The sequence below is a fragment of the Diadema antillarum genome, unplaced genomic scaffold (genome assembly GCF_040938485.1).
Source record: "Diadema antillarum isolate AM-2024a unplaced genomic scaffold, OU_Dant_1.0 scf00000038, whole genome shotgun sequence".
NCBI lineage: Eukaryota > Metazoa > Echinodermata > Echinoidea > Diadematoida > Diadematidae > Diadema > Diadema antillarum.
In genome coordinates, this window is record NW_027270927.1 from 2,158,869 (window position 1) to 2,230,957 (window position 72,089).

The 72,089-nt window shown below is 38.1% G+C and overlaps 2 protein-coding genes across 2 annotated transcripts; one reads left to right on the forward strand and one right to left on the reverse strand.

The window, feature by feature from the left end:
* Nucleotides 1-476: 476 nt before the first annotated feature.
* LOC139710196 (autophagy-related protein 13-like) lies at nucleotides 477-12,687 on the forward strand. Its single transcript, XM_071622131.1, has 12 exons — nucleotides 477-581; nucleotides 1,433-1,513; nucleotides 3,637-3,756; nucleotides 4,547-4,778; nucleotides 5,188-5,284; nucleotides 5,602-5,712; nucleotides 6,334-6,498; nucleotides 7,658-7,733; nucleotides 9,418-9,513; nucleotides 10,298-10,408; nucleotides 11,058-11,174; nucleotides 12,045-12,687. The coding sequence occupies exons 1-12, from the start codon at nucleotides 477-479 to the stop codon at nucleotides 12,144-12,146; spliced, it is 1,413 nt and encodes a 470-aa protein (XP_071478232.1). The 3' UTR covers nucleotides 12,147-12,687.
* A 6,535-nt stretch (nucleotides 12,688-19,222) lies between these two features.
* LOC139710207 (FERRY endosomal RAB5 effector complex subunit 3-like) lies at nucleotides 19,223-38,190 on the reverse strand. The gene is made up of 13 exons (XM_071622141.1): nucleotides 38,034-38,190; nucleotides 34,367-34,515; nucleotides 33,231-33,412; nucleotides 31,874-31,973; nucleotides 31,026-31,147; nucleotides 29,815-29,912; nucleotides 27,034-27,118; nucleotides 26,003-26,124; nucleotides 24,299-24,427; nucleotides 23,544-23,627; nucleotides 22,014-22,216; nucleotides 20,923-21,048; nucleotides 19,223-19,872 (listed from the first exon to the last, which is right to left on the reverse strand). Exons 1-13 carry the CDS (start codon nucleotides 38,188-38,190, stop codon nucleotides 19,774-19,776), a joined length of 1,656 nt encoding a protein of 551 aa, XP_071478242.1. The 3' UTR covers nucleotides 19,223-19,773.
* Nucleotides 38,191-72,089: the final 33,899 nt, after the last annotated feature.

Below are 72,089 nucleotides of genomic sequence, written 5' to 3' on the forward strand. Positions count from 1 at the left end.
GTAACGCTTGCTATACACGAGAGAAGTAATGTTAGGACTTAGGTGTAATTCGATTTTGCTAAATTTAGGTAATTTAGAGCGAATAGTTCGCCTCATTTCACTCGGTAGTGTAGCCCAGTGAAGAATCGAACACCATTGCGCATAGTCCCATGCATACATTTTCGTTCTGTACGCGCAATGCCATAATAGAGGGTGGTCGGTTTCTGTGTACACGGTTGATGTGTTGGACATCTACTATACTCATCCACTGTATGGAATATAGAGGAACAAAAGACACTTTTTCTCAATTTCTATTCCCTGATGGTGACGATTTCTGATGTCCAGCAATTTTCTCTTTATGCCAATTATGGTATGAACATTTTCCTCATTTTCTTTTTATGGGAAGTGACATTTGTAAAATTGATCATGCCTGTATGATATGTACATAGGTGATAGAAGAAGGCTTAAACCTGCAAGCCTCGGGTAGTGAAAGCGCCATGATGGGACGAGTGTTGGACAGTCAGCAGCCAGCTCCTGCCCAGGGTATTACGGAGAGAGAGGAAAGAGACCTCCGAAAATTCACCAAATTTCTTGCCCTCAAGGTATACAAAATCTCTTCCCTGTTTCAGTGTAGACTTCTACAAATTATACTTTGGTGGATAAGATCCATGCAATGACTAGCATATTATTGCATAACATGTCCATGATCATTGTTAGTGAACATAATGTATCAGGATTTTTAGCATGCAATATTTCTAAATTAGACATGAAATCATATGATGAGCTCTCCCAAAGAAAGGTAGATTTTTCTTTGTGGCTATTACATGCACAAATACTTAGGTGTTCAGCAAATGTCAATTTTTCATTGGATTCAATTGATTTCAAGCATTTGTATTGAAAAGTCAGGTTATAAATTGTAGGAAACAAAATATTTCAGTCTGACTGTTAGGTTGCATGACTAACGTCAAATTTAGCTGTCAGAAGCATCGTTGGTACTTTGCGGACTTTGAGAGGAAGATTTGTAATTTCAAAACTGAAATTAGTGATCAATTCTAGAGACATAATGTAGACATATTGGTCATAAATTTGGACTTTTTTGGATGAGTTCAACAGAGGCAGAATTGCATTTTTGAAGGTAGAATTCTGTGTGACAACTTGTAGGGTGCAACATTTTAAATCTAATTAAAGAACTTGATTATTTTTATATGAACCACACAAGTAAAATAAATCACACTTTAAACAGTGCCATAATTAAGCGCCAATTGGCCACTACTCCCCAATCTAAAATTGTGCAGCTTCTATAGTGTTGATTGAACAAATAGTACCCAAAGATGACCAGCCATTTTTGCACACATATCTGTTCTGATCACACCATTAGAAAAAAAAAAAATGTAAATGATGCCATATGGAGAATAAATCAATCAAATCAAATCAAATCAAATCCCTCTGGCAGGCAATACAAGTCATCGTGCAGGCAAGGACGGGCGAGAAGATCGAGACCAGGTCAAAGTCCAACACAGATGGCACGGACTGGGTGAGTTCACACTCTTACAACCCTCCTGAGGATGTCATCCTGTTCTGGATAAGAAGTCACACGTGTGTCTTCCTCCTCTCTTCCTGTACCTATGGAAGTTGACAATGGTTTTGTCTTTCCTGACTTCATCCTACGCAGAATGAAGCAGTGTTTTAGTTAACTGCACACAGCACTATTGCTTCAGGACCGCACTGTCTAGTAGGGCTCTGCCCTAATGAGCCATAAAGTAACTCCATGTTAAAGCCATAATTTACCACTTGCAGGTGAAACAAAAACCTAGCATTAGTGCTTTAAAATAGTTTTACAATGTGAGTTAGGGATAGAAACAACCACTGTAAAAACTTGAATCCATATAATCGATGTGAGGTATTGTTAAATACACAAAATGTAAGCAGTGGTTGTGATAAAAATGTTTCCAGACTAAACCGTATTTCCTTATATTTTAGGCTTTACTGTGAAAATCTTTAAATTTGGTAGGATTTTTGTGATACAACAGACCCACACATATGCGTCAAATGTGATATCTTGAAAATTTTTTAAATCACCGCTCCCAATGGTAAACAGGACCTTTAAAGTATTGGGTCAGAACAGACAGTTCCTGATGTTTTGAGTCTGTCATTTAGATGAAATCTTGTCTGACTGAAAGAATCAACTGAAAGGAATCAATTAGTGACATTTTAGATTTGTTTATAAATTCAACAAAGTTTTTGTACATTTACATGTAGAAGCAAGATCTCATACCTTATTTTTTGTGCCTATTACAAGCTTTTTTTTAGTGACATGGAAACTCTTCAATTACAACTTTTGCAAAATCATTATTTTTGTACAAACTTTGTAGAATAATGCTATTTTCACTAGTCTTTTGATATTAGACCTTTTCATGCATTATTGTCGAGGAGACTAAGGGATTTCCTGCGGCGTCTGTCCGTCCGTCGTCCGTCCATAACGCTACAAAAACTTGAATAACTCTCTACTGAGGACTTCAATTTCAATCAAACTTAGAGGGGAGAGTAAATACAAAGTTACACATTCTACCAAACATGAAGGTCACCTCAAGGTCAAAGGTCACAGGCAAGGGTCAATGAACTTTAGGGCCCAATGTTAAGTTTTTACAGCACGTGTTGATTATGGCTCATAACTTTTTATCCACATGTCTGTTTTTGACTAAACTTGGATGGTAGATGTCCCTTGGGGAGTTGAAGGTCACCACAAGGTCAAAGGTGACAGACAGGGGTCAACAAACTTTTAGGGCCCAATGTTAAGTTTTTACGGCACGTTTTGATTATGGCTCAAAATTTTTTATCCACATGTCTGTTTTTGACTAAACTTGGATGGTAGATGTCCTTTAGGAGTTCAAGGTCACCACCAGGTCAAAGCTTACAGACAGGGATCAACAAACTTTTGGGGCCCAATGTTAAGTTTTTACTGCCCGTTTTGATTATGGCTCAAAACTTTGATCCCTATGTCCATTTGTGACCAAACTTGGATGGTAGATGTCCCTTGGGGAGTTGAAGTGCATCACAAGGTCAAAGGTCACAGACGGGTCAACAAACTTTTAGGGCCCAATGTTACGTTTTTACAGCGCGTTTCGATTATGGCTCATAACTTTTGATCCGTATGTCCGTTTGTGACCAAACTTGGTTGGTAAATGACCCTTGGGGAGTTGGAGGTCACCACAAGGTCAAAGGTCATAGGCAGGGTCAATGAACTTCCGGGAGTTTATTAACATTATTTTCAAAAACATTAATTTCTTCTACGCGAATGGGCGAGACACATTTTGACACTTGCCTTGTATGTACTTTTTGTAGCTGTAATGTGTCAAGCTACATTCATTAGCATTTATTATAGTATTCACAAATTCTCCCAATCTTGGCATTGATGTACAATTAGCACAATCAGTCATTGTAGAAATAATGCAATGGAGAATAGAATGATTCGGCCTACAAAATGTACATAATCTGTATTCATTGATACCTGGTTGTTAGACTTTTGTAGTCAGAAATTAGCAGTTAACCCAAGAGAAGAACCAATACTTTCTAGAGTCACCTGGCTCCCTCCTCCATTCCACAATAGTGCTTGAAATTGTGAGTCAAAAACCTTTTTGTGTGTGTGTTATGTTATAGTTCAATCTGGCTATCCCAGAGAAGGCGGCCGTCAAGACGCACGCCAAGAAGTTACTGGCCAGTGACATCCCCAGGGTGGGGCATCCACTCAATGTGGAGATTACCTTGGAGACTGCAGAGGTAAGATCCCAGTCAGTGGACCCTGGCACTGGTTGAAACCTCTTCCTTGAAGAAATCTACTCTGGGAACTTTGCTTTTGTACTTGTTGCTGCACAGTGTTTTGGCATGATTCTTATGATGAGGTCAATCTTCTTCATCAACATTGCTCTATGCATTTTCACCTGGATTTGACAGGACTTTGTAAGGAATTAGTGTTATCTGCAGGTCTGTAGGCCTACAAGATGAATTCTGTTGAGTTGAGTTGAACTGACTTTAATAGAATGAGTTAAGTAGATAAGAGTTGAGTTGAGTTGAGTTGAACTGTGTTGTGTGGAGATAAGTTGAGTTGAAATAATGTATGGAAATGAGTTGAGTTGTTGAGTTAACTTGCGTTAGCTGAAGTGAACTGAGTTGAGATAAGTTGAGTTGAGGTGAGTTACTTTGAAATGAGTTGAGTTGAGTGTAGTTGAAATGAGATGAAATATGTTGAGTTTGAACATTTGGTTGAATCAAGCTGGTTCAGTTAGATTAATTTTGCTGTGAGTTATTGAATGAAGCAATGTTTATTCAAATACATGAAATTCTTCCATCAAGATGCTTTTATTGCAACTGATTGACAAATTTCCCTACATTTACGTAAATAAGCACTGAATTGATCAGTGTTTTAGTAGTAGCCATGATGAAAGAAATCATGGGCGTACATACTCGAGCAGGATTCGAAGAGATGACGGCTGTCTGGAGATCAGAAGCCATGTTTATTTGTTTTGTCTGCTTTTTCTCCTGTATGCCACCCCCCCCCCAATTTCTTCAGGGAGACAAGATGATCCTTGAGACTTGGAGTCTCATGGTCAGTGATGCGTGTGACCCTAACACCAAGATCCATTACACCGTCTACAACCGCATGGGTCTGCTCCTCAAATCCCTGATCTGTATCGCCAGGGTGACGCCCGCCTACCGCATCTCGCGCCGGCAGGCCCTGGGCGATTACCGCGTCCTCTCTCGAGTCTTCTTCGGCGAAACCAAGCAGTCATATCTTGGTGAAAGTGAGTTTTTCTTCAGATTTTTTTTTATTTTTTATCCAGCATATTTTATCATCAATGATGTGTGGTAATGATTTTAGAAATGCTAGGTGTGTAGACAAACTCCTCATTGTCTGAAAGAAAGAACAGAGCATTTTTATTTGGCTTGCTCATTCATATGATAACAGACAGTCAATTAGATTTTGAGGATGTTATGGCTGAAAACATGAGCAAGTACAAATCATTTAACCAATCAAAGATGACAAACGAGGCAATCTGATAAATGATGTCCTAAGGCTAGTATAGATGAAATACTAGTACATTGAACAGATACAGTATCACATGTTGGGGTTTATTTTTTACACCTAGGGTTGTCAAACATTGTAAATGTTGAACTTTCCTGTTGATGCTTACTCAATTCTATTTTATGTAGGTTCCAGTACCATCCAAATTGGCAGCGTGCCGACTCCCATGGGAACAATCTCCATGAATGTGGCATACAGGACAAAGTTGACGCTATCAGCGGGAAGGTATTAAAGGATACTCACTTTATACTCAGGAGACAGTCTGGATGTTTCAGCCAATGTTTGGATGCCAAAAATGCTCTGTAAACCCCTTCAGAATGCTTAGCGGCTGACATTTGTACATTGTCCCAAATAACCTTTTAAAGTTAAAATGTTCAACTTCATTTTTATGCCAAAGCAGGCAAAGTCTGATCAAATTTGATCAGTCAGTATGAAAGCAGAGGATTATATTTCAGTCTTGGTCTCAATTAAAGCATTTGATTGATATGTTTATATGTCCATACATGTCTATATGTGATATGTTTGTGTTTTTCATTCCCAAGACAAATTTCGAGAAGTCGCGGAGGACCGATACCGGTCAAAGATGACCACTACAGCTCCAGTCCAGTTCGCAAGGGCCTCACCCCTGCCACACCAATCAAGCTTGTCACTGGGTGAGTCTATTCCCCTTTAATAGTAAGGGATAGAGGGAATCTCCAATCTTATTTGTTTGATTTGACTTGAAGTGAAAAAGAGAAACTATTAAAGTCAAACAGGCAGAACAAGAATGAAACTTGATTAGAGACACAACAAAATAATAACATGTTATGGAATGAAAATTGATAAATGCACATGCAAAAAAAAAAGAAAAAAAATGAATGTTGCTGAATGTCAAAGTTGTTTGCATTTACACATACACTGTAATTCAGTGTGTGGCACAGTCGTGTGTAAGTCGGTCAGGTGATGATCATGTCAAAACTTTTTCATCTGGTGTAAAGGACATTTATACAATTTTCCTTTTGATTGCATTATATCAGAAATAAAAGTAAAGCTTAGTGTGCGCAAGCTTTTGTCAGAGGCCTTCTTGTTGTAGTAATTGCCAAGAGAAGCTAGATGAGGTTGTCACGTTTGAAAGTATTAGGCTGCCAGGGACAGGCAAGCTTTTATATTTCATAAGAGTGTTCTCATTATCTCTCTCTCAAAAAAGTTGGAAACCCGAAGCCCCATCTCAACCGAAACTATACTATCTCTTTAATTCTCTCTCTTTCTCCTTCTGACTTGGCCTGACCCCACAGCATCGAGGATTCCAGCGCCACTCTGGAAGGCTCCCAGGATTATGTGATCAGCTCCTTCTCAACCACGCCCCCGGACAACTACGCCTTCCCCGTTAGGAACGAGCAGGCCACGCCCAGTCCAGTGAGGGGGCGGGGCTCGTCGGAAGACAGGGGTAAAACACCAAGGTGAGGGGTTCTTTGGTTATGGTGAGGTGAAGTACACTGATTGGTTGGATGTCAAAGATAAAAGTGATATTCTAAAGTTTAGAAATTTCTTTAAATGCTATCAGCACTATAGTTCCATGGTATTGCTTTTACACCTGTACTTGTAGATATCATCATTGTGACATTGTGCTGTTTTTGAAAAGGATACAAAACATAATTTTGGTTCAATATGTACAGAAGAATAAATTCCCTCCTTGAAGGATATGCCATATTGTGATATCTTTGAATATATTATTATTTTAATAAGTCACAAGGTTATTATGAGCTTCATAGAATAACACGAAATGATAGCGCTAACATCCGATATGATATGCTGTAAAATGAAGAGATTTAAAGGAAGCGACATTAGAGATGTGTCCAGAGTCTCAAAACTTTCAGAAAGTATAGTGCTTTGTAGAAAAAGGATTCTCTGTGATATAAAACATCTGGAAGATTACAGAAATCATTTGATGAGAGTATGATATGCAAATACAAGGGGAAAAGTGCATCATCAAGTATTCATTGAGGGGAGAGCAGTTGAATTTATGTTAGTAATTGGCATTGATACAGAAAGATGTTTGCTCTTTGCTTTCTGTATTTACCGACAACAAGGCTGCAGTGCTATGTAGTCTTCATCCTGATTTTGGCGACTGTGATAAAAAAAGAAAATTGTAGGTTTTTATTCTGATCAAATTTTCATTTAAACATACAGTATAGCTTCCTGTACATGAAGATTGATTGAAAGATTGATTAATACATTGGATGATTAACTGACCTAAAGACTGATAAATTTGTTGGATGTCACAAAGTTGCTCATTGGCACATTGCATAGTCCCATACAGGATTCCATGTGTTGGTTTAAGTAGGTCATTCGCCTGGGTTGGACAGACCTTGATTTAGGCCATACCCAGAATTTACTGCTTTATTTCTGCTAACAACAGTGTGGCCGTATTGGTGCCATATAGGCCATAGTATTTGCTGTAGCATGTTGCTTTACCTATTGAATAAGAACAAAGTAAATACAAATACATTGATGACTGAATTGGACTTATTTTTTCTTACTCTGAGTTAACCTAAAGCATATATCTTAAACGCACTTCATTTTTATGTCTTTCTTCTTGTATTTCTTGCTATTGTATAGCACCACCATTCCGGCAGCCTTTGACTCACCCAACAGACTGGGACCTTTCGCCAGCCCAAAGAATGTGGCTGAAGCTGTAAGTTCCATTCGCACCAGGCCCCACAAGTACAACAAAATAAAATTCATAGTCACATTTAGAGTAACTGGAGCCCATGGCTAGACGTATAGCAAAACAATTTTTCAATCACTTGGAATTTTTATGCCTCCGCCACGAAGTGATGCCGGAGGCATTATGTTTTCGGGTTGTCTGTCCGTCCGTCCGTAATGAATTTTGTGGACAGTGTAACTAAAAAACCTTTCGAGGTATACTAATGAAACTTGGCATGAATGTGTATCAGGGGGTGAAGTTGTGCCTTTCAACTTTTGGTTGCACTTGCTCAAGATCAAAGGTCAAGGGGTCAGGGTCAAATATATAAAATTTCACTATTTCCACCATATCTATGCAATGCCTGGAGATATTTTCTTGAAACTTAGTGTATACATGTATTACCAATTAAGATTCACTGGTGAAAGTTTGGGGTCATGAGGTCAAAGGTCAAAAGGTCAAGTTAAAATATTAAAACTTCACTTTTTTTCTCCGTACCTTGTAAATTGTTCAAGGTATCTTCATGGAACATAGTATATATACATGTACTGACAAATCTAGACAATTTAGGGTTCATGGGGTCAAAGGTCAGTGGTCAAAGGTCAAGGGCAACACATCAAAATGTTATTATTTCCATCATGTTTATGCAATGCCAGCAGGATTATTCTTTTTTACACTTGGTGTATGCATGTATAACCTAATAGAGATTCTCTGGAAAGTTTTGGGTTTTTTTAATTGCCTCAAAGGTCAAAAGGTCAAAGATCAAGTGAAAGTGCTGAACTAACTTTTTCCTCCATATCTCGGAAGTGGCTCGTGTTATCTTGAAACTTACTACATATCTATGCATGTTCTGCCTGACAGTGATTATCTTATGAATTTTAGGGTCAAAGGCCAGATGAAAATGGTAACAATTCACTATTCAATACAGAAATAGCACTTTTTCTCCATACTCAGAAAATTACTCAATGCATAAACGTATGAATGGGTCAAAGTCAAGTTACAGTCCTTAAAAATCCCCAAATACATGCTCTCCTATTCATCCAATTAAACCTCGTTCAAGGAAGGTGAACATTCAGCACATTTGTGACAAACTTGTCATTTTAATATTTTGCCAATTTTGTGAAAATGTAATCACACATTGTCCACATGTACTATCTAGACCTATTAGGAGAATCATGCATTATGGCGGAGGCATACCAGTCGCCATAGCGACATTTCTAGTTATTCTTAGTATAGGGCTTCTCAGATGCCACAGACTGTAGAGAGAAGCTCAGGTTGGAAAAGTTCATTTTCTTTCATTTCACTTGCGCTGAAACAGTCATTTGTTTTTATACATTATGTATCGTGGGCAGAAATGGGCATGGATTGACTGTATTGCATAGATAGCATGTACTCTAAAGCAAGATGATGTTGATTTTGGTACGCTAGTCTATGTATAATGAGTATGTCTTTTATTTTTTGTAAGCATTGTTTTACAACTATATGCCAAAGCAGCACAAATGGCAGATGTTTTCCCCATCAAGTTTTATTTTTATACATTTCCGTAATTTTCAAAAGTGTTTAATGCTGTCTTTGTCTATGTAGAGAACAAATGAGTACCAACAAAGCAAGTGAGTTGTCTCCCAATGTTTTATCTCTTGATGTTTCCGCACTTTTCTCTTCCTTCTCATCGCAGGAGAATCTAATCTCTGAGGACATCCCCTTTGGCTCTCTGTTGCAAGAAGTTGGGAGCAGCACGGCTGAAAAGTTTATCCTTGCGTCAGGAGAAGATGTAAGCTGACACCATAATGATCCATAGTCTACCGTAAAACAAGGAATGTTCGCGTGCATCTTAATTTCACGAGAGCCAAGATTCGCAAAATAAAATGCTTACGAAAGTTCTTAGCTACATTATATGCATTTAATGTTTTATAGCTCCAATTCGCGAAAATTTCATGCCACGAATATTTCATGTTTTACGGTATTTGGTCCTCACGTCTCGCACTGCACATACACGCAAACTCGTGAACCTTTCAATCTACTGACAACTACGTACTTTAAAAAGTTCTTACTGAGAGTATTCTTGTTTGGAGCAAGATACAGCTGTATTATGATCATTGATTGTATTTTATAGGCAAGATATTGATTTTGATGCGTCATTGGGGTTGTGTCCAGCTCCTACATGACAAGAAATAAGACTTGCCAGTGTCAAGGCAATATTTAAATTTATGGGAAACTTCAGTATTGTTTGTTTGTTGTTGTTTGTTTATTTTACATTTTTTCAAAACTGCTATGAGGCTTCTCTGAAGTCAAAGACATTTGAAGAGTTTGTTTGCAAAAACCGATAAGTCCATATTTGCCAAATGGAGATATTTGCGATAAAAGGTCAGGAAAAATAAAGAGAATAATAAGAAAAATTTTGCTTCTTTTGACCATAACTTCAAACAAACTCTTCATTTTATGTTTAATACTTAGAGTGATGATTTTCCATGAAATATGCAGTGATATGCAGGAGTCTGTGAATTGTTTAACCATTTTAGAAGACTTTGTGTTTCTATGTGCATTCCTGTGTCCAGGTCACACCAAGTGACGTCGACCAGCCTGACTCTCAGAATCTCAACACGTCGCAGCAGTCCAACAAGTCTAGTCAGCCATCGGACAGTGATGACTTTGTCATGGTGGACTTGGTAATAGAGATGGTTGTAAATCAAATCCACCAACTTCCTACATGTAGAAAGAATGATCTGAAATCATCCATCACTTTCCCAAAAGCTCTTTGATCCCTGATGATGACTTTAGAGTGCAATTTGACACAAAGTTGGAGTTGGCTTTAATGAATAGTAAAACAGAATTGATGAACAAAATGGTAAAGGCTTCCTGATAATTAGACCGAAAAGAAGATAGTCATGGAACATTAGTGCTTCCATATGTTCACGAATTACAGTAGTAATTTTTGAGTCGGAAATGGTAATGACAGCACTACCTTCTGAGTTTCCCATGTAACTGTACAGAAATCTTTACTAAATTTCCTTTCCAGACATGATATAATGAGCTGTACCCTTTTCCTTCAAATTTCATTCTTGTAATACACCTCGTAACAATAACTACGTACGTGGAGAAAGAAGTAAAAGTTTCAATTGTTGAGTATTAGACTGGAATAAGGTTTTGACTGGCCTTTTGTTAAACCAACTTGAGAAACTTGACAAACCTTTCGTAAGGTATCAACAAGCACAGATGTAGATAAATATGTTCTGAAGAAGATTTTGTCATTTTCATGATATTTCTGTCATTTGATTTTTAAAATTGGAAGATATTCCATTTTACACTCATTTGCAGAATCCGGCGTTTGCCAAACATGACTCCAGCAGTGACCTTGTGGCGTTCTGCTGCCAGTTCCAGCAAGCCCCGCCCCTAGAGCTCTTTGATGATCAGCCAACCCTGGGGGAAACTTTGGTAAGTCTCTATTCCTAGGTATAACCACCCCCTGAAATGAAAAGGTTATCTTTAAAACACCAACACATTCTATTTTCTCCCCCAAAATTGTAATGTTGTATTACCCTCCTACAAATTGTAAACTTTCAGTGGTAGGCTGCACGTAACAACCACTTTGCCGTGCCAAATACCTCTGAAAAGGAATCATTAATATTTCCGTTGACATCTTCTCAAAAAGTACTGTATACGCCATATATTTCGCGAGTCTAAATTTTCGCGAATTGGGAATTCCCAACGATTTTGCGAGTGGTTAAATTCGCAGTCGTGGAGTCCTGTACTGAACGGAGAAATGTACACGTGTACATCACATCCGCATCGGGATCAGAGTCAATATTTTTGCATGTCTTTAATTCGCGAATAGCACCTGACTTGCAAAATTCACAAAATATTTGGTGTGTACAGTATCCAATGCCTTTCAGGGAATGCTACACAGTTCTAGATACAATCATCTTCATGTGAAAACATTTCAAACTGAGAGAAAATTATGTTCTGATTTCTGTTACCAACATGGTTAGTTGTTGCTATTAAAATCTCATAATTTACCAGAGGGTCCTGCCATTATCTTATCCTAGTGTTGCCAGATACCCATTTATACTTCGTAGAATTGATGAGGAAAAACGTCTTGTCCAAGGAGGTCAGTATTTAACGAGATTCAAACTCTGGACCTCTACTTTAAATTCAAGTGCCGCATGCACTATGCTACAGTGCCCCACAGTTGTTCTACTCTGTGTTTTAAATTTGAAAATGAATTAAACCAACCTTTACCTTACTTACCCAATAACTGTTTTTCAAATTGCATAATTGTGTAATATCTGTTCTCATTGTTTGTAGATCAACCTTCCCCAGCGGTTGGCCGAGTTCAAGGAGAACGAGTCCAAATTTGACGCGTTTGTCGCCGGGTTGCAGCGAGATGTGGAAGAGAGCAGCGACTGAAAGGGAAGATGAACCCTTTGTGTGTTTTTAGTGCTGATTGACACAGGAAACCCCATCACGCAGTACACACTGTCCAAAGTACCTGGCACATAAAGGGTTAACCGATTCCTGGATGTTGGAATGCGTGGATTGGAACTGTAGCTCCAGGAAACTAACTGAGACTCTTCTTGGCTTGAATGGAGGAAACCTTGCGAGTTTTGGAAATTGTTCTTCTTCAGCGCCAAGAACAGGAAGAATGGACCATGTGTGAGGTCATCGTCACTAGGGAAGAGTCTGACAATATATTGCAAAATTGCAATTTCATTGTTAATTTTGTATTTCATGTGATGTAGACTGCCAAGAGAGAAAATTGTGAAGCTCAGTCCTTTTCAAAGGTAACTGGTGAGCCCGAAGTGAAATAAGGTACATGTATCTTATTCAAATTCATGAAATTCTTGTATCGACGCAAGAATTTATGAATTTGAATAATTATGCAGTACCCACTGCATGCCATAATTAAGGATTAGAACCAGTGCTGGCTGTTGGGTAGAAGCTTGGTAATCTAGTGGATAAAATACTGTAAAAGTGGATATTTTCGCGCGACTAATTTTTCGCGCTTGGCCGCGTAAGAAGAGTTTCGCGTGTTTTTAATTCCGCGGAATCAAGACATCAACAACTGGGACATATGGCACTCAAAAATATTTGCGTGCTTTTATTTTCGCGCTAGCTTGCAGTTGCGCGAAATGCACGAAAATTTCAACACTGCGAAAATTTCCACTTTTACAGTACCTGTTCAGTGATCAGGGGGTCACAGGTTCGAATCCTGCCTGAGTATGTATGCCCATGATTTTGTTACCATGACTACTACTAAAACACTGATTAATTCGGTGCTTATTTACGAGGTACAACATGTTACAGTGAAAACTGCTAGAATTGTTTTGTTTGTTTCTTCAATGCAGGTCAACAAACAAGAAACATGAGACAAATACTTGGTTTTAGAGAGATTTTTGTTGTAGTGAGCAAGATCTGATTGGTCCACTGATTGCACTTGAATAGAGTTAAAGGGATGGTACAGTTTCGATTGACATGGTTCTTCAGGTTTCCAACGTTTTTTGATGATAACTTTTTGAGATAATGAGAAACCTCATACGAAATATGGAAAAAAAAACCCATACAATTCTAAGAGGAATTCAGAGTTTATGTGATGAAAATTGGTGTAGAAGTGGCTGAGATATCCATAACAAAGCAATCCTAATAAAAGGTGAGACCCACCTTTTATTAGGATTGCTTTGTTTTGCTTTGTTTGTGGATATCTCAGCCATTTCAAAACCAATTTTTGTCCCCGCCGAACGAGTTCGAGCAGGGGACTATGAAACGGGCTCCGTACGTGTGTGTGTCCGTGTGTCCGTCCGTGTGTCCGTCCGTCCGTCCGTCCGTCCGTCCGTCCGTGTGTCCGTGTGTGCGTCCGTGTGTGATCAAAATCTTCAATTTGCTACTTCTCTGTCATTTATGAGCCAATTTTGATTCTGTTTGCTTTATATGATAGCACTACATGGGAGCTTTGAAACTTCTACACAGAATTTCAGTCGTGACCTTTGACCTTGACCTTTGACCTATATTGTACATTTTGCTACAAAATGCTACTCCTTCGCCATTTCTAACCCGATTTCGATTCCGTTTGCTTTATGTGATGGCACTAGGTGAGGGCTTCAAAACTTCTACACAGAATTTTGACCTTTGACTTCTTTGACCTTTGACCTTGATTTTTGACCTGTATTGTACATTTTGCTACAAAATGCTACTCCTTCGCCATTTCTAACCCGATTTCGATTCCGTTTGCTTTATGTGATGGCACTAGGTGAGGGCTTCAAAACTTCTACACAGAATTTTGACCTTTGACTTCTTTGACCTTTGACCTTGATTTTTTGACCTATATTGTACATTTTGCTACAAAATGCTACTCCTTCGCCATTTCTAACCCGATTTCGATTCCGTTTGCTTTATGTGATGGCACTAGGTGAGGGCTTCAAAACTTCTACACAGAATTTTGACCTTTGACTTCTTTGACCTTTGACCTTGATTTTTGACCTATATTGTACATTTTGCTACGAAATGCTACTCCTTCGCCATTTTTAACCCGATTTCGATTCCGTTTGCTTTATATGATGGCACTAGTTGAGGGCTTCAAAACTTCTACACAGAATTTTGACCTTTGACTTCTTTGACCTTTGACCTTGATTTTTGACCTATATTGTGCATTTTGCTACAGAATGCTACTCCTTCGCCATTTCTAACCTGATTTCGATTCCGTTTGCTTTATGTGATAGCACTAGGTGAGGGCTTCAAAACTTCAACACAGAATTTTGACCTTTGTCTTCTTTGACCTTTGACCTTGATTTTTGACCTATATTGTACATTGGCTACAAAATGCTACTCCTTCGCCATTTCTAACCCAATTTCGATTCCATTTGCTTTATGTGATGGCACTAGGTGAGGGCTTCAAAACTTCTACACAGAATTTTGACCTTTGACTTCTTTGACCTTTGACCTTGATTTTTTACCTATATTGCACATTTTGTTACAAAATGCTACTTCCGGCGGGGACATATGTTACGCACCGCGTAATTTCTACTTTTCCTTGTTATCAAATAAACCTATGAATTCTTGTTAGAATTGTATGCTCTTTCTTATTTCATAAGAGATTTCTCTGTTTTGTATCTCACACACACACACACAAAGAATGGAAACCTGCTGCCCCATCTCAACCAAAACTACAATATACTAATCCCTGTAAACTAGATGATATAAGCCAAAGATGTAAGTCATTGATGTTTGTTTGTTTGTTTTTTCTGAATCTATCATGTGACCTTTCTCATTACCATATACATACCTGTGTCAAATCTTCTCTCTGTGACATACGAAGCTAGGGTACTGTGCTTAGGTGTTTGTAGTGTTGAGAAACACTTTGATTGTGCATGGTTGATTTTTGGCTCATCTGAAATGTGATATGCAATTACTTTGCTAGTACTGTGGAACCTTGTTATAAAGAGGTTATTAAGCCCTATAAAACAAAACGTTGTTACGAGATAGTTTTGCAGGTCCCAACTCCTTTTTTATCGTTTGTACCTGATACATGTATATCCGATAAACCTGATACAACATGGTAATTGTCATGGTTTTTTAGGTCCTTGTTACTACAAGGTTCCCACGTACTGAGATTGTCGTAATATTCTGATATATTTGTGAGATAATTCTACAATCTTATTTCTTATCCTTGGTTTAGTTGCACTGCATTCTCAGTTTGGTGCATCTTGTGCTGACTTTTGAGCCTATCATTTCAATAAGCCAGTTCGTAGTTCCACTTTGCGCATGAGCAGAAACAAGGTCATTTGGACCAACAGGCATAATGGTTTTTAAATTCATTGGGATAAGCATCTGTAATGTGATGATTATTCATGAGATACTTATAAATGCTGCTTGCCAGCACATCCTCCTGACAGCAAAAGTGGTATTTGGCAATATCAATAGAAAGAGATTGTCAATACATTCAATGCAAAATAATGAAATGGATGCTTTCCCAAGTGTAAATTGACGGATCGTTCTGCTCATCTGGTCTACGCAACTCTATTCTTTGTTTGAACAGGATTGTGAATCCCATAGATTGTTATGTAAAGCTTATCGTCGCTGAGGCGATAATACCTCGTATCTACAAAATGTCAAATGTTCAGGAGAGCCAAAAAACATGACAGCCATAGCACTATAGCGAATGGGATAGCCTTTCCTTTGACATGCCGTGGTGGCTTCATTTTTGGAGTAAAACAATTGGGATTTGGACAGGACATTACTTAATCCATTATTTGACCATTAATCCAAAAAAGTCATTTTCCCCAAAATTGCAGATACAAGGTCTTGTCACCCCACCAGCGTTATGCATTATGTCGCTCTAAAACGAGTTAAGTGCCCCAAACCGACTGAGAAAAGAGAAAGGTCATTCGTACCAATGCGCCCATGAGCCAACTCCGAACTACATGTAGCTTATTAGCTGTTATGTGCAATGTTGGAAGTGTGAAGTGATGTAAGCTGTAATGCAGCGCACATGTTGCATATTAAAATTATGTATCATAGCATGAAATATCATATGGCAATTGTATGTATATGATTAGTTTGATAATGTAATATAAGAGTATTAAGTTATTATGGCCATTTTTAGCACAATGATGAAGGTGAATGGGATGGACCAAGAGAGGGACATACACAAAAAAAAGTAACATATTTTACCAATTTGAATGTACACTGTATGTGCCATGCACATACTTGTAACTTGTAAGCTACAAATGTGTTTTACCGGCATTTGGATAACCCGACCCCTCCTAATTTGATCATTGTGTAAAACCGATTCATTGAAACAGTCCCACATGAAGGCTGTTGTTATACACAGAGGATCTTTCATAATCTCTGTAAATGTTGATTTTGCCATGTTTTAGAGCGGCAACATACATTGTGTGTTTCTGCTCTAAAACGGGACAGTGTTGATCAGTGCAATGGTCGTATTCCAACCATTGCAATGATCAAAACAACCACTATTTTTAAATGTTCCAAATTGCTGCCATGTTACTAGAATAATTCAATTACATCTCATGTCACACCAGAGTAATGCATGTTGTAACATGGTCTGTGAGTACAATTTTTATATCAGCCAGGGCACATATACCATCTTTTGTTGGAGGGCAGTGGGAACTCCATTGTGAAGACCAAGAAGAAATGTCTATATATGAAGAGTTTGTTTGCAAAAACCGATAAGTCCATATTTGCCAAATGAAGATATTTGCGATTAAAGGTCGAGAAAAATAAGAAAAATTTTGCTTCTTTTGACCATATTTTCACAAATGTCCCTTTATAACAATATATCATTTAAAAGTTGTCAGTTTGTACTTTATGACAGAGAACGTACTTCAAAATCTTCAAAAATGGACTTATCGGTTTTTGCGAACAAACACTTCATATATCTTGCGAGAGGATACGTACAAAGGGACAAGCTGAAAAGATATTGTGTATACAAGACTATGGTATAAAGATCATACACAAGGGATTCATTTTCTTTTGTTCTTAGGATCCATGTAAAAGTACTCTGTGATATGTCTAAGGGCTATTACAATACATGGTCAAGACTGACATGAATTTCTAGTTCTCTACTCTGTGGAGAGTATCTTTCATTTTGTCTTTTTCTTATCGTCATATTCTAAATATTTGCAGAGCATGACAAATATACACCTTTTTTTTTTTGGTTATGTATGCCCCTTTTCCTTGCCTATTCATAAATTTTTTGTAGCTTTGTGTTTAATTCGTATGTGACTCAAATAATGTGTGTATATTGCTGAAGCTGATTGTTACGTATTAATTGATGTGATTAAAAATCCTGGAATACCAATATGTCAACTGATTGACTTCATTCATGTGTTCTGCACGAGTTGAAACTACACTGTATTGTACATACTAGTGAGGAAACTACAGTTGACCAAAGCTAACAATAAACAAATATGCAAAGAAAAAAAAATCATAATCAATGAGAAAAATGATCTTGGTTACTGGTACTGTTATTCAAGATGCAGATTTTTACATTCACTCTCAACAGGAGACTAGGTTATGACAAATAAAGACAAACAGTGAAATAAGGAACATTTCCTACAAATGCAGATGATTACCATGATCATACTTTAATATTCATCTATTACTTTACAAATATACACGTACATGTTATACAAATATGCTCATGAGGACTGCATGTGCTCTGAATGATCTAAAACAAAACAATGTTTTACATAGTATACATAGTAAACATTGCTAAATATCAAATTCATTGGCAAGATTGGAACTTCCATAAAAGAACATCTGAGTTATTCGCATAGATGATGTGTGATTAAAAATCATTTGGACAACAGAAATCTTGCCACTTTTTTCACGTCTCCAATGCACAACTTTTTATTTATCTATTTTTTTGTAATACATGTACAGTGGACTCCCGTTATCTCGGGACTGACAGTTTTCTTTCAATATATCAAGATTTCTTTATAACTGAATAAATCAACAATAAAAAAAACCATACAGCTGATAATGCTGCCACCTGAATATTCATTTCGTTGTAACCGGAATTTCGTTATAACCATGTTCGTTATAACGGGAGTGCACTGTAGTTAAGGGAAGGGAGTTGGGTCTTTGAAAAAACGAAACTGGAGAAATACAGGTACAAGTATAATGTACATTAGCAGACTGAGGAATATGAGTTCTGTAAGCTTAATATTTGGGCATTGGAATTATTTTACCCAAGTTAGGAAGTATGTACTTTCATGCCTATGAGCCAGCTACTACAGGGGCTCGACGTCTTACAAGTTTTGTTTGAAGAATGAGGGAGTGTGAGTAAAGGGGCACATCAGCTGCTCCCAGCAGTTTGAATCAGGGACCTCAAGATTGAGACACCATGGTTTAATCCACAGAACCACAATGACTCTGCTAGACAACAAGCAAAGGGATTTGTCTTCCATATTACCAAAACCCGACTTGACAAAGTTATTTAAGAGCAAAAGAAACACAAAATGGGAGGTGAGATGAGGTGAGATAGGAGATAATAGGACTAAGCTTTGGGTTTTAAATCCGGATTTCATTCCAAATTTTAGAATTGGGGATTTGGGACTAGGCTCAGGGTTTAGAGACCTTGAATCTGGATTTTGTTCAAGATTTTGAAATTGCAGATATATTGCAGGACTAGGCTCAGGGTTTTAAGACCTGGACCTGATTTTGTTTGAGACTTTGGAATGGGAATATCAACAGTGGTACATGTAGATAAATGAGTACAAGAAATCAAATTGGTCAGCTGACAATGAACAAATAAAACCACCCCCTTCCTCAACAACAAAAAGACGCTGGAGGTAGATTGATTGTTTGAACTCTGCAAGTACAGGCCACTCCTGGTATAATGATGTCCTCGGGAGTGACAGTTTTTGTTTATTCAATGTATAGGAATGTCGTTGTGACTGAAGGTTATTTCGCACGATAGGTTTTCCTGAAAATAATTTTGGGAGCGGAATATTTACTTCGTTGTAACTAAATTTCATTATTACGGTGTTCGTTGTATTACAAAAGGAGCGCCCTGCACAGAACTTATATCTGGCATCTTTGGTAACCTACAAAGGTGAGCAGTTTTTGCCTTCAGTGCAGAAAACAGCTGAATACACTGTACGAGAGGCGTCAAATTCAGTGAATATCAAGAGTTTTTCTTTCTTTTTCTTTTTTTCATTCCGAAAAGGTAGGCCTTAGGCAAAACTGACTGCAATATGTAACTGTAGTCTCATTTCCAGAGGGACTTTAAATCTGGTCATCGAGTCTATTGAATGATTATCATCTCTTTGGAAACTCAATAGTCATATGTATTAAAACCAACAATGATCGGTTTCATCATCAAGGTCAAATCAATGTCACAGCTCATGACCTTCTCACAAGGTGAAGGTCACCAGGGATGTTGTGGCCAGACATAAGTCTGTAGTACTTTGTTAACCCTGTCTCTGCCAGGGACTTTGGACAGTCTGTACAATGCTATGGGATTTTCTCTACCAATCAACACTCAAAGCATACAAAGGGGTTATGTGAAGGAGGGCTACTTTTGCTTGGAGTGCGTGAGGTCGACCGTCCGAGACATCCGGAAGATTTGGGGCAGCATGGCGCTGAGCTGGGAGAAGAGGTCTTCGGATATACCCTGGGGATGGAAGCAGAATTGTGTTGGGTTTTTTTTTAATCAAATGAAATTAAAAAAAATTATTATGGTAAGACAATGACTCCATGGCTCCACATTATCTTCGGTAGAGTTCTCCCAAGAACCATTGGAGTCAGTTTCCGACTTCATGAGTCTGTCAGTATTAAAGTTGCAAAACTGAACATCTCCCAATGAAAATTTCAGTATACATGTATACATAGAAATAAAAATCAATCACAACTTGTGTATTTTAGGTACATTGTATTTTGAAAGTGGCAGTCTATTCTCAACATCTACGAGCTGCATACCTTCAATATATGGGATCTTTGGCACTCATCATAAACATAAAAAAAAAACCTTTCAATGGTATGTATTGCAAATACATGTTGACTCTTTGGTGTTGATTTATAAAACACTGATTATAACTCTGAATATGTTAATACATGTATTTCACTGTAACTGGGTTTTAGTTGGAAATAAAAAATAAATGAATGAAACGAATCTCTCATGTGGCCATATCAATAAGTGCCAAATATTCTATAATATTTTCTGCTATTTTTCTTCAGATTGCTTGGGTGTGCCTGAAAAAAACCTTTCCAATTATCAAAACAAAATTGTTAATAACATCATCTGTTATCCAGTGCAAAAGTAATGCACAATGTTTTCCGTTTATTATCCAGGGTGCTCCTGCTACAACAAACAAGGTTATCACAAAATTTCATTATAAGTACAGCAAAGTACACATTTGTATCACCAACTCTCTGTTTCACGTGATGAGATTTCAACATAAAGAAAGAAAAATGCTAGTCCTGAGGAATGCGTTATAACGGGAGTTATCTGTATTACAGTGGACTCCCGTTATAATTAAGTCTTTAGGACCAGCAATTTTCTTTCGTAAAATCAAAATTTTATTACAACAGAAGAAGAAAAAAAAAGATATAAAGAGGATCCTGTTGCAGCCTGAATTCTAAGTTTGCTGTAACCGGAATTTTATTATAACCGTGTTCGTTAAAACAGGAGTGCACTGTATTAGCAACATGTAGAGAGACATACCTTTGGAACGACAAACTGAACGGTCCTAGACTCGTTCCCTCCCCAGGTAGCCATCTCCATCATAAATCCTTTCACGCACTTGAAGACCAGCTCGGCTCGCTTGGTGCACCATGGAATCGTCATCTCCTGCGCCATGGACAAACGATGGCGGAAGTGACAAGCATGACAGAAAAAGACGAAATAAAAAGCCTGCGATTAATTGTGGGACACCCCTTCAAATGCAGTTTTCTAGTAATGCCAATATTTTTCAAACTGATTATAAAAATTTAACAAAGAGGTTGGGCATTGACTGAAAATGAAAATAGTAGTAATCAGCTTATCAAAATAAACTTATAAATTAGAAAACATACAGCTGCTGATAGATGAAAAGTTGATGGCAAAGGAAGGGTTGGCAACCTTACGTAAATGGCACTGCGGTATGGTGAGGGTTGAAAAGGTGTAGTTTTGGCAGAAAAACAGTGAATTTACCTCTACTGAAATGGACATGGTAATGTTGGGACAACAAAACCTTGCATCTCAAATAGAGTTTATGTTCAGGAGAGCATAAAAAACACAGCAGCCAAAGCACTTTAACATGCCATGGTGGCTTCATGTGCCGGGTAAGACAGTTAGGATTTGGACAGGACATCACTTGACATCTTATCTGATGATTTATTCCAAAAAGTGATTCTCAAATCAAAATTTGAGATACAAGCTTGTCATCCAATTGATGATGTGTAGCAATATGATCTGAAAAAAAAAAGGTTTTCCTCATGAAATCCGCCACACCACACCACACTAAACCACACAACACACCACACCACACGACACCACATGACAGCACACCCCACCACACCATACTACACCACACTACACCACATGACAGCACACCCCACCACACCATACTACACCACACTTCACCACACAACACCACACCATACCTCACACCACACCACACATCACCACACAACACACACCACACCACACCCACACCATACCACACCACACCACACCACACCACAAAACAAGGCAAAACAAAACAAAACAAAACAAAGCAGAAAAATGTTCTGCAAAAACAGCAGCAGATAAACATTTCTGTAGTGGTCACTGACCTCATACATCTCATACATGAGAAAGAGGGGCATGGTGATAGAGAGGATGTCAAACTGGACGGCGTACTTCAAGATGTTTCTTAGAGCCAGGATGCAGGGGTGCCGAGAGTTGATCTCGGCGGAGCGCAGGCTGTCGTCGGAGACGAGGTGGAAGATAACGTGGCACTGGGCCAGGTTTGAGTGTCGCGTCACGTAAAAATCACCTGCAGTGGAACAGACAGGGGGAATAGTGGGACAGTGTGACAAAAATTCACAGTACGAAACCTTCATAGTACAGTAGGGCATGGAGACTAAAAATTAATCGTCATCAAGGTACATAAACAGGTTTTTGTAAAAGACATTTTCTGTATTTGTGCTTTGTGCTAGCAATTTTGCAGAAATAATAAAGAAAAATTATGACAACCAAGCGAAAATTTCATGATATAGAAGTATCTGCCGATCTTTTTTTTTTTTCTCACTTAGATATCATACTCTCATTGTGTCAATGAAAGGTCATGGTTTGGGATGATATGTAAAGCAAAGCTTTTTCATGCATACCTCATCAAATGCCATAATTTTAATTGACACTGTGATACTTGTGAAGTTGTTGTTGGTAGTTGTTGTTCTTACTATAGTGCTTCAATATCATATGCTCTCTTTCTATTACATGTAAGGAAGGATAACATGTGATGCATCATCAAAAAAAAGTCATACAATATAGGAAAATATTTTTTGTTTTGTTTTGGGCAGATATGAGCTCTTCAGATGATGTGTTTTTCATCAATCAATAATCTGCCATACGGTACTTCATTACAAAAAGAAGAAGAACATTAATTACAATTGCAGGTCAGAAAAGTGTAAAAGATGTAAGAAATCAGCTTTCCATGCAAATGTTTCCTATTATGATCCTCCACTTTATACACTTATAGGTAACTTGATGATGTACCACATATAAACCACAGTGTGGTGTATTGAGTCAAAGAACCCGCCAAAGTACTGAATGTATCATCTTGATATTACTTCAATAACATATCGTCGCTGGGGTGACAAGACCTTGTATCTGCAATTTTGGTGAAAATGACTCTTTTGCATTAACAGTCAGATAATCACTTAAAAGTGATGTCCTGTCCGAATCCTAGATGTCTTACCCCCAAAATGAAGCCACTAGGGCATGTCAAAGGAATGTCTATCCCATTGGATACAGTGCTTTGGCTGCCATGTTTTTTTGACATTTTGTAGATACGAGGTCTTGTCGCCCCAGCGACGAGATCTGCCATCCCTGAGACGTAATAAATCTAAACAAAGAAAGAAAAACTATTTAAAAATCTAAACTCTCATAAATTTCATATACTTCACTATTAACAGATATTTCCAAACATTAGAACACACTGAAATTAACGCATTTTCTTTCAGTGAAAAAACTGAATATTCAGATTGAAACTGAACAGTTTTCAGGTATGCAATAACATCACAATCTTCAAGTAATTCTTCAAATGCTGTGTCTACAATTTAGCTTTCCACTCTGAGAAGTACTTCCGTTTCACATGATACCTGTCTTGAGATTGGTTGTCAGTTCTCCGTCTTCGTGGAGGGAGGTCGGTCTGCTGCCGTCTGAACTACTGCTGGAGCTCATATCTATGAGATGGAACGGGAACCACTCTTAAGAATGTCAGGTCATCAACATAGAGGGCGTGTGATGATTTGCAGTGTGGTACTATTCATCAACAATATGCACTTCAGGTTGAAGGGATCACATTTCCACAAACGATTGAGAAACAGTCTATCAACAGTGGCGGATCCAGACGGGGGCACACCGGGCGGGCACCCTCTCTTTATTTGTTATTAAACAAAAGAAATAACAAGAAAAAAATGAGGTGAAACCCGGAAGAGTAAAACAGAAATACTGTTTGCATCCCCCCCTTTACGGAATTCCTGGACACCCCCCCCCCCCTCGATTAAGGAATGATTTGTATCAGTAATAAGAATGATTACTATTGGTATGGCACATGAGTGACTGTTTTTAACAGCGATAGTTTCATTACAGTTCGAGTTGTTTGGTTTGCTCGAATTCCCTTACAACAACGACAAAGGGGAGAAGTTGAAAATGAAAGGGGAACAAGTGCAAATAAGGCTACCAGTGATTTTAACCCGTTGAGGACGAGTCCCGAGTATACTCCAGCAGGGGTCTATGGGAAATGCATGTTGTAGCAAAATTAGCCTGTCCTCAACGGGTTAATAGGTTGCTTTGTATTTCTTTCATCACATCTTGTAGTAGAAAGCTCACACTCGGGCTTCCACCAATTTACCTCCATCGAGTTTCCTCTGCTCCTTGCGCCGGGCGTTGACCTTGAGGGCGCCCTGGTGAATGACCCTGAGCTGCGTCTCGAGGTCGGGGAAGTGGAAGTCGGTGGACTGCTGGCAAACTGTGGCAAAGTCTGGGGAAAGAGTCCAGTTTGAGAGGTCAAAGGTTACAATCATGATATTGATTCCTGCTGTAACATTATGTCCCCCCAAAAATACACAATGGGACCCTCTGCAATGATAACTTTTACAATATATAGTCACTCAATCCAAATACAATTTCAGGGTATTAAACTATAACTCATTGCCCACATCTTACAGAAAACCCCACTTGATTTGCTTCATAGGTCAAAGAGAATGAGGAATTTTAAAGAGCATGTCAGGAATCCCTTCCCTCCAAGTTCTGTCCTTTGTGTTTCGTTCCAAGCGCATCCAAGTGCTACACTTGGAAGTACCAGACTCATGGCATGCTTTGCAACAATCCACATTTCTCTGTGGGCACTTAACCTAAATTGAATGGGGTTTCCTGCAAAATAGAGCTAAGATGTTATATTTTAAGACCCTGTAGTAGCATTTGACAGTTAAATCATATTGTGTGTTATCAATGCAAGAATGTGATTGTATTTTTTGTGGGGACATACTATATTTCTAAGCTCAAAGTGTTCATGTACATTGAGAATAACAAACGGAGAGACCAAGGTACGACCCCCCAAAAATCATTACATGTGTTTTGTACTGCAGACATATTCATACCATCATGCTCTGGTACAAGGTAAACTGCTATCTACTGCATGGCGGCATAAATTTACAATGGTGCCATGTCATAGTGTTACTTACCGAGCGATGAAAGAAGTACATATAGGTACATGTATTGCCAAATATTAACATTAACCTCCTAAACTCGTCTTCAATAAACTGGAGTAAACAAAACTTAAAACTGGAGATTCTTCCGCATGGACCCCCTAGAAAACCCGAGACTCTGACTGCATGAACATGCACACAATATTATGCACACATACAGTAGATGAATATTATGAGGCGCCTCTTATGAAACCACCTTGGTGTTAAATCTTGGCCTTATCTGTTACCATTATATGTGACAAAACTAAGACTGGGCAGAAGAAAGCCACATTTTATGCTAGAGAAAAAGAGCATCTCAAGCGGAAGACACACAGTCAGATTTATTAAAGGTGCATGGTCCCGGTGGTTTAGTTGAATGCGTACGCGGGCGCACGGCGCAAGTTTCCTATAGAGACCTACGCTATCGACTCCTCTTTAGTGCTTACGCTTTGACCCATTTCCCACAGTCCGAAGAAGTCCGATCCACTGTAGTCAGTGGTCCGATCAGAGTTCGGCTCATGATTCAGCTGAGTGGGATGACAGCTTTAGCAAACTTCTTTTGTGATGTCATCATAACAAGCACATATGCACGCACTCTGGCATAACTAGACTGTGTGATGCGCAGAGAAGACAACGAAGGCAACGTTACCTAGCAACACCTACACGCTTTACTCTTGATGACAGCTCAACTTCGGCAATCTTCGTATCAATGCTAACGGTGATCGGCAGTATCATCAACAGCGCCCCGACACCCACCGGGACTATGCGCCTTTAGAGAAATTCAAACTCAAGCATGAGGGTGTAAGAATTTGAAATAATGGTCACAAAAAGCGAGAGAGTTGAAGTCTCTGGTAGGGGTACTACATCACCTCTCTTGATACCGGTGTAGGAGCTGATTCTGTCATCCACCATCAGAACGAGACCGGCCAGGTTGGTGGAGTAGAGGGATAGTGCTGTCTGGAGGCGCTGTGGCTGCGGCCTTAAAATACCTCTGATGAAAGGTAAGAATGGACATCAAATGAAACATACATAGAGAGCAAGAAAGGGGGTAACACAATCAAAATACCATCTGATCATATCATATATTTCACATTCTATGACTAGTGATAGTTATAAGATATTTGAGAAACAACAACAGCTTGCTATGACATGAATTTACTGGGATTTGATTGAACTTTTAAATGTATTTGTGTACAATACTCTCCCTTTAAATGTTTCATTGGTTTTTTCATCCATCCATCAAAGCGTCTTTTTATGTATTTATACTGCATTCTTCATGTTGTAATTCTTTGAGCAATTCAGTCTTTTATCTGCGAGCCATGAATACATAAAAAGAATACTATTCATCCCCACGTAAATTCATCTATACATATTTTTTTTCTTTATTTTCATTTATTTCCATTATTATGACATTGTGAGTGAAAGGTTTGCATTAAAAAACAAACAAACAAAAAATACATGGTATCAATTGCAATAGTGTTGGAATTATGAGAAGCATAAAAGAGGGCTCACTGAAAAAAAAAATTATCTAGACAAATATCATGATGTAAATACATGCAATCATTTATAATCATTTGGAATTAGGCTGAAACAACATGAATAAATATATAGTCGCTAGGGTGACAAGACCTTGTATCTGCAAATTTGGTGAAAATGCCTTTTTTGGATTAGTGGTCAAATAATTACCTAAGTGATGTCCTGTCGGAATCCAAACTGTCTTACCCCAAAATCGGAGCCACCACGGCGTGTCAAAGGAAAGGCTATCTCATTCGCCATAGTGCTTTGGCCGCCATATTTTTTGGCTCTCCTGAACATTTGACATTTTGTAGATACGAGGTCTTGTCGCCCCAGTGACGATATATGAAATACTCCTTATCTACTTAGTGTCTATTCATCTCACCCTTCTCTGTTTGGTTTGTGTCTGCAGAGGTCCAGGACATCGACGCTCATCAGCCTCAGGTTGTGCATCGTCTTCATCTGGGCCCCTGCAGATTAATCGATTAGGGGGAACATTAAGCCTTTGGGTGCTAAGAGTACCGACTGGCACCCAAAGACCCATACCCTTGAACATATACAGTCCATAGCCCCTGGCATAAGAAGAGTTAACATTGTAAAGAGGATTAAAACTGTCAGACATTGCAGCAATGCAGCTTCTTATATGGCTTCCGCCAAGAAAGTATTAGTCATGAATAATCTTTCTTTTTCTTTTTTTTTTTGTTGCTGCTGTCAGTAAAATCACTGCAATCTACAATAGCTGTAAACATCTTTGGAAACAGGCCACAGAAAAAGATAGATAAAAAAGAAAGATGCTGCATTTTTTAACACCCATTTTTTTTTTTTTAAGGTCAAAGGTCAAGAAATAATGAAAATAACAACATGAATAGGGAGAAATGGATGTCTCCTCTAAAAAAATAGAAAACAAAAAAATAAAGACAAATATTGGTGATAGATAATTTTTTTCCCCCTAATTTATGATGAAGTCTACTCTGAGTGTCAAATGTGGACTGAACAAAAAGTGGAGGACTAATACACAGCTACCAAGGTGGGGGTGTGAACTCTCGTCTTTCATACTTACAGGATTGCAGTGAATTGCATTCACAGTGCGCTCCGATTATAACGATCATGGTTATCACAAGATTACGGTAGTTACAACGGAGTAAAAATTCAGGCCACAACGTTATCCACTCTAATTATTTTTACTGTTCATGTGTTCCGTTATAAGGAAATTTCGGTATCACGAAAGATAACTGCTGGTCCCGAGGACTTCGTTATAATGGGAGTCAACTGTCATTCGCTCATATGCACACCTGACCATATCAAATTTAAAGGACAAGTTCACCTTCATAGACATGCGGATTGAGTGAATGCAGCAATATTAGTAGAACACATCAGTAAGAGTTTGAGGAAAATTGGGCAACCCTTTCAAAAGTTATGAATTTTTGAAATTTCTGCTCAGTCATGGCTGGACGAGAAGACTACTTCAGCCTGTGATGTCATATGTGTACAACAATATGAAGAAAACATAAAGAAAATTCAACATATGTGACCCGCTACAACAAAATGATCCCAAAGTCGGGCGAGGTCGATTATTTGAAAATTGCATGACACAAGTCCCTAATCTTTCTGCTTTTGATTGATATATAACACGTCTTATAAAAATAATCGGCTGCGGAGATATCGATGTTTAAAAGAGAGCATGTCAAGACGTCTGGGAAATGACTGTTTCGAGAAAAGCGCCCTAAAAGTTCTCCTTGCGACACAATCACAATCAAGAGATACGCAAGTCAGTATTCACCTCCGGACAATAGAAGTTAAGCCCTAGCAACCCCCGAAATGCTCATTCAAACACAGCGTCGGCGGTCTCCTCACCAACCAATCAGTGACCAGGATGTCAGGTGAAGCGGCTAGGCATAGCGCAACCCGCCCGCATGCACCAGTCGACTGGGCAGTGAGCGAGCTTCACGCTTCGGTTAGCGGCAAGCAGCAAACTGACCAATGAGATCACTCTGGTCGTTGTTAGGGGCGGAGCCTATGTGTGGCGCTCAATCCAAATGTTCGAACCAATTTCTGCTTCGTTGAAACGCCAAAAAAAAACATGGCGCAGAAAAATGCTATTTTTTGGTCTTTCCTTTCATCATTTTGCTTTAAAATTTCGACAGATGATAGAAGACATGTCAGACTCTAATAATATGTCAAATTCAGAAAATCGTAAGTTTTGACCAATTTTGATGCTCTAACTTCACACTCGATTTTCACAGCTTCCACCGTGCGCGACTTTAGGACCATTTTGTTGTAGCGGGTCACATATTTTCACTTTTCTCGCAAAATAAAAGAATGCTTGACTTGCCTCTTTCAGAAGGCAGGGGGAATAATATTACCCTTTAACATATATATCAGTGACAGGTTGAGGAAATGTGCACTTTTTCCAAAAAAAAAAAAAATTTAATTCTCCTTATATTGTCCTTATATAGTTATACACATGTGACATCATACCCTGTGGTAGTCTTCTCATCCAGCAGTGACTGCACAGATAATGTAAAAATTAAAAACTTTTGAACGGATTGTCCGATTTTCCTCAAACTTTCACTAACATGTTCTAATAATATTGCTGCATTCACTACTTAATCCACATGCATACAGTGCATGAAGGTGAACTTGTCTTTTCACAATAAAGTGTGGTATAGTGCAGACCACAGCACATGGTGAAAGGCAACCACCATCATCAAAGAACATAGGAGTGAAAAAAAAAAGAAGCCAAGTATGTGTCTTTGTTGTGAGTGTAAATTGATAGTAAAAACCATGAGTAAAAATTGGGAAGCATTAATTTAAGATCCACTTCCCCCCAGTATGTTTTTCCGCTGCTCAGCCAGAATACTTTATTGCACGAAAATAATGACATTCACAGTAGTCTCACATGAAAACCTCTGAGCTAGATTCTTTCGGACCTCCCCATCTTTCTGACTTAAAATAGGAACAATTTGGCTAAAAATAGGAAAGAAAGAGCAGTTCTCACGGGAATGTATAGTAAACTTTAATGTCAAGAAAAAAAGGAAACTCCAATTGAAACAAGAGCTGGGAATGGTCAAAGTTCATAATTTTTCCTCCAAATTCAGAATGGTTGGGAGGTCTGTTGTTTGTAATTCCTACAGTGAGATGGTCTTGGACAAAGACTAGCACTAACCAAGATGGATGGTGAAACTTTCCTCCATCTGAGGCTGTTCTGGAATCACTTCCTCTGCTTCCACCGGCATGGAGTCAGAGAGGGCTCGTATCCTCCGACTGACGGAATCGTCACAGCGATTTTGACACAGTGGAAGAAAAACATCGGAAGCCTTTGTGTTACAAACAATTATCATTATTATTATTATTATTATTACTTTTAATTAGAAGGGTAGAATGTATTTTAGTATTTCATTGCCTGTTTGCTTGTGTGAAGGTTAATATTCCTGGTAGTTAAATCAGCATCAAAACTTCAAAAGAATCACTCATATTTACAAAATAATCAAGTGGATTCATGAGACTTGAAATTTCATCATGAGTGGCTTGAAAGAGACACTTAAAATTTTCTCCTACAAGTTTGCAGTACTGCACTTCAAGCACAAATGCTTCTATAAAAAGTTCTACGTGGCTTTGGAAAAATAGGAAGATTTCCAAAAGTGTTTACATGTGTTGCAGTCTCAGAATAATATGGTGCACCAAGGGTTACAGCGCCGCACTCGAAGAGTTAAAGGGAACACAAACCCAAAGAGCAATGGGGGTTGAGTGAAAGCAGCAACATTAGTAGAACACATCAGTGAAAGTTTGAGGAAAATCGGACAATCAATGCAAAAGTTCTGAATCTTTGAAAGTTTTGGAGACTACTAGAGGTCATGCAGTGTGTGCGGACAATAATATAAAGAAAATATAAAGAAAGTTCCACAAAAATTAACTTTTCTAGCATAATGAAACAGCACTTGACTACCTGCTTTCAGAAAGCAGGGGGAATAATTGCAGCTACCCTTAACATATGTCAGTATCAAGTTGACGGAATGTGTAATTTTCATGAAAAATGAATTTTTGTGGAATTCCCTTTATATTTTCTTTATATTGCCATCCACACATGATGCCATAACCTCTAGTAGTCTTCTCATCCAGCGGTTCCAAAGCAAAACTTTAAAAATTCATAATTTTTGCATTGATTGTCCGATTTTCCTCAAACTTTCACTGATAAGTCCTACTAATATGTTGCTGCTTTCACTCAATCCACATTTCTCTTTGGGTTTGGGTTTCCTTTAACCCTTTTGAGGATGAGTCCCGAGTATACTCGGGTAAGCGTCTTTGGGAAATGCCTGTTGTAGCAAAATCAGTCCGTCAACAGGTTAAGAGAGATTTCCATTGGTAATATGTGTGCACCTGACAGGTCCCTCCATCCCGTTGGCCATGTCTTCGTGGAGACTCTTGATCCATTGGTGGAACTCTCCCCGCTGGGAATCCTGCAGGTTTCGCAGCTCGTTGTCCCACTTTGCCTCTTCTCTCTGTCCCAGAAAAATAATAAAAAAGACCAATTACATCCAAAAATGTCCTGCATCTGACACATAAAAGCAAATTACATTGGCGAGAGATTGTAATTGAATATTCATGAAATTTCACAAATTTCTATTCTGTACATACCTATTGATTTAGAACAGAGGTGAAAAAGGTTTGATGACAATGATGTTGTCATTTCAAGAGATGGGTAATCAATGTTTGGCTACTTTTTATCTTTTTATGCTTAGTCAATTACTGTACATAGTACTAGTAATGACTCAGGGAGGCTAACTTGTGAACAGCATTGTGGTTTTCTGATGGCTGAAAAGACCACATTTTAGAGAAAAAGAGTATTTTTACTTTTTCTGTGAAAGAGATGTGTAGCAACATCATTTTAGAAAAACAATTATTTCCTGTCCATTCTGCAGTATTTTTGGCAAAGACCAGGAAAAAAAAAAACCCACACACACACAAAAGTAATTCACTGTACTCCTAATTGATTGAGACTGCCATTTTTTGTTGTATCAAAATTTATTATAAGCAAAGAGTATAAGTTTACAAAGATATAAACAAGATTACTTTGGGACCTGAATTTTGATTTTTGTTGTAACAAGAATGTTGTTATGACCGTGTTCGCAATAAAGGGAGTGCACTCTAGTTAGCACCGTCGATAACCTGAATAGCCATTCTAAAGTGTTCCACAAACCATGATTGACGTCCAGCATGCTTTATACCTGTGTGTTATCAAAGTGGATGGCAGCTAGTCGGTTCACATGGAGATCGTCATGGGTGATGTCAAGGTTCTTCACTGCTCTCTCCATTTCATCAGCTTGCCTTCAAAGGCATAATTTATCATTTGCAGATGAAACAAAAACCCAGCATTAGTGCTTTAAATAGTTTTTGAATTTGAGTTAGGGATAGAAACAACAACTGTAAACATTTGAATTGCTAAAATTGATGTTAGGTTCTGTTGAATATGAGAACAATGTATTATAATAAAATTGCTTCCAGACTAAACCGTCTACAGACTTATGGTTTATTGAGAAATATACAGATACCTCCTTATATCTTAGGCTTTATCACGAAAATCTTTTATGATAGGATGTTTTGTGGTACAACAAACCTACACATACATGTATGCATTAAATGTCATATCCTGATTTTTTTTTTTTTTAATCACTGTTCCCAAAGGTAAACAGGACCTAAAGATGGAAACGGACCAGAAATATGATAAGGAAGTCCTGTGATCTTCACTATGAACAATATTATCATTATCTTAATCATTATCACAGTCATCTTTATCAACTACATGTGCACCAAAAAAAAAATTAGGTTTTGACTAGCGTTGGTCTGTTTGCTTTTATAACTGTTTGGGTTTTTTGGTGGTCTGTTAGTCAAATAACTCTACAAAGCTGTGAATGGATTTAAATGAAAATACCATGAAAAGTTGAAAATAACACACAGGAACAGCGAGATGATTAGATTTTGACAGTGATCTAAATTGCTGATCCGGATTGTGGCCTGGGTTCACGACTGTTTTAACCCTCTCCCTACGGGAACCTGGTAAGATTTTAGAGTTCATGATGGAACGGGTTAAAGGCGCATAGTCCTGGTAGTGTAGAGGGCGCTGTGATGATACTGCCGATCACCATTAGCATTGATACAAAGATTGCCGAAGTTGAGCTGTCATCAAGAGTAAAGCACGTAGGTGTTGCTAAGTAACGTTGCCTTCGTTGTCTTCTCTGGGCATCACGCAGTCTGTAGTATTGCCAGGGTGCGTGCATATGTGCTTCTTATCATGACATCACAAAAGAAGTTTGCTAAAGCTGTCATCCCCCTCAGCTGAATCATGAGCCAAACTGTGATCGGACCACTGACTGTAAGCGCTAAAGAGGAGTCGATAGCGTAGGTCTCTATAAGAAACTTGCACCGTGCGCCCGCGTACACATTTGACTTAAAACCACCGGGACTATGTGCCTTTAACAGGATCTGCGCATAGTGGTGCGACCTCAGTGACCTTATGGTTTTGGTGGGGGTTTGTGGTCTTTGACCGCTTCTAGTAAAATGCTTCTGGTCAATGTGATCACTCACTTATTCTGTAACCGTCTCAGTGCGGCGTCCCTCTGCCTGACGATATTCTCGACGTCCATGGAGTATGTGTGTTCCAGTTTGAAGACCGTCTCCAGTGCCGGGGAGTGGATTAGGCTGTGGTACTTCTCACCAAACACCGCCTCCTCCTTTGGCTTGCTGTTTGGTGCGTAGCTCACACATTCCTGAATAGCAGTCAAAGATTTAGAAAACACAAAACAAATCTCCACATAATGCACACAGCACCAGTATTGTAGGCCTACACATTGCATGCACATCAAAAACCTATGAAATTCCTCTAGAATTATAGAAACAGGCAAATTATCATTATTATAAAATCTATTTACACAATCCTCCATGCCCATACATGCCATACATACATGTGTATTTTGGAGCTGATTTCCATTCAAGCAATTGCTTAATATGGTGGTCTTGCACTCTGCATTACTCAAACTTGGCCAAGTTTCAAAGACCCTCAGACCATTGTAAAGCAAGAAATATATGAAGATGGCCAAATAAAAATCAGCCATTTTGATCAATTATTATCATTTTCTCTTTCTCCTGTGCAGGGCAGGGTAGTGCAGAATGGTGTGGTAGATTTATTGAGGGTTACATAAAAACATAATAACATTGTGAAACTAGAGAAGCACTCTGAGAGTACAGATCTCTGCAAAAGAAGCTAATTTCCACCAATAATCTTGTTCTTCCACAGAGATACAGATCAGTGATTTCCACCAAGAATGATGCTACGGTAAGTATCGTCTGAATTCCCGATAAAGAAGCCTTTTGTTACATCAACAACCCTCAGCTGAGCGGTGTGACTTGCAGTAGAGCACATGCTTGTAACGTATGAAAACCTCAAAAATGCATGTTTGAACCCCTAGGTTCATTGACCCTACATGTATCTGCTAAAATATTGAAAATCATTCATAAAATCCATAAAAGTCTCCAGATCAGCACCAAAATTTAATCATCTGTTCCTTGTGTCATTCTGAACCTTTGCACTGTAAGTTTCATCAAAATCCAGATATTACTTTATCGTGAGTTACTTTGCACACATGGACTACAAACAAATGGTAACGAAAACATAACCTCCTCCCTTGGCGGAGGTAATGACCCTCTTTGAAGGTCTGGCTGACCTGAGTGAAAGCCCGCGCCCACTTGTCTGCCATGTTGCCAATCTCCTCGTCTCCACTAGATTGCAGCAACTTGATGGCCGTTTCCCCGTTCTCATTGTGGAAGTCTTCCACCGCCTTGGCGACAAACTTTTCTAGTTCTCGCGTCAGCTCTGGAAATTGGATGAAATGTACAGTCCCAACAGACAAGGAATGAATTGTGGCACAACAGAATGTTCAATGATTCCCTTTGCTAAACTAAAAATCTAACTAAATGATCTTTTGCTACACTTTAGTGCTTGTCACAGCTTTAAATTCCGGGCATGATAAGATACCCGGTACTAAGCACATATGATGTTACATACCGTACTCTGTAAGTACAATAGAATATGGCAGCTCTATTTCTAGCATAGTCTTGGTTGCTACTGTAGTTGTCTCAATTGAAGAGGTTGGTGCAATATAGAGCTAACCCACACAATGTTCATTTTGAGATAATCGCTTTTGAAAGGAGCGGAAGTGACCCATGCAAGGTCAAATCACGAGAGCAGCATACGTGGAAATACATGTGTAAAATTTTATGTAGCAGACGACAAGCTTAATGTAACACACAAAATGCACGGGCGTACGTAAAATGCTACCACGGTACTTCCGGTTGAGCATTCGTGGTAGTTCGTTGATTTTGTGAATCATCGCACAATCTACTCCGAAAAATTCAACAATAAGGTCTGGATACCAACAAAACACCAAATTCAACTCAACCATCAGCAAAATACAATGTAGGTTACCTAGGAGTCAGGACTAGGTGAGTGGTACAAATCATCTCATTTAATTACTGTTAAAATCAAACAAAATAAAAGACATTTTGTTTCGTGATTTTGTCGTCAAAAGCGACAGTCGTTTACAACGTTTAAACACTAACAGAATATGTCACTGTCAGACTACGTCAAAGTTGCGAAAATTTATACGTCAGATGTGAGATTCAATAAAAGTGAATGGGGGCTTCTTGAGGCCCCCCGGCAGGCCTCATGAGGCCTCGCGGGGGGCCTCATGAGAAGGGGCAGTGCTCGTACGGGGGGCAGTCCTCGTGATGTGATCCATGAGCGGGTTCCCCCCCCCCCCCCCCCCCGGACTGATTTTTGGAAACCTCTGATGAAACGCCTGGCCGCAAGAGGCTACAATCGGAACGCAACCTGCAAATTCGCAGGTTTTTCTTCTTCTTCTTCTTCCAGGTAGGCCCCTAACCATGCTAACGTTAGAGTGCAGCTTAAAGTTTTGAAGATTTTATTATACCTATGGATACCTATGGAAGATTCTGAACGCAGGCTGAGCCTCTATATTCAGATCCAGGTTCAGTCCTTCAGATGAGCTGGGTAGTGACCAGGTGGCGTGGCATCAAACTTAAATTTTATGGGTTCATTTTCCCAGAGTTTATCCAAACCAATTTCAAAGGTGAAGACACTGGGTGCATCTATCAAATTTCTAGGTAAACTATTCCATGGTTTCCTGATGCGCATGTAAAATGAATTTCTTTTTGTAGTGGTTTGTGATCGAAAAATATATAATTTTTTACTGTGTCCTCTTGTGCATCTTTTTATTAAACCCAAGTCAGGCACTACTTCCTGATCATATTTATGAAATAATTTAAAGGCTTCAATCATATCACCTCTCGCCCTGCGGTATGCTAGAGTTGAAAGTCTGAGGACAGGTTCAGTCCTTCAGATGAGCTAGGTAGTGACCAGGCAGCGTGGCATCAAACTTAAATTTTATGGGTTCATTTTCCCAGAGTTTATCCAAACCAATTTCAAAGGTGAAGACACTGGGTGCATCTATTAAATTTCTAGGTAAACTATTCCATGGTTTCCTGATGCGCATGTAAAATGAATTTCTTTTTGTAGTGGTTTGTGATCGAAAAATATATAATTTTTTACTTAAGATGTCCTCTTGTGCATTTTTTTATCAAACCCAACTCAGGCACTACTTCCTGATCATATTTATGAAATAATTTAAAGGCTTCAATCATATCACCTCTCGCTCTGCGGCATGCTAAAGTTGAAAGTCCGAGGTGCCTCAATCTTTGATCATAAGATAAAGATCTTATTTCAGAAACTAATTTTGTGGCCCTCCGTTATATGTTTTTTTCAAATAAGGACTCCATACCGCATGGGCGTATTCTAAATGAGGTCTTACCAAAGCTTTATATATAACTGTAACAATAAAAAATTATCTTTATTTAACAAGGGTGTTAGATGAACAAATGTGCGTCTTATTAGATTCATAATGTCATTACTTTGTTTATTTGTTCCTGAAAATGTTGTTCAAACTTAAGTTTAGAATCAACTGTGACTCCTAGGTCCTTGCATGCATCCACGTGTGAAAGATGATGAACAGTGTTTTCAATATTCATAGTGTAATCATACCTGGTACATTATATTACCTTGGTTGCCGCCAACCGTGAGAACACAAATTTTTTTTGGATGAAACCTTTTTGGGATGAAACCATTTTGGGATGAAAGGAAAGGATTCGCAATGCCAAAAGACTCGATTTTTGCTAACAATCGTCGATGCGGTACCTTGTCGAAGGCTTTAAATTTTAATGAAATCTAAATATCTAGATTATACTTTCTACCTTAAGTTGATTTTAGTCTATAATCTTTATCATAGACTAGTCTGGACCTAAAATTTAATTTTAATCAATAATTAACGTTAGAGCACAAAATTTCTAAAATCGCCTGCATATATGCAGGTAGGCCTACCTCGGTACCTGCGAATACGCTGGAACCTGCGATTTTGTCTCTACTGTCAGTAAATTTGGATCATACTTACCTAGCTAGTTCTTTAAAGTTTAATAGTGACACTCAGTGACAGTATGGTATGAACACAACCCCCCCCCCACGTTTTTTTTTTTTAAAAGACGGCACAGATTGGGGCATGGCGCATGTTAAACCTATGGGAAAAACGTTGGGTTCGGGTTTTTGGTTAGGGTTAGGGTTAGGGTTAGGGTTTGATGGTTAGGGTTAGGATTAGGATTAGGGTTAGGTTTAGGGAACTTAATTGGACCACTCTGGAACAGCGCAGAGAAAATGACAGGCTAATTATGATGTACAAAATACACAATAATCTCACTCCTCTTTCAGCACGGGACTATAGTATATCATCAAACAGGCTACTCAGTTAACGAGAGCCTCGCAACCACACTCCTATCAGGTACCATATTCGAGAACTGAATCGCATCGCCATTCGTTCTTCCCAAGAACTGTAACTGTAAGGAACTGGAATTCCCTGTCGTCAGAAATTGTTTCAGCGCCATCTGTGGGATCATTTCGAAACGGTTGATCACAGTGGGTGACAGTGCCATGGCTAGTATTTTCGTCAAATTTTCTATGTGCTTGTAAATATCTGTAAATAAATTGTATTATAATGTAAATAGCACCAGTCTGCAAGAATCTTCAGTCTATTGAAGGAGGCAACGAATTTAAGAAGAAGAAGGGATAGGGTCCCCAATAGATTTTTAGGGTCCCCAATCTGCGCCGTCTAAAAAGAACAGGCCCTCCTCCCCCCCCCCCCCCCCCCCCCCCATCATCGTAGATTCGTGGACAGGCAAGTTTCCAACACAAAAATTAGGCCGTCGGACTATAATTACTTTTGATTGAGTTTTGTAAAATTTACACCCACATTTTATTTCGAAACTTACCATCTTCCACAAAGCAAGGTAAGGAGTGCGCGTTCATCAATCGACCAGCAAATTCTTCGCATGATATTGTCGGTGGAATTGAAATAGGCACAGCCAATTTAGTCAGATATTCCTTGGTTTTAAACGAAAATGTGAATTCCCTTTGAACGGAGTCCATCTTCCCCGCCTCTGTCCTCAGCACAAACGAACACACACACACATACACTTTTTACACATGACACCCACAGCGACACACACACACACAAACACACACACACACACGCATAAATACACACACACATACACACATATACATTGTACATACACAGACACACACACCCTTATAAACACGGAACCTGTTACAGCTACCAAACATGTGACTTGATTTTAATCGATTACAATTATATTATGCTCGATCAATCTAACCGATTACCTCTAATGACATTTATGTTGAATTAGTGAAGAAAGTAAGTGATGATTCTTTGGTGATAGAAACAATGAGAAATTTATATTTTTGTGATTTTTCTAATAGAGATATAAAATGAATTTTTAGTAGGATAAGAAGTAGCACTTTGAGTTCTGTTTTGAGGGATTTTCAATATAGATTATTGCATGGAATAGTGTACACAAATCATCAATTATTTCAGTTTAAGTTCGTAAATGATAATTTATGTTCTTTTTGTCATAAAGAGGAAGAGACGTATAAACATATATTTTATATTATTGTGATTTTGCTAGGAAAGTTTGGGGAAAATGTAGTATTTTTTTGAATATGTTGATTTGCAACAGTTGAGTTGGGAAGAGATCTTTTTTGGTATAGAGCTACCAGATAAAAGAAAAGCTCAGTTAGTTAACCATGTTATAATTTTGGTGAAGAAATTCCTTTCTTTAGGAAGGATTATTTAGATTATTCCAACGGAATATTTCATTAAAAGGTCTACAGAGCAGGATAGGTTAGAAGAGGAAAAATTAGCATTTATACGTAATACGTTGTCAATACATTTACAAAAGTGGGAGAACTGGAAAAAGAATTAAGAATTTGTTTTGCGTTTATTTAATAGAGTAGGGTCTGCTGCACATCCACCAGGAAATGCCTTTTCCACGCACTCGTATTAAGTGTTATAATGTAAGTCAGGACACACAGGTTTCAGTTGCCTTTGAGGTTTTGTTGTGATGGGGGTTTTGGAAGGGGGATGGGGGATGGGGGATGGGGGATGGGGTAGTAAGAGGGAGAATGGGCGGGGGTATAGAGTGGTGGGGGGGTGCGAGGGGGGTTGTTTTGTTTTGTTTTTTTACGATACACTTGAATCAATGGATATTGATATTTTAGGTTGGATTGAATGAAAGCTGAAAAGAAATTATTTTTTGGGTAAGTGATTCAGTTAATAGAATTTATTATGTAATGAAAGAATAAAATTGTTAAGACATTGAGGAATTAGTAATGTAAACTAGAAAAGAAGAGATGATTATATATGGATTGTGTATATGGATTGTGAAAAAAATGTACCAGAGTGTATCAAAACATGTTAAACTGATGTAAAGTGTTGGTATCAGTTTGTATTCATTGATGTAAAGGATTATAAAATTGGTCCGGAGAATTTTGTATTATTTGTATATTTATTACGTTTCCATTGATGAAGAATAAAATATTCTTTAAAACAAAAAAGATTATGAAGTGTGGGTAAAAAAGAAACGCATGAGAAGTAATGTTAGTAGTAGTTTATATAGTGGTAATGTCATGATATTTAATAATAAATATATACGATTGAATAGAAATTGTATATATGATGAAAATATGTATAAAAAGGGAGTTTATAGATTAAAACATATATTAGGAAATAATGGTGAATTGAATTGTATATTTTAGAGATTTAGGTTTAGGAGTTAAAGATATATATATATATATATATATATATATATATTTGTTAAGATGTATCTATGAAAATATACCGATGGGTTGGAGGAGAAATATGAAAGAAAAAGAAAAAGATATTTTGGAAACTGATTTTATTATAGGAGGGAAAACAATTGCCATTAGCAATTTAAGATCAAAACAAATGTATTTGCAATTTCTTAAGGAAAAAGAAAGTGCAGTATTGATTTTTGATAGAATTAATCAAAATTATGGGTTTTCTGTCAGGGAGATACAAAATATATTTTTAAGGCCAAGACAATGTACATTAAATAGCCGATTAAGAGAGTTTTCAGTTCATGGTATTGTTTATACAAATCACCATCTTTTCAGGTTTGGTTTTACTGCAAGTAACTTATGCTCTTTTTGTGAAAAAGAGGAAGAAACATACAAACACTTATTTCACATTTGTGAGCATATGAAATTACTCTGGGAGTTATGTGAAGAAATGATAGAGGATGTTGAATTCAAAAATGTACTTGGGAAGAAATTCTGTTTGGGTGGAAGGAGGATAATAGGAGAAAACATCAGTTGTTAAATCACATTTTAATCTTGGTTAAATATTTGATTTTTAAAAGTAGAGAATATGGAAAGCCGCCTACATATCGTGAAATAAAGATAATATTTTAGAGGATAGATTTGAGGAAAAGAAATTAGCATCAATGAAGGGAACTTTAACCATTCATTTTAGTAAATGGGAAAATTTGAAAATATGTATGGAAGGACCCGGAGCCAGATGTCCACGGGGAAGGGGGGAAGGGAGGGGAAGGGTAGTTGGGAGAGGGAGGGGGAGGGGGGAGGGGGAGGGGGGGGGGGGTGATTAAAGGGAATATCGATTCCATTTGGTTGTATATCGATTTTATTTGGGTGCATATTGATGTGTTGAATATTTCTTTGTATGAAGCACCGTTACGCTGAAAGTACAGCTCCATTTAATATAGATATTCTTTTTTTCTATGAATGGCTGTCATGTTAAAAGGACAGCTCCATTTGATTTTAATGAAAGCAAGTAAGTAGTGTCTGTTTTTTTTTTTTCTCTCGGTGAATTGTATTTTCTTTACTAATGCACTGTTCCTGCTGAAAGTATAGCTTGGTTTGATTTCATTATAATTGTGTTTTGTTAAATCGTGGATTCTGTAATACATATGATTCGATTTATCATGAAATTGTATTGAATATGGAATCAATAAAAGATTATGAAAAAAAAAAAGATTATACTCGTAATCCTATATCCGCAAAGAATATCATAAAGGTGTTTGTGTGTGTGTGTGTGGCCATACTCTGTGTGTTCGTATGCTAGAATGTCTTGGTTTGGGATAATACGGTGTCTCCTGCTCCGTCTATCCCCAGTCCAACTAGCAATATTCGTTGGATTCCTAAATTTCAATAAATCGATTAATATATTTATGACAGATGATGATTAACTGATGTTTTCTGTTTTAACCATAAACATGACTAGACAATAGTAAATTATTACATCTTTAAAAGAATACTAGATCACTTGCGAGTTGCAACGTTTATGGTCATGAAGATGCTATCAGGAGAAACCTCTTCTACACTTTGTAACCACTAACTAAAATAAATCACATAGCATTGAATTTTAAACATTCTATATGGACAATAATGTATGTGTGCCCAATTTAAAGTCATTAATATACACGTATGTACCTTTGCTATCTTTAGATGTCAATGTAAATATTGTAAACAATGTATTATATTGACATTATGATGAATAAAGTTAATGAAAAGAAAAAATCAACATGATTGCCCGGCCGAACTACGAGGTAGGGTGGAATAAGTGTAGAAGAGTATTACCCTATCCTCGATATTATATGTAAATATTTCGCTTTCTATATTCAGGTAATAATGTATTAAAGAGTGCATATTTTACAGGGGTGTGTCTCCGTGTGTAAGTATTTATGCGTGTTTGTGAGTGTGAGTATAATTTTATACCAAATTAGTATACATCATGTGATGATCTGGAAAAATAAAAATATAGTCTGTTTAAAAAAATAATAATAGTAAAGATTCTACAGCCCTGGTGGGAAGCTACTTATTTCTGTTCATATTACAAATGAGCGTGATATAGAATGAAATTTAAATAAAGAATACAAAATAAAGTGCGTGTATCGTAGCGTGTATGTGTGTATGTGTGTGGTTATTCGTGTGTGAGTGCGAATGTGCTGGTTTGGGATAATGGCATTAATACTAGTAGTTAGTACTAGGTGGGGCAAAATTAATTGAATCGATTCCTCAATATCGATAGTTCAATAATTGAAATTTTCATAATAAATGATCATTGTTTTCTGCCTTAACGCTAAACATGACAAGATAAAAATTACAGGTTAAAATAAATGAAATTAACAGCATCATTAAAAGCAATGTTTCTGGTCACAAAAAGACATGAAATATCAAGAGAAGTCGCTCGTGCTTTTTTTTAACCAGAGCCATAAAAAAAAATTAAATATATTATTATTGTACATGTACACCTTCACTTCGGAATCACTTACATGTATTAAAACTAAATCACACACTTTTTGAAACGCTTCTGTTCACGCGTACTCGTGACGGGGGCTATACGTCGATGAAAAGATAGAGAATAGGGAAACATGGATAGGAAAGACGGCTCTCTTCCACACTATTGAGATAGGTCGAGATCGCAGTGGCTGGTAGCGCAGAGGAGTCAGTAGCGCGACAAGGCGTTTTCACATCGGCCCGATGTTTCGAAATAGCGCGCTATTTTCTGACTTGAGAAATTAACCCGATCACGAAATAACGACTTTTTGATAATGTGAACGCAAATTGGCGCTCTGATTGTATCGCTCTGATCGAGAAAATTTCTTGAGTCCAACTCGGGAAATTTCTGAAATAGCGGGATAGTAGCCCGCTTTTTGATAATGTGAAAACGACTCGAGAAATTAGCGGGATGCATCCCATCCTGCCTAGCGTGTGTGACCCGATCGATCGAGGCAAACAGCACACAAATCATGAGGGATTTTTGAGAGGGCACACACACTTACTGTTTGCACATACTCAGCTGTCGAATTAGCTCGAAAAAAATTCTCTTCGGGCTGATGTGAATTAGAAATGAAATAGCGCGCTAATTCGCAATCGCGAAAAATATCTCGAACTTGGATTTTTATCGGGCTGATGTGAAAACCCCTATTTTGGTATCTCTCCGAGCTGCGAATGTTTTTGAGCGTGGCATATTCATGGAAATTTCAGGTTTCGTTGACAATTGTAATCGAATTCGTAATCAATTGCAATCAAATTCGCAAACAGTTTTTCTTGTCGCAAAACATGTTCAAAATTTCTGAATCATAATACTTACAGATTAAAGACGCATAGTTCAAGTCAAGTTCAAGTTGATTTCTTTCATTTCCAACAAACAAATAATCAGGAATACAATAGAATATGTAAAGTTTGATCAATTTAATTATCTCGCAAATTACGAGATACGCATAATTCACAGCGCCATCTACGGAGACTGAAATTCGTGATGTCGCAATGAACGACTCGCCCTGTTTGCAACGAGAAAATCCAGGATTATCTTGAGAATCCTGAATCCTGGTAAATCCAAAGCGACAAATATAGGCACGGAGGTCAGTAATTTACTCCTTTCTAAAGTATTTGTTGAAAATATGTTTCTAAAGATGTATAAATTTGGCTATCATTTGTGCAATGTTACCGTAGTCAGTGACAGAATGTGTACCGCAGAATGCGTGTGTGCTTCGCTTGACCGAAGTACGCTTATGTACATTGTACATTACAGAAATTTAGGTTCAGTGTAAGAACACGATTATGCAACAAGCACTTGCAGTTTTGGTTGGTAAAACCTAGATAGTTGAACGTTTCTTCTTCAATTGGAGAACACGTTTGTGTATGTATGAAAGTTGAATGTCAAATGAATCAGGCTTAAGGTCAAGCCAAAGTCACATACAGCTATTCATAGGCGTACCCAGGATTTTTTAGAGGGGGGTGTTCAGTGGCGTACCGTGGGTCAAGACATTGGGCGGGGGGGGGGAGGGGGGGGGGGGGGGGGGGGGGGGGGGGCGCACCTCATGGCCGGAAGCAACATCAGAATTGCATAATTGTACAATTAAATGCGAGCGAGCGGAGCGAGCGAGCTTGAAAATTTTGATATTTTACAGTCCCCAAACTGCCGTTTGTAGCTATGTATAATAATATATGTATATATATATATATATATTTGCTTTGGAAATTAAGGGGGTTGCACCGGGTGCAACTGCTGGCAGTTGCTGGCAGTAACATCAGGAGAATGGCATAACGATTAAATGCGAGCGAGCGAAGCGAGCGAGCTTGAAAATTTTGACATTTTAAGTCCCCAAACTGCCGTTGGCAGCTATATTTTTTTGCTTTAGAAATTAAGGGGAGGGGGCGCACTGGGCGCAACTGCTGGTAATTACTGACAGCAACATCAGGAGAATTGCATATGCGAGCGAGCGAAGCGAGCGAGCTTGAAAATTGTGACATTTTACAGTCCCAAAACTGCCGTTTGTAGCTATATTTTTTCGCCTTAGAAATTAAGGGGAGGGGAAGCACCGGGCGCAACTGCTGGCAATTACTGACAGCAACATCAGGAGAATTGCATAACGATAAAATGCGAGCGAGCTTAAAAATTTTGACATTTTACAGTCCCAAAACTGCCCTTTGTAGCTATATTTTTTCGCTTTGGAAATTAAGGGGAGGGGGCGCACCGGGCGCAACTGCTGGCAATTGCTGACAGCAACATCAGGAGAATTGCATAACGATTAAATGCGAGCGAACGAAGCGAGCGAGCTTGAAAATTTTGACATTTCGTCGTTGACACCACGAAGTGGCACTTTGGCGCGGGGTTCACGAATACCGCGTTTCGAGAAAAACGCAATTAAAGTTTTACAATTTTTGAAATCGTCAAATCGAGTGGATTTCTGTAACTAAACATGATAAATTGTACATGAACGGAAAGAGGAGAACTTCTTCTTTACAGTCACATACCAATTTTAAATAATGAAGGTGAAATATTGCGACGGCGAGGCAGGAAACAATTGTGCCGGTTCGTGGAATAAATCATACGCGTAAACCGCGGTTCGATTGTTTCCACGAAGTGGCACATTGGGCCGCGCCCCATTGTGTCCTGTGTATTATCGAGTACAATACGAGGTTTTCTGAGATGCGATCTTGAAATTGCTCTTACGATCGGTTTTAGGGGATATATGTATGGTTTATTGACCAGAAAAGCAAGAAGGGTATTTTTCTCACCGGCTACTATGATTTTTTCAAATCGAGGAGAAAATATATTAGCACCATAAAGTTGCAAACATATGTGCCGCTTCGTGAACGAAATCACACGCCCAAATCGAGGTTTCATTAATTCCACGAAGTGGCACATTGCACGCGCGCACGACGTACCGTACGTGCGCCTTGTTCACAACAATGAGGTATTCGCGCGTGTTGCAATTTCCGAAATTACTTGCAATCATTCGTGCAGCCTTTACAGTAAAAATGTAGACAGTTTCGCCATTTCATCATAAACCCCAAATGTCTTCTTGGCTATATATCACAAGAACAATTCCATGTAATAAAAAACAAGCAGTGTTGCTGTTATGTTCAGGGCTTTCTCTGTTTATGATAATGACAAGGGGTTGATTCCTAATCAGAATTATTCACTTCTGTACATTTACTGTAATGTATACTGATCTTTTTTCTTGCTTAATTCCATGTTTCACGATACTCACAGTTATGATTAACGTCTCATGCAGACTTTATTTTACAGTTAAGTCTACTTTCTCTCTCACATTTCTCTCTCTCTCTCTCTCTCTCTCTCTCCTGGAAGCAATCTCATGCCCTCCTCATACCCCATCAACTGCCCGTATTCAGTCTCTTTTTATCATACTTATTATTCTAATAGAATACTCACAAAAAAAACTAGCAAAACAAATCCAAATCCACATGATAAAGGTTGAATAAAGAATGTACGAAAGAAATGATAAAATCGATCCCCACAATTTTTTTGTTAAGTGCTGAAACACTTCATATTTTATTTCGTTCTTCACTGACAAAGAAAAATGGTCAGTTGATAAAGCAATGAAAATTATCTTTTATACCACTTCAGACTTGAATAAGCGCTTACATTTCAAAGATGTAATCGAAATTTAGTATTACAAAATTGACAGTTCATTTGAAAACTACATTGTCCGCTTATTGTTATAACATAATCATATTCTGAAGGTATTTGACAGAATAGATAATTATATTTCTATACACACGTTGTAGGAAAGGCTAGCTGCGGAACGGGTTAAAATAACAATACAGTGTAGTTTCTTTCTTTTTTTCTCTGCCAGATTAAGATTCAGATAAGCGGAAGAAAATTAATAATTCTGTGGAACACATACCTGCGTCCCCTTAATTAACACCAACGTCCATTACTCTGCATATCAGCACTTTAAAACGCACCAACGATCACTAATTCTACGTTTAATTAGATCACTGACTTTGAGCGGTGTATAACGGCTCAGGAGGTGAAATAATTAAATGAATAAATCAACCCTTTTTTTTTGAATGTCAAATATAAACGACAACCTCAAAACCAGAACAATTCCAAGAAACTGACCATGCCCCTTATTACCTAGCAAATATTCTATTTTTTTTTCAGTATATCAGTTGGACCCTCTTCGTGCACTTGGATATGTAATTATTCATTATACCTGTTTCAGAATGTTTGTCAAAATATGAATCGATAAGCACTAAATCAATAAGAATGGTACGGAACGGTATATCGAATGGCATAAGTAAATTCGAACTTTACGACTTTTCATTTCTTTTTTTTAAACAAATGAATTATTTTTCAATGTGGAAATAAAGGCAAAAAGATGAAATTATGTAAGGAATGATTTTTTAACTGACTGAAATACACAAGAGATAATATACAATGTATATCATATATAATAAATATTATGGATACTATCATTAAGCTAACTGATTTAAAATATGGAGTTAACAGTAATGTGTTGCGCATTCTATATTACATTGTGACCCTGCATCACAAAACCGACAAAAAGTCGCCAGACATTGATTTTCAGTTGAGGGCAGATTCTTTTAGAGCAGACTCTGAGCTTTACAATGATGTATAACTAAATTCAAATGGTCTCCCCTAACCTATCTAAATACTAGAAAGAAAGCACACACTCTGAAAAAAGATTGAACTGAAAAAAGAGGCTTTGAAGAACAGGGTCTATTCAAGCAATTAATCTTTACCAAGTCGTGCTAGCTATGCAATGAAAGGGACAAACGCAGGATGTAAACCACCGGGACAACAATGAAGGAATTATCAGATTGAACTGAAATTGCGCATGTTCTATTAACATATTCTGCCCTCAGTTAATGTCGATTTTCAAAGCAGTACAATTATCCTTTCAAAAGTTATTAAACTTGAAAAAGAATAGTGAGTAAAGGATTTCAGGAAATGAAAAGAGGACCTTAAGACATACCTGATCATTCTGTTACCCCCCCCCCCCCCCAAAAAAAAATGGTTGTAGAAAAACTGCTGAAAACACACTCTCCCATTCATGTTATGATCCAAAACTGAAGAATAATGTACAAGGATTGCTCTTTCAGAAAATATGAAAAACTCAAGACTGACTCGGTTGACCCATTTTACTTTTTTTGAGTCCTCGCGTAAAATCAAGGGGTGCGACTTTTAGTTCGCTTTGTGATGCACGGTCACATTTACAGTGGTGAAACATAGTACCAAATTTTGTTTGATTCATAGTTCTTCGAATATGTTTAATTAAATAAGAAAACCACATTGCTCCAGGCATGTGCTTTTGTTTGCTAAACATGTCACTCATCATCAATCTTACGACAAGAGGATAACTAAAACCTAAAGACCATTTGAAATAATTACATGGACACATGAGTTTAAGTAAGGCCTGACATCACTGTCAAATATTGGTGGTAAAGATGTTAGGGAGGGGTGTTTATGCTTGAGAGTCTTGAGAAAAAAAAGAAAAACATTGCAACGATTGGCATGTATAATTTCTCCACTTGTTGCTGAAGTACACTTTTGTTACACAGTACTGGCGGTGAAACATTGTCCTCTGAATCCGAACTGCTTTCTGTAGAGGTGTGATTCTGGAGATGAAGTGCCCTGCACTGTTGGTATCTGGATTAATTAAATTGCAGAAACACAGACATGTAAATTATTACATGAATAATGTGACTTGGTGACCTTGGAAATCTTAACACATCCAGGGCCTTTTCTATCAAAAAAAAAACAACAAACACAATTTCAAAATTACTCTGAATTGCTCTGTTACGTTTCAAATTGGTAATGCATTGCCAGAATTGCACAAAATGTATTCAACGATGAAGTAGCACAAGACTGTGAAGATGTTTCCCTGAAAACCTGAATGCATAATTCTCTGAACACTAGGAATCCATCTTTTTCCGGGAAACAGCCCTGTGATTTTTTTTTTTTGCTTCATTTTAAATGGGTGTCTAGAGTTTTCTTTCATCGTGCTTTAGGGTCTATCTACATCTTGATACTAGGTCAAATGAGGGTGTAGGCCTAGATATCACATTATGTTTTGCTCCCTGGCATATTAGTTTCATGTCTATGTAAATTACAAGATTGTGATCCGTTTCATGAAAGCCTATTAAGGAGAGACTTTTCGCTCATAAGACACATCTATGAGAGATTCAAATATGTAATGACTCCATAAAACGGACCCCTCTGAGCCCTTCTTAATAACAGCGTACAGCCCGTACAGGTATTAATACTTCATCTCGGCCTACAAACTAGACGTTTCTACAGGCACGAACATCATACACATTTACTTCTACGCAACTGACAAGCAAATAAAAAGGGGAAAGTCTAAATGAGCAGACGTTTGTCCAGGGAAAAAAATGGTAATGCTGGCAAAGTGTGAATTTAATACATGTATATGTTTTCGGGGGGGGGGGGGTGTTGATAACTCATAGCATACAGGGATCACAGTACGTGGGCCCAGGTTAACTTGAAAGTTGCGTTGTACAGTAGGAACATCAGACACTTGTCTTGAACGTCTCTAATCTTACGTTTCTGATAGCGTTGCAATGTCAAGTCAAATATTTCAAGTATGACAAAATAAACACCATTATCATAGATGACTAAAATCTACCCAGAGTTCTTACCTTCTTATGACATGGTACTTGGTATTTCATTGGATATTGACGTATTATTATCGTAGCTTGGCTGGAAGTGGTCCGCGTACGATGCGCGTAGCACGTCTTAACACAGGGCGTCTATGTAATGTGCCGCTTCGTGAACTAACCAACACACAGAGCAATTAATTCCACGAAGCGGCACATTCGATAGTGCCACCTTTGTGAAATTACTGATCTGCGTTTTTGTGCCTTGTGCCACTTGTAGAAATACCAGTTTTTGCATAAATAAGCATAATTCTGACCTGAGATTCTGTGAAATGATAGAGAATAACTAATACATAACAAAAATGAAGAAAACAGAAAATTGATTTTCTACGCGATTTTGGCCAAAGTGCCACTTCGTGGTGTCAACGACGATTTTACAGTCCTCAAACTGCCGTTTGTAGCTATATTTTTTCGCTTTAGAAATTAATGGGAGGGGCGCACCGGGCGCAACTGCTGGCAATTACTGACAGCAACATCAGGAGAATTGCATAACGATTAAATGCGACCGAGCGAAGCAAGCGAGCTTGAAAATTTTGATATTTTACAGTCCCAAAACTGCCGTTTGTAGCTATGTATAATAATATATGTATATATATTTGCTTTGGACATTAAGGGGGTTGCACCGGGTGCAACTGCTGGCAGTTGCTGGCAGTAACATCAGGAGAATGGCATAACGATTAAATGCGAGCGAGCGAAGCGAGCGAGATTGAAAATTTTGACATTTTAAGTCCCCAAACTGCCGTTGGCAGCTATATTTTTTCGCTTTAGAAATTAAGGGGAGGGGGCGCACCGGGCGCAACTGCTGGTAATTACTGACAGCAACATCAGGAGAATTGCATAACGATTAAATGCGAGCGAGCGAAGCGAGCGAGCTTGAAAATTTTGACATTTTACAGTCCCAAAACTGCCGTTTGTAGCTATATTTTTTCGCCTTAGAAATTAAGGGGAGGGGCGCACCGGGCGCAATTGCTGGCAATTTGACAGCAACATCAGGAGAATTGCATAACGATAAAATGCGAGCGAGCAAAGCGAGCGAGCTTGAAAATTTTGACATTTTACATTCCCAAAACTGCCGTTTGTAGCTATATTTTTTCGATTTGGAAATTAAGGGGAGGGGGTGCACCGGGCGCAACTGCTGGCAATTACTGACAGCAACATCAGGAGAATTGCATAACGATTAAATGCGAGCGAGCGAAGCGAGCGAGCTTGAAAATTTTGACATTTTTACAGTCCCCAAACTGCCGTTTGTAGCTATATTTTTTCGCTTTGGAAATTCGGGGGGGGGGGGGGGGGGCGGGGGCGCACCGGGCGCAACTGCAGGCAATTACTGGCAGTAACATCAGGAGAATGGAATATAACGGTTAAATGCGAGCGAGGGAAGCAACCGTCCAAAAACTGTCGTTTGTGGCTACATGTATATATATATTTTTTTTTCGCATTGGAGGGAGGGGGCGCCCGGTGCGCCCCCTGGATCCGCCACTGGTCGTCAAGGGTGTCGGTTTATGTTCATGATTGGGGGAGGTATGACCAGCGAGCTTGAAAATTTTGACATTTTACAGTCCCCAAACTGCCGTTTGTAGCTATGTATAATAATATATGTATATATATATATATTTGCTTTGGAAATTAAGGGGGTTGCACCGGGTGCAACTGCTGGCAGTTGCTGGCAGTAACATCAGGAGAATGGCATAACGATTAAATGCGAGCGAGCGAAGCGAGCGAGCTTGAAAATTTTGACATTTTAAGTCCCCAAGCTGCCGTTGGCAGCTATATTTTTTCGCTTTAGAAATTAAGGGGAGGGGGCGCACCGGGTGCAACTGCTGGCAGTTGCTGGCAGTAACATCAGGAGAATGGCATAACGATTAAATTCGAGCGAAAGTCCACTTGATATGCTTTTTCGAGCACTTAAAAGTTTTTTTTTTTTGAGGGTGATATAAAATCTGATGAATTTAAGAGGGGTTTTTTGAGGGTGATTTAAATGTATAAATAGGCAACCCTAAATTTTGATATATTTTGGCGAGCGAGCGCAGCAAGCGAGCCGAAAATTTTTGTATTTCAGCTTTATACATAACATGGAATTCTTGTCATTTTTGGTTATTAAATCTTCAAATTACAATTCTAATCATAGTGACGGCCTTATAGATAACGATTTGTTCCAACAGTGTCCAACCCCATCCCGGTAGGGACTTAAAAAAAGTCCACATGATGTGCTTTTTCAAGTACTTATAGAAGGGGTCTTTTTGAGGGTGTTTTAAATGTAATAGATATTGAAGAATTTTGGCGAGCGAGTGCAGCGAGCGAGCCGAAAATTTTTGTATTTCAGCTTACAAAACATGGAATTCTTGTCATTTTTGGTTATTAAATCTTCGAATGACAATTCTAATCAAGATATAGTGACGGTCTTATAGATAACGATTTATACCAACAGTGTTCAACCCCAATCCCATCCCGGTAGGGACTTTAAAAAAGTCCACTTGATGTGCTTTTTCGAGCACTTAAAAGGTTTTTTTTTTTGAGGGTGATATAAAATCTGATAAATTTTGATAAATTTTGGCGAGCGAGCGCAGCGAGCGAGCCGACAATTTTTGTATTTCACCTTACAAAACATGGAATTCTTGTCAATTTTTGGTTATTAAATCTTACAATTCTAATCAAGATGGGATAGTGACGGCTTAATAGATAACGATTTATGCCAACAAACTAAGGACTTGGAAAAATACTCTAAATTACTACGAGTGAGTGACCCGAAATTTTTATATTTCCACGTCATCATTACGTTTTGTTCTTTTTTTTTGGATAAATTTTGGCGAGCGGGCGCAGCGAGCGAGCGAAAATTTGTATATTTCAGCGTTACAAAACATGGAATTCATGTTTTGTTTTTATCTTGTTTGATTTGGTTTTCTGTTTGCGCGTCAGCTTCGCGCGCGGTGCAGTAACGTAGTATTAACACGTACTGTACACGAGTTCTTTAGTGCGTATGATATTATGTAACTCCATAATGTATCATCATCCACACAAACATTAAAACAAGGAAGAGAGAGAGAGAAAAAAATGAACGCAAAAGAAAGGAAATGCGGAATTCAAAACGGAAATAAAAGCGGTAAAGACAGCTTTTGTTTCATTTGTCAACATCTAAGCATTGCTGAAGAGGGGTGTTGAATAGCTCAAACACCTCCCTCTTGCCCAAGGGGGGTGTTTGAACACCTTAAACACCCCCCTTTTGGCAAAGGGGGGTGTTTGAACACCCAAAACACCCCCCCCCCTCGGTACGCCCTTGCAGCTATTTGTTTAGATTGTACATGTCAATAAAGGCTGCCAAGTAAAACAGCACTGAAAGTACTGTAACTAAACTTGAGAAGAATTATGAAGGCCGTAATGAAGTTTGGTCTTCAAAGGCAATCTATGGTGCTGTTACAGGTTTATTTTATTTTTATAACATTTTCAGCTGCCAATGCTGAAACATTTGGTGCTACCCTTACTTGGCAACTCTGATTCTTAAATCATGAATATTCATCTATGTAAGAAGAGACAAGTAATATTGTCTTATTGGTATCTCGAGTGAAAGATGCATGATTTAGTATAAAGGATTACCATATGAAGGTTAATAAGAAACTTGTTCAAACAAAGGACGTAAAGGATTGCGACAGTTTAAAGGGCTCATTCAAGTCATACTGATATGAGTTAAATCGGGACAAGAAATTCCCATTCATTCATTAATATCGGTGTCACTGATAATGATAGTTTTTCTGAGAGAAAGCAAAGGTTTACTATGGAAACGATATAGCTAGAGTTGAGGTTCGAGTCAGATAAATGCAAACAAGACACACAAGTAAAGAGCCAGATGCTGAGTGTTAACTTATAAGATGCATTTATTGGTACAAACAGTGCCTTATCCTTCTATGCATACATTCATTTATGCCAGTATGTTAACACATGTATTAATTATATGCCTCTGTTTATATCATTCTCTGTCACAGTTTTCACGGAGTGAAATGGATTGGAGTGAGTTGCGACGAAAGACAAGATTAAATTACGACACTCCCGTAGAAACCCGAGTCCGAGTGATTTATCATTCTCGTACATTCTCGTATCGATCTCGTACAAGCAGGCACAGAATGTATATAGATCAGTACAAAAATGCGATGACCATAGTAACATGTAATAGAGACACAGGTAAATAACAAAGATACAAATATGTGTTATGTCATTATCGCAAAGGCAGAAGCAAAATTGTTGGAAATGGTGGAGACTGCTAAAAAGCAGAGCGTGTAGCTTCAGTCTCCTCATGACAAAAAACAACAACAACAAAAAACAAAAACAAAAATCTAATTGCCGAAAAAACAACAACAAAAGAGACAATTTCCCTAAGAGATATAAAAAGACAGGGTAATACACATATGCGTGCACACACAAGGAAGCACATTAACAAACATAATGCGGCTCTCTTGTAAGGAAGATTATTATGAGAGGATAGAAAGATGTGAGGAAGGTAGTAAGTCCGAGGTGGACAATAAAGGGGGGGGGGGGGGGGGGAGGGAGGGGAGAAGTAAATGGTGGTAATAACCAGGGCACTAGAGGTACAGAAGCACGGGCGCGCTGAAGAGTATAGTAAAATTTAACCGCAGCAACAAAAATTTTGAAAATCAAACATAAAAAAGGAGCAAATGCATGTTGCATACGAAGTTTTTAAATAATTCTTTAACTTGAAGGAAAAAGTATTAGAACTTAAAACTTCTTTTTTTTTATTATTATTATCACGAGAATTCCAGAATTCTGCTCTAGAAAAGGAGAATAAAGATTTTGCAAAAACCGTCCTAGTCAAAGGCAAATGATATTCATGGGATTGACGGGTTAAATATGCATGAAGAGTTTCATTTTTTTTTTAAACATGGAAAGAAACACAAAGGGGAGAGAATTTTTGGTGAATTTATACATGAATTATCCTCATTGCCAACGATATAAATTATTCATTGTCAAAATATTATTTTCGTGAAATGATAATTGACTTTTACATGATTCGTGACAAAAAATGATGCGAAGATCTTTTTTTTTTCTGTAATAATGATATTCTTTCTATATAAGTTAAAAAAAGTGTACCCCATTCGAGTATCCCATAATCTAAATAAGGTAGAATCAAGGTAGAGTATAACATAAGAAGTACATTTTTTGAAAGATAAATTCAAATTTGTTTATAACACCTATATTCCTTGAAATAACACAACGTATACAGAAGTAATATGCAAATCCCTGGTGAGCTTTTTTTTTTTTTTTTGGTTGCAAATTTAATTGACAGTTTGTTCGCTCTTATCCACTGAAGTAAATTCATTAATTCACTGTAAAGTATCAATAAATGATCAATCAGAATCAGATAATAACACAACACAATCCGCAAATAATAAAAAGTGAGGATGCTTGAAGAATTTGACATATCATTCGCATAATGAATAAATAAAAGGGGACCTAATAAGCTTCCTTGAGGAACATCACAGTTACCATTTTGCATAGTCGATGTGTGACCGTTGATAGATACAAATTGTTTTTGGTTAGTAAGGTAACTCCTGAACCACTCCAAGGCCTTTCCTCTGATACTGTAATGTTATAATCTGTGAAGTAGTATGTTGTGGCCTATGGTATCAAAGGCCTTGGAGAGGTCCAGGTATAGACTTCAGTAGTATGATGAAATTCATCAATAGCTTTTGAAACCTTATCAAGGAAGGTAAAGGATTGCATGAGATGTGCAATGCTTTTGCAAAACCCAACAATATAATTTATAATAATTTTTAAGAGGAAATTATCAATGCCGTCGTATCCAGAACTTTTCTTTATTTTTTTAAAAATTCTGAACTATATCTAATAATTCATTTTTATGCAAAGACATAAAAACATTGAGCTAGGATTGAGAACTTCTAAAACAGAGTCTTGAAAATTCAGAGGAGTATGTGGAATATTTTGGGCAAAATTTCTTGCTATTTGGGAAAAATACTGACTAGAAATATTCACTGTTGAGGAAAAATCATTATACGAATAATTTATGAGTTGTGAGTGCATAGGGCACGAATATCGCACGAGGCGCGAGATGAGCCACTGGTCTATTCAACAAGGCGCGTAGCGCCGCGTTGAATAGACCAGTGGCGAATCTCGCGCCGAGTGCGGTATTACGTGCCCCAATGCACGAACAAAATCATAAATTATTCGTTTTATACAACACCTTGTCCACAATCACAATACAAAATTAGTGACCGCCAACTCAGGAAGGCCCAAAAATAAATGTAACAATTAGGCAGAGAATTGTAAACCACCTTGCGTGTACTGCTTTCAAACACTCGTCATGATTCGACCACACAGTCACAGGAATCACGAACTCCGCAGGGTCTATACCCATTCTACGCTAACGTTAGATCGAGTTAGGCCTGACTGTTAGGTCGATCTGAGATGTCGGTAGATCTAGTAGTAGGTCTAGACTTTGTCTATTTCCGAAAATGATTTTGTATAAAAACACAGAAAAATAATCAAATTACGGTTTCTCAACTTGAAATGAAATCTTGATGTTGGGATCACTGTGGTCCACGTAGCAGATCAGAGTCAAAAGTAAAAACACAGCAGTACCGCTAGGTGTAAAGGCCGCGATACATGCAACTAGCTATTAGGTAAAGTAACTGCGCGTACACGTTAACGTTGCAGTACTCCGCCGGCGCCGCGCCTGGTCTGTGAGACTTACCGGCAGCGCAGCGCAGCCGGCCAGCACGTACACTGTACAATGTAGTTTGCTGGCGCTTTGCTACGGGTGTGAGCCACAGAACTCTGTGAGCGGCCATGCATTAGTAGCCCCCCGCAAAGCCGTGCTATAGTACCTTCGAGCCGTGCTATAGGCCCATGCCAGGGGCCTATTGTATGGCTGTCACTCTCAATGAGTTTGATAGGTATTTTCTATTGAATGTCATGTGACATGTTCTTGGCCAATCACAATTCGACATCATTCTGAGGTGTTGTATAACAAGAAATATATCACGGCCACCATATTTGATTGATGTAATACGGGTTTGTCCTTATTTTTGTTGATAGCCATATTGATAACTTTCCAATTATTTTGAATACCATGTTTAAACACACTTATCTGATAAGTTATATATTTCCGTTTCTCATAACGTAATATTTGTGTGAGAACATTTTTATACAAAGCGTTCCTTTTCGTGAGATTGCTGGGTAAGTTTGATTCATGTAGATTGCTAATGTCGTTTAGATTTATAGGGACTCTAAAATTGTGATCTCCCAGCTTATTACGTAATAATGCATGTCCACGAGGTCAATGTATACGCGTACGATAAATGCGAAGGCTTTTCAAGGAGATGCGTTTTGTTGAATGGTGTAAGTGGGTGTGCCCTTAGTGTGGTGACTAACATTCAACCTAAGTTACCCCTCCCTCGCTTACGCGAATCACTTCATCAACGCTTTCCACTTGAAGTTTGAAGTTTATTTGAAGAATTTCTAACGACCCCTTTCGGAGTATGAGAAATTTACAATGTCTTTGTAACGGTAAAATACAACCAACATGATGTTAACATATATATACATACATGTCTGAACAAATCTAATAATCATAAAATACATTGAAAACACGATGCAAAGGAATGCCTGACACAAAAAGGACATCAAGGTCATGAACACCCATATGTGTGTGTATATTTTAGCATACATAAAACATGTATTCATATAATTACGCATGTACACACATACAATAAAATTTCCAGGTCCAGAAGACCTCGCTGTATAAAGCTACCACTGTAGTTCTGTAGTGTACCAGTCGTGTAAAAAGAAAAGGTGGTGAGTTCTAGGGTTGTAGTAATTAGGATATAGATCTGTTACTAGCTTTCAAAATTCAGCTAATCATTTGACAGCTACAAAGATATCATTCCATTTTCAAAATACAACACTGGGCATATACAGTATACAGTATGGTAAGTGGAAAATGAGATCATGATTTTTTAGATAAATACCAAAAGTGAGGAATAAAGAGTTTATTGAATAGTTAATGCACCATTCCAAAATAGTTACAATGTAAAGACGTGCCATATCGTATAGAGATAGGAGAAGTACCACAACCCCAGAACAAAAATGAGCATGTTCCAATTAAACTTAGTTACCTAACTTGAGCAGGATAATTTTAACAAACTTGGCAAGATTGGACAATAATTTTACCTTTTTTGTATTGAGCAAGAGCGACATTTTTAAAGTGTTTGGACGGATTCGAAACTTAGAGGGAATATAAGCTAATTCCCTTTCCAAGTCAAAATGATGTACATTGAAACATATTAATAATGAAATTCATCACCAACTAGGTCCAAGTTGCAGAGGAGGGCCGCACTGCCTATCTGCTCTTGGAATACCCGTGTAACGGCCTTTAACTCAAGGGAGGCGGCTATTTCCACAACGATATTTACAGAGATTCCTCCATTTTACATAATCAAGTCGAATCAGATAAGGCTCCAAATGCATATGGTTCTTAAATATCCTATAATTTATACATTGACCATTTGTATTGACATCACTGTTTCAATTTTGAGTATCTTTGTCCTTCATTCGCAACTCCAAAGTTTTCTGAATCCATACAGTATTAACATGGCCTTTGTTCAACCAAATACTTCCTAGGCCACTGTTTTCTAGAATGGATTTAATTTTTGCAATCCATCTAGAGTGAAAGAAATTATCAACATCTTCATGCATTTTTATCAATAATCTATATAACATACATGATAATTTTGTTTGCTTGCCAGAGAGTAATCTACACCAGAAATTTAACATCCTCATGTCGACAGTGCTTGAAAGTTTGTACCTTCCTGTTTCTCCATAAACAATACTGCTTGCTGTTGATTTATTTACTCCCAGAATATTTCTCAGAAATTTCCTATGAAAAATATCTATTTGATTAATGTCCTCAAACCCCCACACTTCACTGCCATACAATGCTATCGGGAGAATTAATTTATCAAATAATTCACACGCAATGTCAACAGACAAATTAAATTTCTTTATTTTACTGAGAACACTAAACACAGCTCTTTTTGCTTTACAAACTTGTTTAGAAATTGCTTTACTAAAACGGCCATTACAATTCATGGTCACCCCTAAGTAAACATAATCATCAACAATATCAAGAACTCTCTTTCCAAAAGTAAAAACAGGTTTATTTCTAATTTTCCCTCTAGAGAATACCATAATCTTAGTCTTAGTTGTGTTAACTGTAAGACGCCATGAATTGCAATATTCATACAATGCATTCAAAGCATTCTGAAGGTCATCTGCATTTTCAGCCATTACAATGGTGTCGTCTGCATATAACAATATGAACATTCGTAAATAAACCTCAATATCATCCAGTTTGTTCTTATTTGTTCAGCCACATAGTCCAGACCCTTATACCGACGACTCAAAAAATATTCAAGATCAGTAAGATAAATAGCAAAAAGAAGTGGGGATAAATATCTCCCTGGCGAACACCAATATTACAGTCAAAGAGCACCGACAGGACATTTTTTACCCTAACACAGGACTTTGCAGTATTATACTTTATATCACTGTCATAATGTTGCCATTTACACCATTTGCTATTAATTTAGACCATAAGGAGGACCTATCAACCAGGTCAAATGCCTTTTGATACTAGTCCACAAATGCACAATATAATCTTTTCCTCTTTGACAAATATAGTTCAAATTAAGGAGTGCAAAACAAAAACATGATCAATAGTCGAATGTCCGGATCGAAAACCGACTTGTTCGTCTCCTAATATACCCATGCTTTCAAGGTAGCAAGTAAGCCGAACATTGATGGCTGCTGTAAATAGCTTACCAATACAACTCAAAAGTGTTATACCGCGGTAATTGTTGGGGTCGTCTATAGAACCTTCATTCTTATAAATGGGGACAACAATGCCTGTAGCCCAGTTAGCAGGAACAAAACCAGTGTTTAACACCAGATTAAATAATTTGACTACAGCACTTAGTACAATATCAGGACAATTTTTCAGAAACTCATTCAAAATATTATCAATACCATGTGCTTTACTCCTTTTCAATTTTCTCACTAAAGATCCAATTTCAATCTCAGTAAATGGAACGTTTATACCTTCATTTATAGAATGATTAATGCTTCGAGGATCAAATGAATCACACGCACAACCTGTATCTGAGCCGTGTCCTTCAAATTCTGGAGATTTTTGACCCAACGGGTCTTAAAATGATCTACAAAGGCTTCTTCAAGGCATACCCCACGTATATGTAGGATACAAGCGCATAAGCGCGCGCACACATTGGGCCGAATGCATAAGCGCTAGCAATTGCTTGTGCTAGCCTTTTACTCGAATCCGTATGCATAAAAACGAGCAATTGCTTGCGAGCAGAAGCTTTTGCTAGCAAGCACAAACAATTGCTTGCTGCCCTCAAGCAATTGCTTAGAGACCAGGCATTTGCTTAAAAACGTATGCATAAAAAATACCTTTTGCTAGCTCTTGCTAGCAATTGCTTACGATTTTCCAAGCTCTGTAAAATGAGCTTGAGCTTTTACTTAGCTGGGACGTTCCCTTTTAAGTATCATTTTCATATTCATGAAAGAAAAACCACACTTGTGAAGGAGTGGTATAAATCTACAAGAAATTATTCATAAGTAGAGTAAAAAAATTTTTTATTTCAACAACGGGAATGTCTAGTGGTTAGCACGCAAAATGTGATGAAAAAGAGGTAAGACGTCTGACTTCGGTGGAGAGCAAAGAGACCCGCTCCACAGCACGTGCGATCTGGAAGATCCGGGCTGCTGTAAAACAGTGATGGGAATCATGTGTGTGTATTCTTGTGTGTGTGCTTCTGTGTGTGCATTTATGAGTGTCATTTCATAGCTCTTCTGCTATGTCAGGAAATGTTTTCGCACACACATGCCCCTTCAAATACATTCCTTTGTTCTTGTGTTCGCACAGGCGTGACGTCCCTTTTGTTGAAAACGCAAGCAATTGCTTGTGCGGGTCAAGCAAAAGGTATAAGCACATGCAAAAGTTTATGCATATGGATTTAAGCATTTGCTTGAGCTAGACCTTTTACGAGACGAGCTTGTGCTTTTGCTTGAAGCAATTGCTTGCAAGCAATTGCTTGTTTTATGCATTCGGCCCATTACATCCTGTTAAATCACGGTTCTCCAAGCAATCGACCACACAACAAACATCTTGACTTGATTTTGATCGATTACAGTTATACACTGCGGTAAATTGACTTATTTGAAATATCTGTAATTCATCGGAGCACTGCTTGCTGAATGTATTTTTTAAAAACTTAATTCCATGGATTACAATCATGTAATGCTTGTATGTTTGGATTTCGCCCAATATGTATTTGGATTTCTCATGTTTTTGTTTTAAATACATAACAAATAATTTTTTTTTAAAAATTACCGCTTTGACGAGCATAATTACTATCAAAGTGGAATTATATTATATTTATTATTCAATTCAATTCAAAGGTTTTATTTTCACTTCTTTCAACAGAATGTACAAAAAATATAGATTCGACATACGTTTGAAGGAATGATACATAGATAGCAAAGGATAACATTTGTCAATAATCATTACAAATTTAGGCATTTTTCATACAGACATATTTATACATTCTGCCAAAAAAAAAAGTGGAGGTACCCACTCAAAAGACTGTGCTTGTACAACGTGGGCACCTCACAGAAAAAAAAAAAAAAATTATAGTATGGTTGCCTTGATGTTTGCGTGTGTGTGTGTGTGTGTGTGTGAGGGTCATTTTGTATCAATTTACTATACATGGTTTGAGATGGAAAAAACAAATTGCCTGTTCACTTGATATGGTATATGAGTATACTACAGCCCTAGTGGGAAGAATACAGCTTATTTCTGTTCATGTTGAAAATGAGCGTGATATAGAGTGAATTTGAGTATCACAATTAAGTGTGTGTAGAATTATGTGCGCGTGTATGTGTGTTGGGTGTTGTGTGTGTGTGTGTGCGAATGTTTTGGGTTCGGGATACCTGTAATACTGCCAGGTGGCCATGGGGACGTGGACTAAAAACTGATTGAATCGATTCCTCTATATAAAATCGATTAAAATGTTCACTTCGAGTGATTCGATTAAAATTTCACTTCGAGTGATCATTTAATGATGTTTGCTGCTTCAATTCTTTACATAACAAGGCAATAATTATACAAAAAGACAAAAAATAAACTACAGTATTGAACATAAGTCAAAAAACTAGTCAAGAAAAGACATGAAATGTCAAAGAGAAGTAGCTCATGTTTGTTTGTTTTTTTGTAACCAGATGCATACCAAATCAATATGTAATATATATTCTTATTCCACTCCTCATCTCCGATCCAGATCCAGCGGTATATGTCCACGGTATAAATCCACACTTTTTAGCCCGCTCTCCACTGCGCGTACTCGTGGTGAGGGCTACATTAATGATGAACAGGTAGTAGACAGCATGAAAGGCGTCTCACTAATGGTCCGTACAATCACGGCGTTGTCATAGAAGGTAATCTGTGGTGTAACCCACACTTTTTATCCGCTTTCATCTATATACGCGTAGTGTGGGCCTATTACATGTGTAAAGATAGGGGACACGTACACGGAATATTGTCTAAGATGGCACCGTTGTGATAGGCATCATATAAGAACAAGCAGTGCGTTAAGTAGGTACAGTTGTATCTCGCTAAGCTGCTAATGTTTGCGAGTGTGGCAAATTCTAGAGAGTTTCAGAGTTCGTTGACAAGTGCAATCGAACTCGTTAAACAATATTCTTCCAAACAAATTCGCAAACAGTTTTGAACCGTGGTGAACAGTTTTTCTAGTCAAAGGACATGTTTAAAATATGTGAATCAAACTTCCAGATTACAGACACACAATAACTATGTGGATCAAAAACATGAGGTCACGAATACAGATTTAACTATTCACATTTTCCCTACAATTCCTCTCTTGAAGTTTGAAGTTTATGAAGTTTGAAGTTTTTATTAGCAACAAAATTTGAACATGAACATTTTCAATCATAATACAATTGTAAGTACATACATATATGGAAAAAAATACTTATCTATTACTCCTTTACAATAACATGATTAAATGATGACATTTGAGATTTAAATATGATACATGTAGCATAATTCTACAAAGTTGTTTTTGTTAACAAGGAAACCAAAAGTTAGCACAAGTGCTTGTCGAGATTGGTCACCTTGATCTTCATACTCAAAGCTAAACACAAAAGAAAAATTATTACATGGTTAGTCGAAATGGCTGTTAATATTTATACAATGTACATCATTCATTTTATAACATAGAAAACTAATTACTACTTCTTTTTTTGCATTTGAAATTGCAAATATTCTACCAAATGGTGCATCACCAAACGTGTAATTTGGATTTTGAGAATACATAAGCTCCCTCATGTGGGAGAGGGACATTCCCAAGTCCCACCCCACCCTCCTGAGCCCCCTTTGATCCTCCCCAAAACAGAGTGCACCATGAGACGAACAACGTATATCAAGAATTAGCATTTTTATATAACACGCTTTAAACAGTCAATTACTTTGTCCCCCCCCCCCCCCGTATATTTTATCTTTGATTAAAAAATATTCTAAATATCATTCCACCGAAGTGCGCAGGCACCAAGAGTGTTGAATAAATGATTATTGCAATTTGAAAATCCAAAAACTCTGACGGGTTGGATGGGGCAGTAGGGTATCTGCGTGACATTTTTGTACCCCCCTTTTTTTTTTGTCCCAGCTCTAAGTAGTCATTTATTATAAGCTGAAAATAAAATAAAAAGTGTAAGTATGAGGACGTCACGAAGAGAAACTTTTAGTGTCATACGGAGGTACGATGAAATTCATATAAACAGTTTTTATCATATAAAAAATGTAATTAACACTGTATAAAGAAATATAAAGAAAATTCCACAAAAATTCTCTTATCTAGCATAATGAAAGAGCAATTGACTAACCGCTTTCAGAAAATAGGGGGAATAATTGTTACTCTTAACATAATCCATTATGTTAGTATCAAGTTGATATATACAATGTGTAATTTTCATGAAAAATGAATTGTGGAATCCCCTTTGTATTTTCTTTGTATTATTGTTGCCCACATTTTCATCAATCGACCAGCAAATTCTTCGCATGATGGTCGGTGAGATTGTTTACACACACAGTCACACACACAGTCACACACACACACACACACAAACACGCACACACACAAACACACACAACACACACACACACACACACACACACACACACACACACACACACACACAGTCACACACACACACACACATGACTGTCACCAAGAAGGCGACTCTGATTACTATAGTGACGTCCAATTACAGACGTCACCGAACAAGGCGACAACCTGTTCGCCTGGAAGTCGCGACAAAGTCTTCCGTAACGTATTTAGTAGGCCGCCAATGGGTCTTTTGCAAAGACGTGTAAGAGAGCTCGTGGACAAATATTTTAGTCCTCGTGGCTTGGACACAACTAAGGAGAAGTCCTTACACCAGCTCTGAAACCAGATGAAAACGGAAAAACAATGATTCCCCGGAGAAATCGAACATATTCGATTCTCTCGCGACTCCCCCAAAGACGAGGCGAATCCCCAGAAGACGTCATGAATATGCTTGTCACGAATACGTCACCTGCCAGGGCCCCGTTTCATAAAACTTGTTATCAGTGACAAGTTGCAATACTTGTTACGTACAAGCTACAGAAATCCTTGCATCTGATTGGATGAGAGCAAATTTGTCACAGAAAAGTGGCAGTTGTCACTGATAATAAGTTTTTATGAAACGGGACTCAGGACGTCGTGGAGACGTCACGGAGACATCGCGGGGACGTCAGCCACAACCACTTCATGACCAACAAACCTAATACTCTCTTGAGTAACGCGTCTCTAGTCCCTTGTTTGAGATCTCATTACTAGTATCTAAAAACGCGCGCTCAGTTCCGATGTATATTGATGTGGTTGCAGAGCTTGAATAAAATCGTAAATTATCGAGGACTTCTCGTGTCTGTCCATAGCTGGAGGTGAAACACGCTTACGTAACCGATTGCTATGTTTCCGTGAAATTATTTCTGCACAATTAATAGGCCTACGACAAGGTCATTAAAATATGGAACGAATCTGTCATTAGTAATACCGTGTCCTCGTCTAAGCCACTGTGAATAAGCCAGATTTGACAGATCCACGTTCTGACCTTCAATGAATTCAGAAGACAAAGTCTCCCTATCTATTCCCCATCTCTTTTCCTCTCTCTCCCCCTCTCTCTCCCTCTCTCTGCCTCATTATTCCCTCTCTCTCCCTGTATCTCTACTCTCTAAAAAAAATCGAGTGAAAATATTCACTCTTAAAAGAGTGAATACAAAAAAGAGTGAATTTAGAGTGAAATTGGAGTGAATTTTGAGTGAAGATGTTCATTTTCACTCATTTTGGAGTGACCTCAGGGATCACTCGAAGATTTTGGAGTGATCCTTGACGTCACTCTAAAACGAGTGAAAATGAACATTTTCACTCAAAATTCACTCCATTTTCACTCTAAATTCACTCTTTTTTGTACTCACTCTTTTAAGAGTGAATATTTTCACTCGATTTTTTTAGAGAGTATAGATCGTATTATTGGTATCTAATCACCTTGCTTATGATATGATTATCGTAATTATCTCAATTTTTTACGTCCCTTGATCAACTTGCAAGTGACGTCTTTATTAACTATTAAGATTTTCAGCCATCAGTAAGAGGCAGTGTTCATTATCATGAATGGGTCAGTCTGCGGAAAGTCAGCAAGAAGTGTATTCATACCACACACACACACTACATTGTATTATATTTATGAACATGTATTATAATATAGGCTACTTTAAAAGAATGAAATGGTAAATCAAAATTTCATTGTTGTCACTTCTCAAACCTCTTGTTGAATATCAAATCTAACCACGTGATTGCCGTGGATGCCGTGTCAGATTTTTAAACTGTCAAAATAATTGCCACTGCAGTCCCGGTTTTAATGAGAAACAGTGTACATTTATATGCCGTAATAACACGGGGTGAATGCAACAAAACGTGACAGTACGCGATAAGCCGTATCAAAACTTGGAGGCGGTCCGTACTTAGACGCGACGAAATACTAGCCTAACCGGACGCCGTAAGAACTGCATCTGATAGCTACATGTTCACCGGAACGAGAATTGGAATGAAGAAGACTAAGCATACGGAGGGAAAAAAAAGACAGGAGAATATCTCATCTACCCAAGGCGCGCTACGTTTTGAGCAAACGGGCCGGCCGTGGCCGCCGGCAACATGGTGTAAACGACGCATAAAATGAAAAAAAAAGTTGGAGGACTAGTAACAACATTTAGAATGTACATTTACCATGTCGTTTTTTAAAGTGTATAAAATGCATACATGTAGTATGTTTAGGCATATTATATCATATACATAGTTATGTAAGCTATTTTTACCGAATGCTTTTGTCATCTTTGGTATACAATGATATATTTGAGGCAATGAAGACAATGAAGTGTAATGTAATTACATTCAATTTCATGTTTATTACTCCATTATGGTTTGTAATGCTCAAAACGCCTTTTCCATTTTGTACAAACAGACAATAAAGCTGACTGGTCGAAAGCTTCTACCACCAGCCGGCATTGTGCGACATCTACTATTTTCATTGTATAATATATGGATTTTTTATTATGATCGTTTATGTGAATAACTCTATAAGTGTTTCAATAAAGATTGTTTGATTGATTGATATACACTATTACAAAACACTATGTTAACACTGACGTAAAACACCCCCGTCTTGTCTGTTTGTAAGTGAGTGATTTTACAAATTGACAAAATCGAGTTTAGTTCGTCATGTGTACACATAAACTCAAGAATGCAAATATTCACCCGCCATCGTAAGGCTCAGTTATGATATCCTCACTTGTACAATGGTCCTTATACTTGATTTGAGATCAGTGAAAAATGCTTTCACGCTTTCATGATTATAAGTCAACTTGCTTTGTCAAGACAAACATACATGTTTGCATTACAATCATCGTAGGCAGGCATAAACTCAAACGAATGTAAATTTATATGAGAGAGAGAGAGAGAGAGAGAGAGAGAAGGAAGGGAAAGATTTCCTGTGTATGTGTTATATATGTAAATGGAATAATGAATGAGTGCATGAACAAGTATAATATACATGCATTTAAAAATACACGCTAACACACACATATTATGTTCAGGCACATTGAAGGTCGCAGATGTTTTTTGATTATGTTCAGGCACATTGAAGGTCGCAGATGTTTTTGTACATTATAATGATTAACCTTGATCATGTTGATACACAATGTATGTATCTATTATGTTTTTCCTAAAGATTCAAGTACCTTGAAGAAGTATTAAACAGTGGTGAATATCACAATTATTTGATATCACAACATTATGCACACAGACACACGCATATATATATATATATATATATATATAATATATACATATATACTTGTATGGATATAATGATGTATTATGTGTGTATGTGTGTGTGTGTGTGTGTGTGTGTGTTTTATGATTTACCCGTTATCATATTATGCATTATCATTTGACACTATGTTTAGAAACTGTGCTCTTTAATTATTATGCGCAAATCTGAGACTGTCAACAAGTTACGTATATAAACGCAAACAAAGGGAATTTGACCAGAAATGAATATAACTTACAGTGGTAAAAATTGAGCAAAGGAAATGCGATTCCAGCAGGAATCCCGATGCAATCCCATTTAATTGCTCAACGCATAATCGCAACGAGCTTCTGATAAACATATAGACCGGGGGCCCAGAAGATTTATTCAGCTGAAAAGGGTCACACTTTTTAATGGTCTCATTGTATAAGGATGTGGCTAAGGGTCAATAAAATGAATTGCTGGCAAGTCACATCCTGTACCGTAAGCCTAGGGACCACAAAAAGGGACCCCGAAAAATGGATTTATTCAGCCGAAGGGGGTCACGGACAAAAGTTGGTGGATATTGTTCCTTTGGGTGTACTTATCATGAAAGCAGCAATGCCAGCTATTTTATCCTGTACGGGGCCCCAGACAGTAGCCCCAAAGGGCCCCACAAATATGGTGTTATTCAGCTGAAAAGGGTCACGGCTAATTTCTTTTGCAATGGAAGTAGTTCCCATCAGAGTTATTCAAAACACCAATGCCAGCTATTTTTTATCCTGTACGGGGCCCCAGACAGTAGCCCCAAAGTGCCCCACCCCCATAGGCCATACGTACAAACACACACAAACATTAACTTTATTCGTACAGCTGAGAAGAGTCACGGCTAATTTCTTTTGCAATGGAAGTAGTACCCATCAGAGATATCAAAAACACCAAAGCCAGCTATTTTATCCAGTACGGGGCCCCCGGACAGTAGCCCCAAAGGAGCCCCCCCCCCCCCCCCCCCCGGCACACACACACACATAGTTTCATTCAGCTAAAAAGGGTCACGGCTAATTTCTTTTGCAATGGAAGTAGTACCCATCAGAGATATCCAAAATACCAAAGCCAGTTATTTTATCCTGTACGGGGCCCCCAGACAGTAGCCCCAAACACGGGTAATTTCTTTTGCGCTGGAAGAAGTACCTATCAGAGATATTCAAAACACCAAGGCCAGTTATTTTATCCTGTACAGAGCCCCAGACAGTTAGCTCCACAGTGTCCCATCCATTATACATGTACTGTGAATCAGCTGAAAATGGTCTTACAAATTCTTTTGTAACGTAAATATCATGGCCTACTGAACAGAGATATCACAAACACCAAAGCAAGTCATCTTATCCTGTATACGGGGTCCTATAGGTTACAGTAGCAAAACACCCAAGAAATTTGCAAAGGAAGCATATTTCTGTATAGTGCACAACCGAGATGACCATATTACGAAAACCAGTCATTTCATCCTGTACTGGGCCCAGTACAGTAGCCATAAAGTGCCCCTCCCCACATGATTATTATGACAACATTTAGCTGAAAAGAGTCATAGTTGTTTTTCTTTTACAATCGAAGTAGGCCTTAGTTTACATCAAAGATACCCAAAACATCAAAGCCAGTTAGGTTTTCCCAGCCAATTTCGCACTTTTGTCTGTTCATTTGATAGAAGGTTCGAATTCGTAAAATGGGTATTCAAATTGGCTGGTACCCTACGTTCATTCAAATTCACCTTGACTTGCCGAAAAGGGTATTTCAGTCATTACATTTCGCGAAAGACAGTCAAATTCCAAACGTGTTCATTCAAATTCAAATCATGCTATTTCTTTGTTTCAGATCATTTTAACGTGTCTTTCTATGTGTGTTTTCGTTTCATCTATAAATTACTGTTATAAAGCAGTAAAAGTATCATATTTCTTATCTAGTATAACTGGATTTGGTTGTTCTGTATCGCTCCTTCTCTTTCATTTATACATGTCATTATAGGCATATACGTGTACCAGTTAATGCAGATTAACTTCATTTTTTTACAGTCATGACAGCACAATAGATACAGACGTATATCTCTAGAAAACATAGAAAGAATTATTTAAAAAAAAAAATTGAGGATCATAACCTTGACTTCCTGGAACTGGCCGACCGCTCGTAATAAAGCGCTCGTAACGGCCAGATAATTTGTGGCTTCTTACTTCTTCGGATTTAAAAAGCACGTTAAAAAAACAAAACTGCTGTCAAAGTCTCTTAAACGAATACGAAAACATGAAATGTTATGATGCTTACAAAACAATAACTACGATGAAAGAAAATAAGGAAAGAGGTCAAGCATGAACATATCTGTTTAATAGACTGCAGAACATGTTAAATAAGAAGGCCAGAAATTGATTTGAATGAACGAGCGCAGCATGTGATCACGTGACTATATCATTATGAATTTATGAATGAACAGATAGTGGAATGGTGCTTGTCTTATATATGGATTTCAGTTGAAAAAGTGTTATTTAGAATAAGGTTAGAGGTAATGTGAATGTTTCAAAATGAATTTGAATGAAGAGATTATGACATTGAACTACCATGTCATCTAGGCGAAATTTTTGCTAAATTTAATTCAACATTAAAGAACTCGATTAAAAGAGGTGCGAAATTGGCCCGGATGCAGGGCCCTTGACAGGTATAGCCCCAAGGTATTCCCACCCCATATGAATTAAGTGTTTTTAGTTGAAAAGAGTTATGTATGCATATTTTCCTTGGCAGTGGAATTATCAGCTGAGATACGTAAAACACAAACCCATCCAGTTATTTTCATTCTTTAAGGGGCCCCCAGCCAGTAGCTGGAAATTGCTGCCGTATTATTTTATTCTAAGTGAAAAGAATCACTGCTATAATTTCTTGTGCAATGGAAGTACCTTGGTACTCAACGATGTATCAAAAACACCGAAACCAGTTATATAGCTGTACGGGGCCCCACGAAGTGTTCCTAAAGTGTCCCCACATGTAATTCCACTATCAAGATCTGCATCCCGATCTATTCCATCTGTCAGATCGGGAGAGAGCGGCAAAATGGCACTGGGACCGGGAGCATCGTAGCAGCAGCGTTTGGGTGATGGGGTGGGATCTGGCAATTTTACAGATCGGGAAGAAATTTTGAACTGGTTCAAAATTTCTTCCCCATCTCCCCATCAAGATTGACCTATTTTGAATCGTAGCTCAAACGGGGAGAGAGCAGTGACAGTGTAAATACCGTAGGATGAGCGTAACAATTCCAGGTTTTTCTGAACGTAGTAACAGCGGCACAAGAACGGGAAGTAGTCTAAACTAGACACCGACGACATGGTCCCGCTGCTGCGCCGCTTTCTTGATCAAAGCACGACCTTCCCACTTTAACGACGCTCTCACTAAGTTCCCTACTCTCGTATAAAATCAAGGCCTGTTCCTACGACGCTTCATTCCTGCTTCGATAACGCTGTTGGCCGCTTTAGCTACGCTGTTCCGACAATTTCCCAGACTCAATTACGCATGTCTTCCGCTCTCGCCGCTCTAAAATCGAACGTAGCCGATACGCTGGAAAATGTTTGCCAGAACAGCAAAACTGATGATGATGAGGAGGACGTTGTCGTTGTCGCGAAAATGAAGACGAAGGAGAGCATATTTAAAAAGAAGAAGAGATGCAAACAATAAAGAGAATAAAGCAAAACACTTTGGAGCTACTGTCTGGGGCCCCGTGAAGGATGAAATATCTGACTTTGGTATTTTGGATATCATATGGGTACTACTTCCATTGCAAAGGAAATTAGCCGTGACCCTTTTTGGCTGAATGAAACCAATGTGTGTGTGTGTGTGTGTGTGTGTGTGTGTGTGTGTGTGTGTGTGTGTGTGTGTGTAGGGGCACTTTGGGGCTACTGTCTGGGGCCCCGTACAGGATAAAATAACTGGCTTTAGTGCTTTGAATATCTCTGATGAGTACTACTTCCGATTACAAAAGAAAGTAGCCGTAACCATTGCAACACAGATATCAAAAACACCAAATTGCAACACAGCCAGGGAAACAATAGTGGTCTCCGGCATAAATTCTCTTTGCAGGATAAAACCGGTTGAGAGGTGCGATTCCTGGGAGAATCCGTGGTGATGTTGACACTTATTACAGGGGATAAGTGTGAAACTTGAACCTGTCTCCTTTTTTCTTCCCACCCCTCCCCCCCCCCCTCCACACACACGCACCCTCTCTCTCTCTCTCTCTCTTCTCATTACATGTGGAAAGTTTGCTATTTATATTTTATTTTGTATTTTCATCCAGTTACCATGATGTCCCTTTCCCAAATGCTGTGATTATCTCAGGGTCAGTTGTATGTACTACAAACTTCATTTTAACACTTCCAACAAACAAATAAATCACACAAAAGGTAGCAACATGAGCATCTGTAACAATGACACCCTATGCAACCCCTCCCATCACTATAGCATACCAGCCGGTAATGCATTATTCTCTTCTTATTCTTTTTTTCATTTTTTGAAAAAAAAATGATAATTAAGGTCTATTCAGATATCCAGTGGAACGGATGAAACATCTGTGTGCTATTCTCATGGCTAGCTTTTTATGTGATATTTAATAATGCTATAACAAGTAAACCCACACAAATCATCATCAAAAACTGGGATACAGAATTGAAACAAAAATGATATGTATTTTAAGCAACAGCTGGCTGTCTGCTTATTACTATAATACATCATCTAACTGCGGAGGTACATATACACGTGTACCTCCTTGATCTAACACACCCTTTACAAGTCACTGTAAAGCTAGATATTTTCACAGTATGAAATTTTTGTGAATCGCCACTTGCACTCAATGCATATAATGTAGATATTAAAGAACTTTCGCATGGGTATTCTAATTTCCCAAAACTTGGCTGTCTCTAAATTCACGACATTAAAATGCACATGAACATTTCTGTTTCTACAGTATTTAAAATACTTATCTTGGTTCTCTGACTGAAACATAGTTCCTTGTATGTAGTACCCCCTATAGACTTTGTTTAGTAAATAACTGGCATAGATTGTTTTTACATGACTTTGCATTAACAGGGTACATTCTGATGGTTTGCGTAAGAATAAACATTCCTATTCAATGAAAAAGGAAACATTTAGTTTTTGTTTGCACTTTTCACAAAAGTATTAGATTGTTTTCATTGATACAAAATTGTCATAAAATCATACATGATTTTATACATGAACTTTTTGAATGTGGTTACTTGAACAGTATTTTAGATATCAGAAAAAAAAACTGCTGAAGAATTAAAAAAGCTATAATAGGTACGTTTTGAAGGACATTGCGAATGTCTATCTGCATGTGTGTGTGTGTGTGTGTGTGTGTGTGTGTGTGTGTGTGTGTGTGTGTGTGTGTGTGTGTAGGGGCACTTTGAGGCTACTGTCTGGGGCCCCGTACAGGATAAAATAACCGG

Bases quoted from the DNA above. Each gene is read 5' to 3' on its own strand.
- LOC139710196 (XM_071622131.1), top strand. From the start codon at position 477: ATGATGGGACGAGTGTTGGACAGTCAGCAGCCAGCTCCTGCCCAGGGT. The intron at 1,514-3,636 runs GTGAGTTCACAC...GTTATGTTATAG, and splicing joins ACACAGATGGCACGGACTGG to TTCAATCTGGCTATCCCAGA. The intron at 10,409-11,057 runs GTAATAGAGATG...ACTCATTTGCAG, and splicing joins ACTTTGTCATGGTGGACTTG to AATCCGGCGTTTGCCAAACA.
- LOC139710207 (XM_071622141.1), bottom strand. From the start codon at position 38,190: ATGGACTCCGTTCAAAGGGAATTCACATTTTCGTTTAAAACCAAGGAA. The intron at 26,125-27,033 runs GTGAGATGAATA...ACCTTTCATCAG, and splicing joins CACAAACCAAACAGAGAAGG to AGGTATTTTAAGGCCGCAGC. The intron at 23,628-24,298 runs GTAAATTGGTGG...TCCATCTCATAG, and splicing joins GCAGAGGAAACTCGATGGAG to ATATGAGCTCCAGCAGTAGT.